Below are 72,089 nucleotides of genomic sequence, written 5' to 3'. Positions count from 1 at the left end.
GCAGTCATGTCCAATGACACCAGTTCCGAGGCATGAGACCAAGACAGAGACTCAGTATAATGAGGCGGTCAAGCAGTACATTGGATGCCTGGACCTCACTGGTGGTGTTCTATAATAGTCTTCAGGGTCTCCATCATCGTTGGTCTGCTATGCGTTCCACAACCTGGCACAGCAGCAGGGAGATATTAGAACAAAGAACAAAGAACAACACAGCATGGGAAACAGGCCCTTCGGTCCAACGAGCCTGCGCCGCCATATTAACATTGTGAGTGCCCTCCTCTACCTACGACCTTTGTCTATGCCTATTGGGGAAGATTGAGGGAAGACTAATTTAGGGGCAATTTGTTACACCAATCAGCCTAAGAGCATGTTATTGGGGTGTGGGAAGAAACCGGAGCACCTGGAGAAAACCCACGCAATCACGGGGAGAATATGCAAACTCCCGCAGGCACTGGCCCAAATCCATGTATCTGCATAGCAAACAGTGATAGTCACTGAGCTGTCATGTTGCCCGTCAGATGGTCCAGTTTAAGCGTACACTAACGACATGAAGAACTAGGCAACTCTTGAAGAAGCATCCAAGATTGTCACAATATTTTCCCACCCAAGAGTCATGAGGTCCATCCTAGGCTGTCTTTCTCTGTGGGTCTACATGGTTCCCACTTCTGGGACTGCTCGGGGGGCCAGCAGGGACTGGAGCAGAAGAGCTCCCCATGGGGGCCAGTGGGGGCCGGTGACCTCATGACCCTAACAGCATTTTTGGATGAGGGCTTGGGGTACCATGGCAGTCCAGGATCTGACACAGATGTTTGGCACTGGGATTCACACAAATCAGGCAGTAGGTATTGTTGATGCAGACTCGGTGAACTGAAGGGCCTCACTTGTTGTAAATGACTCTCTGAGCCTCCGTGGTATGGTTGGGGTACAGAACTCCTTGTGGGAGGCAGATCACAGACAGATGAGTCACATTGATGAGGTATAATAACGTTAAATAGTGCTTACTTATAGAGGCAATTACCCTCTCCCTAACTAGGGTGCCTGTTTTCACCTGTGCCCTCCTGATGATCCTATGTCTTAATCTTGCGTGTCTTACTGCTACATCTAGGTGCTCTCCCAGGATGGAAATCAGAGGTGGAAACGGTTAGCTGTTCCATGCCCCATGGCCTGTGATGCCCTTGGTGTTTGTCCCCTGTGGGGCTGGAATGTAGAGGGCCCCAGCTAACTTTCAGGTGTCATGGATGGAGCTGCGACACCCTGTTCATCCCACTGCCCTTGAGATATACCAGTGTCAGGAAGGGGGGGATCAAAAGGCCTGGGGACAGTTGGGGTCTCCTGGTTGGGGACTCTGAGACTGGGCAACTTTCAGGTAAAAAGTCTGACAACACCAGGTTTAAGTCCAACCGATTTATTTGACAGTAAACTCACTAGCTTTCGAGGTTTCCTTCTTCTTCAGGTGAGTGGAGAGTTCTGGCCTCAGACAGAGCATATAAAGCACAGACAGTTTACAGATTAGAATGCAAATCTTTACACCTAATCTGCTGTTCAAGTCCTAAAGTGGCCGACAATGTGAGTGGAAGGAGCACTGATCACAGGTTAAAGAGATGTGTATTGTCTCCAGACAGTACAGTAAGTGAGGTTTTGCAAACCCAGACAAGTCACAGGGGTTACAGATAGTGCGACATGTACCCAAGATTCATGTCGCACTATCTGTAACCCCCGTGACTTGTCTGGGTTTGCAAAACCTCACTTACTGTACTGTCCGGAGACAATACACATCTCTTTAACCTGTGATCAGTGCTCCTTCCACTCACATTGTCGGCCGCTTTAGGACTTGAACAGCAGGTTAGGTGTAAAGATTCGCATTCTAATTAGTAATCTCTAAACTGTCTGTGCTTTATATGCTCTGTCTGAGGCCAGAACTCTCCATTCACCTGAAGAAGAGGGAAATCTCGAAAGCTAGTGAGTTTACTATCAAATAAATCAGTTGGACTTAAACCTGGTGTTGTCAGACTTTTTACTGTGTTTACCCCAGTCCAACGCCGGCATATCCACATTACAACTTTCAGGCGTCATGGGTGGAGCTATGCCACTTTTTTCATCCCACTGCCCTTGAGATACACCAGTGTCAGGAAGGGGGGAATCAAAAGGTCTGGAGACGGCTGAGGTCTCCTGGATGGGGACTCTGAGACTGGGCAATACCTTGGACCCTGCCACACGTGGTGACCATTTCTTGCCCCAGGCTTTCCACTGCAACCGTCACCCTTGCAGTGTTGGCCTGGATCTGGGGCATCATCACAGTCGTGCATAATGAATCATCATTAGTCTCCAATGTGCCACAGAAACTTGCTAACTGCGTACCCAGGACCACCATTCTGGTGGCCGTAGTTATGGGGGATTTCAATCTGCATATTGATTGGTTGACCCATGTTGGACGCGGTGGGCTCGAGGAGGAGTTCTTGGAATGCTGCCGGGATAGTTTCCTGGAACAGTGTGTGTTGGAGCCGACGAGGGAGCGAGCTATCTTGGATCTGGTGCTATGTAATGAGGCAGGTAGAATTAGGGACCTTGCGGTGAAGGATCCTCTTGGGGAGAGTGATCATCGTATGGTGGAGTTTCTGGTGCAGATGGAGGAGGAGAAAGTGGGTTCCCGGACGCGCGTCCTTTGTTTGAACAGAGGGGAGTATGGTAGGATGAGAGAAGAATTAGCGAATGTGGACTGGGGGAGCGCGTTGGAAGGTAGGTCTGCTGAGGAGCAGTGGAGGATCTTTAAGGAGATCTTTCTTGGTGCTCAGCTGAAATTTATTCCGATGGTCAAAAAGGACTGTAAGAGGAGAGGTAATAAGCCGTGGATAACGAAGGAGGTGAAGGAAAGTGTTAAATTAAAAGCGGAGGCGTTTAGAGTTGCTAAGAGTAGTGGGCGAGAAGAGGATTGGGCGAGGTTTAAATGTCAACAAAGATTGACAAAGAAGTTGATAAAGAAGGGTAGGAGAAACTATGAAGCTGGGCTAGCGCTTAATATAAAAAAGGATAGCAAGAGTTTTTATAAATATATAAAAAGGAAGAGGCTGGCTAGGGTGAACGTTGGTCCCTTAGAGGATGAGAAGGGGGACTTAGTGGTAGGGGATGGGGATATGGCTGAGGTCTTGAATAACTTTTTTGTTTCGGTCTTCACGAAGGAGGACGTGAATAATTTGCCGGGTGTTAGAGATGGAAAGATGGTAGGACTGGAGGGTCTCGATGACATTACTGTTACTAGAGAGGCGGTGCTCGACAGACTGGAGGGGCTGATTGTGGACAAGTCCCCAGGACCGGATGGAATGCATCCGAGGGTCCTGAAAGAAATGGCGGAGGTGATAGTGGATGCCTTGGTGGTTATTTTCCAGATGTCGCTGGATGCCGGGGAAGTGCCGGAAGATTGGAAAACGGCTAATGTTACGCCGTTGTTTAAGAAGGGTGGCAGGCAAAAGGCAGGGAATTATAGGCCAGTTAGTTTAACGTCTGTTGTAGGTAAAATGTTAGAATCCGTCATCAAGGAGGAAATAGCGAGGCATCTTGAGGGGAACTGCTTGATAGAGCAGACGCAGCACGGTTTCGTTAAAGGGAAGTCGTGTCTGACAAATTTACTGGAGTTCTATGAGGATGTGTCTAGGGCAGTGGATAGAGGAGAGCCGGTGGATGTGGTCTTTCTTGATTTTCAGAAGGCGTTTGAAAAAGTACCTCACAAGAGGTTATTGCAGAAGGTCAGGGGGCATGGAGTTGGGGGTAGGGTGTTAGTGTGGATAGAGGACTGGTTGTCAACTAGGAGACAGAGAGTGAGGGTCAATGGGTGCTATTTGGATTGGCGGATGGTGACTAGTGGAGTGCCCCAGGGGTCGGTGCTGGGGCCTCAGCTATTTACCATTTATATAGATGATCTGGAGGAGGGAACCGATTGTAGGGTGTCGAAATTTGCTGCTGACACCAAGATTGCTGGAACGGCAAATTGTGCGGAGGGTGTGGAGAGTCTGCAGAAGGATCTAGATAGGCTGGGCGAATGGGCCAGGAACTGGCAAATGGAATTTAATGTTGGCAAGTGCGAGGTGGTCCACTTTGGTAGGAATAATGGTAGGAAGGATTATTACTTACGTGGTGAAAAACTGCAGCAGGCGACGGTGCAGTGGGACCTCGGGGTCCTTGTGCATGAGTCGCAAAAACCCAGCCTGCAGGTGCAGCAGGTGGTCAGGAAGGCGAATGGGATGCTGGCCTTCATAGCGAGGGGGATTGAATATAAAAGTAGGGAGGTCTTGCTGCGGCTGTATAGGGCATTGGTTAGGCTGCAGCTGGAGTACTGTGTGCAGTTTTGGGCGCCGTACTTACGCAAGGATATTTTGGCCTTGGAGGGAGTGCAGAGGAGGTTTACTAGGCTGATGCCGGAGTTGAGGGGGTTGAGCTATGAGGAGAGGCTGAATAAATTAGGCTTGTACTCGTTAGAGTTTAGAAGAATGAGGGGAGATCTCATTGAGACGTATAAGATGATGAATGGGATGGATAGGATAGAGGTGGAGAGACGCTTCCCGCTCAGAAAGGATAATAGGACTAGGGGGCACAGCCTCAAGATAAAGGGGGAGCGGTTTAGAACGGAGTTGAGGAGGAACTTCTTCACTCAAAGGGTGGTGAATCTCTGGAATTCTCTGCCCATTGAAGTGGTGGAGGCTGCCTCGCTAAATATTTTTAAGACGCGGGTTGATGGGTTTTTGATAAGAGAGGGGATTAAGGGTTGTGGGGAGAGGGCGGGAATGTGGAACTGAGGCACGACAGATCAGCCATGATCTTATTGAATGGCGGGGCAGGCTCGAAGGGCTAGTTGGCCTACTCCTGCTCCTATTTCTTATGTTCTTATGTTACAATGTTGCAGGAGCCTATAGGACTTGGAAGGGGGAGGTGCATGTTGTGGAGAGGGATGGAACCAATGTGTGGCAACACAGACTTCCAGCAGCCAAACCATATGTTGATCAGGGCCTCCCTCATTGCCCTCACATGCCTGTCCCTTGCTGGGCCTTGTCCAGATCAAATTTGATGTACTGGCCAATCCAGCAACTGGGTGGTGTTCTTCTTAGTTGTCTTCCTCCTCCTTTTCCTCCTTCTACTGAGTGTCCTCTTCTCCACCGACACCCAACTGGTCAGCCTCCATGTTCTCCTCAAAAACATCCCCCTGCTGCTGCGCCAGGTTGTGTAGGATGCAGCATACCACTACAATGCATGATGATATCAGGGAGCTATATTGTAGAGCCCTTCCAGAGCGGTCCAGGTACCTGACCACATTATGCACCGCTCCACTATTGAATGGGTGGGAATGTGAGCCTCTTTATATTGGGTTCCACTTGACTCAGGCCTCTGCACAGGCATCATCAGCCAAGTCCAATGCGTGTACCCCATGTCCCCCACAAGCCATTCCTGCAGCCTGGGCTCCTGCTGAAAGACCTCCAGGATATCTGATCTCCTCAAGATGAAGCTGTCACGTATGCTGCCGGGGTGTCTGGTGCAGAAATGCATAATGTTGAGCTAATGATCACATACCAACTGCACATTTATTGCAGGGAAGACCTTTCTATTCATGATTTCTGCTGGATTCTTGACTGGGGCCTTGAGGGTGACATGGGTGCAGTCTAAAGCCCCCTGCACATTTGGTATCCCTGTGATGGCTGACTTGGTGGGCATTTAGGGCATCCGTGACCTCCCTCATGCATTTGTGGATGGTTGCTTGTGATATGCCTCAAAAGCCTCCACTGGCGGTCTAGAAGGACCTAGTGGCATAAAAGTTTAAGGTGGCCATCAGTTTCACAACCACTGGGAGTGGGTGCCCCCATGCCCTGAAGTGCTAGGTCCTGCAACAAATGGCACAGGTATTGCACTCTCTCCTTTTGGAGCCGAAAATGTTGGTGACACGGGATGTCTGACAGTTGCTCAAAGGACGCTTGCATGAGGAATTGTTGGGGTCTCTATTCCCTCCTTCTTCTGCTCCTCCCTCGGGGCAAATGGAAGCCATATCCTTCTGATAGCCAACTCTCTCGCCTCCTGTGACTGGTAAGGCCTGGGCCTTCTGTGCCCGCAATTCATCCTCCTGCTCTTTCTCCTCAGTTCCAACAGCAACCAAAAGAACTGCAAGATCAATGCATCGCAAAAGCCAACTTGGATGGGGGATGAAAATTGGGAGAAGGGAGAGACATATGGAGAGGTTAAAAAATGCTGCTCGCCCCCCCCCCCAGCCCAGCAACACACACACTCCCCCCCACCTCACCCACCAACCCCTCCCCCCGCCCCCACAATTCCCCAGCAACACACACTCTCCACCCACCCAAACCTCCAGCAACACACACAATCCATAATCCCGCAGAGGTTCCAGAATAGTAATGCAGTCCTCCCATTTCCCCTCCCACCCCACTCACTGACAGAGACCAGAACTCGTGCGGTTGTGACCACAGACAGTGCTGTTTTAAAACGCTGAGGCTGCTTCACTACCAGTTTTCACAGTTTTCAGCAAACCTACACCTGCAACAGTGCTTCCTGCTGCGTGCACTAGGACTATGCATGATCCTTATGATCCAAGGTCAGCACTTCGACCCGAGTCCGTGCTGAAAGTCCAAGACTGGACACTGTGAGCAACAAGAGCCCCCATCCTCCCCACACATTCGCTGTCCCGCCCTCAACCTGAAACGCATCATGGCCACTACAAAATAGCCCCTCTGAGCTCCACGGAGCAGTTTGAATACAGAGACTTACCTCCTCGCTCGCCCACATTCATACAGCACCAGACTCCGACTTACGTCGAGCACGTATTTTCCAGACCAAATCAGTTTCGGCAAGCAAGGTGTTAAAGGCAGGCGAGCTGGGATGATTGGGGGTGAATTTCTGTTAATGGCATTATGATGATGCAAAAACATGTAAACTGATGTCTTGCTTAGTTTGGGTGGGCTCCCAGTTGTGCCCATTTTCTTACCATGGTAAAGTGGGAACTGGTGCCGAAAAGGGCAGCATTCCACTAGACGCTTCATGTCCAATTTTACCACAATTTTGCACCCAAAAACGGGCACGACAACATCATAAAATTCCGTCCATAATTTTATAACTTGGATACAAGTGTTCGTCAACTAAGCCATTGTGAAAGGAAACTTAAATCAAAAAACAAATTGTTATTCTGTCTAAAATGAGATCCTGTGATTCCTCACAATCGCACTGAAATAGATGAGAAAAGGGAGAAGTTGATTCCATTTTATACCTATTTCCAGACAGAAATCAGTAGCATTAAAGAGCAATTTCATGGCATATTGTTCTGCACCTTCATTACATCGCTGCAAAATTGATAAAGATGACTTTCCAAACATCTGGGTTGTGTCTTAACTAGGTGATATGTTCCTTGCATATTCAGCATCTAATTCCTGTTTAAGGACCCCTTTGCAAAGTTGGTCAGCACTGAACATACAACTACAGAATTTATTTCTCATGAATACTGCAGCTTAACTAGCAGCCAACAAAGTTATCATGTGGCTCCTCGGAGAGTTGAAGGATGCTGCAGGACCAGGGTTATAGAACATAGAACAGTACAACACAGAAACAGACCCTTCAGCCCATGATGTTGTGCCGAAAATGACCCTTTCATTCTCTCAATATCCTGTGATCTACCTGAGGTTTGCTATTAGTGTAGCAACTGGCCCAGAGCTGTCTCAGGATACCCCAACTACTATTTGCAGCTCACCAAAATATACTGACGAAACCTGAGGTCAACTTTAGATTAGCCTCAGGCCTCCATCTTCTGGTGTATGCTCCAACTGCACCATCATTTCTGCACGTAAATATAGGCCCAAACAAGTGTTTAGCTCAAGTGGTCTTGCACTTGGTGAGTGTTTTTGTTTCTCTTTTCAGTTGGCAATATTTTCTTATTTCCTTTTATCGTTTGAATAAATTAATCAGTCTCATTTACCAGCAAAATATAATTTAATGTTACACAAGCATATTCAGTTTAAAATATCCAATATTAAGATTGCAAATATTGTGAAAAGGCAAAACCGAGAGTGGATTCAATTTAACTCCTACACTGTGTAGTGTAATTGATCCACAAAAGGCTTTGAATAATCAGTATAAAATTAATTTGCTAACAGGAGAGAAATAAAATATGTTGAAAAATTCCACAAATTCTAAAAATTATTATGGGTGTCATAGCTTCTTTGTTTTAAATACTGTCTCTAATGTGGTGTCTTTTACAGGATGCACTTCTGATTGAAATTGAGGAATTGAGAAAATTCTTGGATAAGGTACGTGCAAACATTTTTAAGAATGAATGTTATTCTGATACAGGTTTTTAAAACCTGATTTAAGATTCTGCTAGTAAAGAAGTTGCAGAGAATTGTACTGGGGTGTGGGAGTGAGATGGAACTTTCTAGCTTTTCTGCAGAGTGGCATAGCCAGTGGGAAAAACTGGGTGGAAGCTGCTAGTCCAAGGACAGCTTCCTCTGTTGTAGTCAAAGAAGGTTAATGGGTGGATCCTATGATAGCACTGCTTCAGCTTGCCCCACCAGTAACTGAAAACGATGGGTGCCCCAACTTTAGAAAAAGAACCCCTCCACTACGTGCCCTCAAGCTGACGTGAATGGAAAATTTAATGGTACTGGGGGACTGTCAGGCATAAAGGCCTGCTGATAATATTCATATATATTCAAATTGGGATCCCAACGTTCAACATCAGGGTATCCGTTTTGTCATCGGTATGTTACCTTCAAGGACATAGATACACATTAACATTAACATAGTTATTTATAAAAAAATCATTCTTGAGTTGTAAGAATCACTTTCAAAGCCACCATTTGTCACTCATTCCTAAATGCCATTGCTGAGTTGCCTTCTTGACCTTCTACAGTCATGTTGTGTAGGTATTCCCACAGTGCTGTTAGTGTGAGAGTTCCAGGATTTTGACTCAGTGAGAATGAAGGAGTGTGATATAGTTCCAAACCAGGATGGTATGTGACTTACAAGGGAACTTGCAATTAGCAGTATAGTCATTTGTCTGGTGCTTATTTTTCTACGTAGTAGAGGTTGAGGGTTTGAAAGGCGCTGTGGTAGGAGTCTTGGTTTTGAATGTCACAGGAAGATGTTACTTTTTTTTTGGAGATGGTCATTGCCTGGCACCGTGGCTCTGGCATTGCTGAGCAGATTGTTTCAGAGTAAGTTCTATTTGATAGTTGTGTCAAAGAACCCTTCCTTCACTTTGCTAATGATTAAGAGTAGCCTGAAAGAGTTACTTGCTGGATTGGATTTGTCCTGGTTTCATTGGACTGGACGTACTTGGGCAATATTCTACATTGTTGGGTGAATGCCAGTATTGTAGTCATATTGGGATAGCTTGCTTGGCGAAGGATGTGCTCCAGAACTAGCTACAAGACTTCAGAACTACAGTCAGGATATTATTAGGATTCATTGCTTTTGCTGTATCTGGTGCCATCAGCCGTTTCTTGACATCAGATGGAATGCATCAATTTGGCAGAAGACAGGCATCTGGATCTGAGAATGAGACCGAGACTGGGAAGGTTGAAATGTTTCAACCTTGTCTTTTGCATTGCTGTGCTGGGTTGCATCATCATTGAGGATGCTGTTGGAGCCTCCTTCTCCCATTATTTGTTTAATTGTATGCTTCTCATTGAACCAGGATTGGTCCCTGGTTTGATGGCAATAGCAGATTAAGGGATATGTTGGACCATGAAGTTACAGATCGTGTTCCTCTGCTGCTGATGGCCTACAGCACTTCTGCCGTCGTTTTGAACTGGACCCATTTTGAGTCCATCCCATTTTGCGTGGTGATAATGTCACACAACATGATGAAGGGTATCTTCAAGTGTAAAGATGGGACTTTGTTTCCGCAAAGAATATGTGATCATCATTCCTATCAATATTATCATGGATGGCTGCGTCTGTGAGGGACAGGTGGATTTATGAGGACAAGGCCAACTAGATTTTTCTTTCTTGTTACTTCTCTCACCAATGGCGTATGCCCAGTTTGGCAGATATGTCCTTCAGTACTTGGCCAACGTGGTCAGTAATGGTGTTACCAAGCCACTCTTTGTATTAAGCATTAATGTCCTCCCACCCAGAGTACATTCTGTCCTTGTTCTTTCTTCTGTGTTTTTCCAAGTGGAATTCAGTGTGCAGGACCATTGATTTATCAGTTGAGGGAGTTGGTAGTTGGTAATCTACAAGAGGTTTTCTTTCCCATGTGTGAACTGATGCCTTGTGACTTCATGGGATCTGGAGTCAAAGGTGCGGATTCCCAAGGCCATTCCCTCCCAGCTATATACAATCCTGCTGCCATTTCTACTGGGTCTCTTGCTGGTGGGATAGACATTCCGAGCGATGCAGATAGAGGGGTCTGGGAAACCATAAACTCCCACCTGAGTTCAACTGACCTTGCTGTGTTCCGCACCTCGCCTGCTCCAATTCCAGTCCATATTTCCTCACCTGAAGGGCATTAGTAAAGTTCCAGTCCATATTTCCTCACCTGAAGGGCATTAGTGAACCAGACATAGTTTTGTAACAATTAATTGTTTTGTGATTATTATTGATGAGATTAACATGTCATTCCAACAATTACCTAATTCAAATGGTATTTGAACTCTTGTCTTTGGAGCATTAGGCTAGGTCTCTGGATTATTAGACCAGCCACATTACCACTATGCTACTGCAGCAGTTCAAGGGGGTCTCACCTACTCTATTCAAGGGCAATTAGGGAATGAAAATACATGCTGGCCTTGCCAGCGACACTCTCATCCAAAGAACAATTTTTTAAACATTCTTTCAAAGGTGTGATGCGCAGACTGCTCAAAATACCCCCTGTATCATCCAATGAAGGTCCGGTATAGTCGAAGCATGACTATTATTGCTTTGTACTCTCATTCCCTAGATATAAGGGCCAGCATTCCATTCACCTTTTTGATTATTTTCTGCATCTGCAATAAACCTTTCGATTTGTGGGCTACAGATGCCTAATGAAGGCAATGAACTATTCATCATATTTTAAGATGGTTTATTAAGAAACAGCTGTTTCGGAATGATACATTCATTAATTAGACAGAAATGATCTGTAACAATTGAGAGTGATCCTACAGGATGAACAGATATTTGGCACAGAGGCAGCTGATCTCAGTACCTAGTGATAGAGCATTCTACTCTCTAGTCAAAGTGTTAGGGAACTCTTCTATCAGCCTGCCTCCATCTCCCCTGATCCACCTTCCATCTGAAGAAGATGGCTGCCTGTCACCTATGAGGACCATCCCTTGATGAGCACCCACTAGTATAACCTTTTACTGAGTGCTGGTCACTTACACAGTGTCAATCACCTAATCATAGAAACGTAGAAAGCAGAAGCACAAGCAGGCCATTCGGTCCTTCAGGCCTGCTCCACCATTAATTTTGATCATGGCTGATCATCAAATTCAATATCCTGATCCCCCCTTCCCCCCATATCCCTTTAGCCCTGAGCGCTATGTCTCATTTCTTCTTGAAATCAGACAACATTTTGGCCTCAACTACTTTCTGTGATAGTGAATTCCATACATTTACCACCCTCTGGGTGAAGAAATTTCTCCTCATCTCAGTTCTAATGGTTTATCCCTTATTCTCAAATGTTCCATTGGAAACATTCTTTCTGAACCTACCCTGTCTAATCCTATTATAATTTTATAATTTTTTAAAATATCCCCTTTCACTCTTCTAAACTCCAGTGAATATAACCCCAACCAACTTAATCTCCTCATTTGAAAACCTGCCATCTCAGGAATCAGTCTGGTAAACCTTTGATGTGATGTGGGTATGCCGGCGTTGGACTGGCGTAAACACAGTAAAAAGTCTGACAACACCAGGTTTTAGTCCAACCGATTTATTTGATAATAGACTCACAAGCTTTCGGGGTTAGTCCCTTCGTCAGGTGAATGGAGAGTTCTGGCCTCAGACAGAGCATATAAAGCACAGACAGTTTAGAGATTACTGATTAGAATGCGAATCCTTACACCTAACCTGCTGTTCAAGACCTGAAGTGGCTGACAATGTGAGTGGAAGGAGCACTGATCACAGGTTACAGAGATGTGTATTGTCTCCAGACAGTACAGTAAGCGAGGTTTTGCAAACCCAGGCAAGTCACGGGGGTTACAGATAGTGCGACATGAACCCAAGATCCCTGTTGAGACCGTCCTCATGTGTGCGGAACTTGGCTATCAGTCTCTGTTCAGCGAGATGTGTCAGATTCATTTTTCAGAGACGCTTATGTACTTGATACAAGAGCAAGGCACTGATCTGTATAAGAAAACCCAGTCTTTTATTTTCAAGCAAGTACAAGCTTCTGGAGGATCGCTTTACTAACTCAGCACAGTGTGCTGAGCTTTGCCAAGCGATACTCTCCAAATAGGGGGGCAGTCCCTCCCTTTATACTCTTTTTACAGCAATTAGCCATGTACATGCAGTATAACTTCACCCAGATCATGTGCTTAGCAACAGCAAGAATAAGTATAAAGACATGATGTGAGTAAAACTACAAATATGTTGAAAACCCATTTTGGTTGCCTTTGAAACTGCACATCCACCAATGTTCGAGTGTGAGATAGCAACCGTTCCTATATATCTTGGGAAGCTCCCTTAGCTACAAAGCGAATGTTATCTCCTTCAAACAAGGACAGCACCATCCAAGTCCCGTCTAAACCAGTTTACTCGAGGAGGAGTTATTATTTGCAAGGCCGGGGAGACAGTTCAGAATAGGGAATATGTGTTGTTACCAGCACAAATTGTTCCAAACAGCAGGATGCAATTAATCACAGCTTTCAGGCTAAGAATAATATCATTTACTTCATGTTATCTTACGGCAACCAGCTGCGTTTGCACTTTTGCAAGAGCTCAGCTTGCACACCTTTTTTACAAATGACCAAGATCATAGGAGATTCATGGGATGTTAACCCCTTAACATCTCATTCCCTCCTTTTATCATTCCATGATAACACTAACCTCTTTAGAGGAGAACTTGTGATATGCTAAGCATTGGCAGACACCCTTCAATAAGTCTAGCAGTAAGCAAACTACCAGGAGAATGACTCCAAAGGGCATCAGCACCCTCCCCAGTCTCCAGAGTGGTTACCAAAAGACCACTAACCAGGAGGATTGTAGTTCTTAAAGTTTTGGCCTTCAGTCCTAATTTTGTCAGTGGTCTTTTTAATATGCTCAGCTAAATCAGTGATACTGTCGGAGTCTGGAATGTATGTACAGCACTTAGAGCCTAATAGGGCACAGGTGTTTCCTGTTGCTGCCACTTCAGCGGTCACGGGCATTTGGCCTCTGATCTTCAGGTAAGCGTTCTCCAAGGCAGTCTTCATGACACACGACAGTGCAGAGTTGCTGAGCAGAGACTGATAGCCAAATTCTGCACACATGAGGATGGCCTCATCCGGAATCTTGGGTTCATGTCACACTATTTGTAACCCCCATGACTTGCCTGGGCTTGCAAAATCTCACTTACTGTCCTGTCTGGAGACAATACACATCTCTTTAACCTATGCTATCCCCACTCATATTGTCTGCACCTTTAGGACTTGATTAGCTGTAAAGACTTGCATTCTAATCAGTATTCTGTAAACAGAGTGTATGTCTTTATGAAGGTTGGAGGTGTTGTGGATAGTTTGGAGGGATGTCAGAAGTTGCAGCGTGACATAAATAGGATGCAAGACTGGACGGAGAAGTGGCAGACGGACTTCAACCTGGATGAATGTGTAGTGGTACATATTGACAGGTCCAATGGGATGAAGGAATATAATATTAAGAGTAAGATTCTTAGCAGTGTGGAAGATCAGAAGGATCTTGGGGTCCGGGTTCATAGGACTCTCAAATCAGCTTCGCAGGTAGAGGATGTGGTTAAGAAGGCGTATGATGTACTGGCCTTCATCAATCGAGGAATTGAGTTTAGGAGTTGGGAGATAATGCTGCAGCTGTATAAGACCCTGGTCAGACCCCACTTGGATTACTGTGCTCAGTTCTGGTCGCCTCATTACAGGAAGGATGTGGAAGCCATTGAAAAGGTGCAGAGGAGATTTACAAGGATGTTACCTGGATTGGGTGGCATGCCTTATGAAGATAGGTTGAGAGAGCTTGGTCTTTTCTCCTTGGAGAAACAAAGGATGAGAGGGGGCCTGATAGAGGTGGATAAGATGATAAAAGGTATTGATCAGGTGCATTCTTAGAGGCTTTTTCCCAGGGCTGAAACGGCTGCCACAAAAGACACAGGTTTAAGGTGCTGGGGAGTAGGTACAGAGGAGATGTCAGGGGTACGTTTTTCACTCAGAGGGTGGTGGGTGAGTGGAATCGGTTGCTGTCGGTGGTGGTGGAGGCAAATTCGATAGGGTCTTTTAAGAGACTTCTGGATGAGTACATGGGACTTAATAGGATTGAGGGTTATAGGTAAGCCTAGTAGGTAGAGATATGATCAGCGCAACTTGTTTGTGCTGTTTGTGCTGTAGTTTTTCTATGATTCTATGATTATGCCCTGTTTGTGATCAGAGCTCACCACTCACCTGATAAAGGGGCAGAGCCCCAAAAGCTAGTGGCGTTTGCTACGAAATAACCATGTTGGACTTTAACCTGGTGTTGTCAGACTTCTTCCTGAGAGGAATCAGGACCTGGCTGTAACTCCAGGAGACTCGACTCCTCTCACCTTGGTTCTGGGCGCTGAAACTCAGATTAAAGACCAAAGGACACAGGTCAGAATGCATCGCCAGTTTTCCATTATGTTCCTCCATGACAATCAGCCATCCTTCAGTGAAAGAAGCCACACATTCTGAAGAGCAGGTTATTATAGACTCATAACCTGGTAGTATGCTTCCATTGCCCATATCTGTACCATTAACCCCTTTGTAAGTTCTGCCACATCTCCACATACCTCCACACTCACCTGATGGACAATTCCTGAGGCTCATCAGCAACCTGGCCCTCAGCAGTTAGGTAATCTCCAGCACTACACCTCCACTATCTCAGATCTCAATAGCTGGTCTTGCAACTAAGATGTGTCGTCACCAGTGCATTGTTCCCTTTCAGATGACTCATGCATACCCACAAAGTGTGTACTCAGTTCTGATGTTTGGTGCTGCACAAGGATGCGATGGTGCACCTTCTAAGGCTCCTCCTTCACAAAGGTTAATGGTGCACCCTCGAGACTCATGTCTGCAGCTGCCAAGGTCTCACCTGTGGGGGAAACCAGGTTAAAGCCTAAAACCCTTCAAGCTTGAGATGCACATTCTTCCCCCAATGCTGCAAGCCTCCAAAGTCAAAACCATCAATGCTCCCTCGCGCCTCCTTTCAGAACAATCTTTCCAGGAGAGAGCTGTGGGTCCTCGTAAAGGGGAGGTCGTGCCTTACAAATCTGGTAGAATTTTTTGAGGAGGTGACAAAAACGGTCGACGAAGGACGAGCTGTGGATGTCATCTACATGGATTTTAGTAAGGCGTTTGACAAAGTCCCTCATGGTAGGTTGGTGGAAAAGGTTAAGGCTCATGGGATACAAGGACAGGTGTCTAGATGGATTGAGAACTAGCTTGGTAATAGGAGATAGAGAGTAGTAGTGGAAGGGTCCTTTTCTAGCTGGAGGTCTGTAACTAGTGGTGTGCCATAGGGCTCATTATTGGGACCTTTGTTATTTGTAATATACATAAATGACTTGGAAGAGGGAGTAAGGGGTGTGATCAGCAAGTTTGCAGATGATACGAAGTTGGCTGGACTTGCTGATAGTGAGGAGCAGTGTCAGGCAATACAGCAGGATATAGATAGGCTGATATATTGGGCAGAGAAATGGCAGATGGAATTTAATCCAGATAAATGCGAGGTGATGCATTTTGGAAGAAATAATGTAGGGGGGAAGTTAGACGATAAATGGTAGGCCTATTAAGAGTATAGAAACGCAGAGGGACCTGGGGGTGCAAGTACACAAGTCCTTGAAGGTGGCAGTACAGGTGGAGAAGGTGACAAAGAAGGCCTATGGTATGCTTGTCTTTATAGGGAGGGGTATAGAGTATAAAAGCTGGTGTATAATGTTGCAGTTGTATAGAACGTTGGTTCGCCCGCATTTGGAGTACTGCGTCCAGTTCTGGTCAACTTACTACCAGAAGGACGTGGAGACCCTGGAGAGAGTGCAGAGGAGGTTTACCAGGATTTTGCCTGGTATGGAAGGACTGAGCTACGAGGAAAGATTGGGCAAATTGGGGCTGTTCTCCTTAGAAAGGTGGAGAATGAGGGGAGACCTAATAGAGGTGTATAAGATTATGAAGGGTATAGATAAAGTGAACAGTGGTAAGCTTTTTCCTAGGTTGGATACAATAATTACAAGGGGCCACGGGCTTAGGGTGAGGGGGGCGAGGTATAACTCGGATGTTAGAGGGAGGTTTTTCACACAGAGGGTGGTGGGGGCCTGGAATGCATGCCAAGTAGGGTGGTGGAGGCAGGCATGCTATGGTTGTTTAAGGCTTACTTAGACAGGCACATGAGCAGACTCAAGATGGAGGGATACAGGAGACTTTTCTAAATAAAGATCAAGAGCTTTGGGACGTCCCTGGGAATCAATTGATTCCTATGGACCTTCCAAAATATTTCATGGCTCACTTGCTTTATTTCTGCGCTTCTGGGGATTCTGTAAATGTCTGTCTAAGTTTTGTATGTTTATTGATGTCTTCTTTTTTACTTCACAAGTGATTCAGTCTGCCTTGTTGACCAACAAGGGGCATACACCCGGTGGGTCGTGCGAGGGCTGCTCTTGGATGTTGCTTCGAGAGTTGCCTAGTGCTTCACGTCGTTAGTGTACGCTTAAACTGGACCATCTGACGGGCAACATGACAGCTCAGTGACTATCACTGTTTGTTGTGCAGTTTCATGGATTTGGGCCGGTGCCTGTGGGAGTTTGCACATTCTCCCCGTGATTGCGTGGGTTTTCTCCGGGTGCTCCGGTTTCCTCCCACATCCCAGAAACGTGCTCTTAGGCTGATTGGTGTAACAAATTGTCTCTAAATTAGTCTTCCCTCAATCTTCCCCAGTAGGTGTAGACAAAGGTCGTGGGTAGAGGAGGGCACTCATATTGTTAAAATGGCGGCGCGGGCTCATTGGGCCGAAGGGCCTGTTTCCCTTGCTGTGTTGTTCTTTGTTCTTCGTTCTTGGAATATCACCACCACGAGGTCATCCTCCAGCGTCTCCACGGCCAGTGGTGTGATGCCATTTCTGACTTAACAACTCTAACACTACCTCTTCCAAAGGAGTGAAAATAGCTAGGTTAGGTGCTCCTCCATTATGTCCTTTCTTCTTCAGAAAAAGGAAAAGGGACCTTGTAATAAATCTTATATGGAAGATTTAGAAGATAATTTTTATTCCCAACATGTCCAGTCTTCTCTTCCCATTACTTGGCAGGAGGACCTCCCACTGATCGCTCACAGCATAAAGGACTTGCAAATCAAATTGTGTGACTATCCTTGGTCTGAGTGTCTCCATTTGCCCTGTCTTCATTCTTTGATAAAGCACTGCTATATCCTCAGCTGTGAAGTACCAATGTTGAGTTTTTTTTCCCTTGCGGACAGACAGATAGCGTTAAAAGATAGAATTTTTTTTTGAATACTTCTTAATCAGAAGGGGAATGGGACAGGTGCTCTCAGATGTTCTTTCCTCACTGGGAAGAGTCTGAATGAGAGACTGCTGTCACAATAGTCACAAAAATGGAACCAAAAATATGCTCTTACCTGCTGATGCTCGAATAGTTCATTGGATTTAGCAGGATTTCTTTTGCAGCCCCAACCAACCCATGCCAGGGTGCCTTTAAATGGGTGGCAGTGACCGACTACCAGTTCATGGTGTCACCCTTCTCCCACTGGATGGCTCTCTCTAAAAGTCTGCTTTAGCACCAAGTCCATTTCATGCATTGTGAAGAAGTGGGAGTCAGTGCTCCATGCATTTTCAGGTCGCCCTCTCTCACTCTGCTAAAAGCCATGAAGTCCTATCTGTAAAGTTTTTGCATTATAGAAAAATGTGTAACATGGTAGGCTATTGCAGAAAATGCAGATGCATGGGACTGAGGGTGATTTAGTAGTTTGGATCAGGAATTGGCTAGCTGATAGAAGACAGAGGGTGGTGGTTGGTGGGAAATATTAAACCTGGAGTTTAGTTACAAGTGGTGTACCTCAAGGATCTATTTTGGGGCCACTGCTGTTTGTCATTTTTATAAATGACCTAGATGAGGATGTAGAAGGATGGATTAGTAAATTTGCTGATGACACCAAAGTTGGAGGAGCTGTAGACAAGTGAGGATGGATGTTACAGTTTGCAGAGGGACATAGATAAGCTGCAGAGCTGGGCCAAGAGGTGGCAGGTGGAGTTTAATACGGAAAAGTGTGAGGTGATTCACTTTGGTAAGAGTAACAGGAGTACAGAATATAGGGCTAATGGAAGGACTCAGTAGTGTTGACGAGCAGAGAGATCTCGGGGTACATGTGCATAGCAGGTTGATAAGGTTGTTAAGAAGGCGTACGGTGTGCTAGCTTTTATTGGTAGAGGGATTGAATTTTGGAGCCTTGAGGTCATGTTACAACTGTACAAAACTCTGGTGCGGCCACACTTGGAGTATTGCGTACAGTTCTGGTCACCACATTATAAGAAAGATGTGGAGGCATTGGAAAGGGTGCAGAGGAGGTTTACCAGGATGTTGCCTGGTATGGTGGAAAAGTCTTATGAGGAAAGGCTAAGGGACTTGAGGTTATTTTCATTAGAGAGAAGAAGGTTATGAGGTGACCTAATTGAGGCATACAAGATGATCAAAGGATTGGATAGGGTGGACAGTGAGAGCCTTTTACCTCGGATGGTGATGGCTAACACAAGGGGACATAGCTTCAAATTAAGGGGTGGTAATTATAGGACGGATGTCACAGGTAGGTTCTTTACTCAGAGGGTAGTAAGGTTGTGGAATGCCCTGCCTGCAGCAGTTGTGGACTCGCCAACTTTAAGGGTGTTCAAATGGTCAGTGGATAGGCATATGGATAACATTGGAATAGTTTAGGTTAGAGGGTCATTAGATTGGTTCCACTGGTCAGCGCAACATCGAGGGCCGAAGGGCCTGTACTGCGCTGTGATGTTCTATGTTCTATGTTGAACCATGCATACCAATAACTGATTTCCATTGGTAGTGAGGTCTTATGCAAACTGAGAAGGAACCATTCTATTGTTCTTCATTATTTGTTCATATTACATCATTTTTTTGGCAGATGAAAGCAAAAAATAATTTACTCCTTGAGAGGATTGAATCTTTCCAAAAAGAACAGAACCTTAAATCCCAGGCCAGTTTTTACATGCCTACAACGACCACAAATACGGAAATGCTGGTGATTGCTCACCAGATCAAACCACATAACACAATAGGTCTAAATGAAGGTAAGCTCTTCTTGAATATTGAAACCGAAGAAATTAAAATAATAATGTCTCATAAAATTGAGAAAATTGCATTGTTAAATAATAAAACATGCTTAGCCTCTTATAGCATGTATATAGCTGGGGACTGTCTCAAGTCATCAGCTATAGATTCTGAAAATAATGAAATTATAGCAGTGCAAGCATTTCCAAACATCCTTTATTAATTTAGTACTTTAATTACATGAATGTATAGAAACATTAAAAATAATAAAAATCAATAATTTTGAAAACTGATATCCTGGCTCAGTGGCTTTGATAGAGTATTAGATACACATTAAATGTCAGTGTTGAATGATATTGAGAGCAATCAATAAATAAGTTGTTGAGACAGATAGGGCAATTTCTGATAATTAACTGATCCAGTTGCAGGGTTCCTATAAATGTTTGCCACCTGTTGACCTACATAACATGGTGTTGACAGTGATTGTGGAGGATTTTTAATTGTGGAACAGTGTGTTCATTCACAATCAACAAATGAAAAATTTGACAATTCATTTATAGGAATTATTTATTTAAATAGGAATGAAAATGCAGAATAATCCTTCACTTTTCTTGAATTCTTTATTTATCAAGTGTTGTGCACTTTGTATATTCCAAGAAACAAAATAAAAGTATATTACAAATGTTAAGGCAAAATGATTCATAATCATATGTAGTTTGCATTGCTTCCACGCTTATCCATTGCAAAACATATCTACAAAACAATCAGCATGGGATAAAACTGGCTGCCGGAAATGTGAACTAAAAACAGAAAATACTGGAAAACCCAACAGGTTTGGCAGCATTTGTGAAGACGAAAAGAGATTTAATGTTTTGAGTCTCATATGACTCTCCTTCAGAACCCTGAGGAATATTCATTTGGAGTTGCAATATTAACGGTTCCTCAATCAATTTAGGAGTTTGAAAAATTAAATTGATTACTGTAAGGCAAAAGAAAAAGATGATGGGCTAGCTTCTAACAAAATCTGACAATCTTAAAGCAAAAAATACTAATTCACTTTCTATTAATATTTTTAACCAAGGAATAGAACTAATATTGAACTAAATCACTGAATAATAGCAACTTTGCATTAGCAAAGAAAAAAAATCACTAAAACTTTGATCTGTCAAAGGATCTGAGAGGAAGTGAGCTATGAGTGGGGGAAGAGCTCTACCAATGCTGGAAAACATTGTGTAATAGATTAAGGACGACTCAATGAAATTTCAACTATAAAGACTTTATTGCCAACAAAGTAACTACATTCAAGAACATTAATATAAAACCAGATGGGTGCAGGTGGGAGTCAGTGCTCCATGCACTTTCAGGTCCACTTCTTTCACCCTGCTAAAAAACCATTAAGTCCTATTGGTGAAGTTTTTGCATTATAGAAAAACAGTTGAATCATGCATACCAATAACTATTGGTATATATAAGGACAGAAAGAAGCCCTTCAGCCCATTGAGTCTGCACCGAACACAATCCCACCCAGGCCTACTCCCATATCCCTACACATTTTAATCACTAACCTACGCATCTCAGGACACTTAAGGGGCAATTTCTTAGCACAGCCAATCAACCTAACCTGCACATCTTTGGACTGTGGGAGGAAACCGGAGCACCTGGAGGAAACCCACACAGACACAAGAAGAATATGCAAACTCCACACAGACGAGCCGGGAATCAAACTCAGGACCCTGGAGCTGTAAAGCAGCAGTGCTAACCACTGTGCTACCATACCACCCATTCTCCCCACTTCAACCTAACACCTGCTTCCTTAAAACATCTCAACACTTTTAAATTGAATCTGTGTTCTTTAGGTGAAGTGCCGTTGATTAATACATTGTCCAGATAAACTATTACATTTTACATTATGGATGCCTTGCAATAGGCTCTCCATTGTACACTGGAAAAAGTCACAGGCTGATGAAACTCCGAAAGGCAATCATTTTTACTGATATAATTCCATCTGCATGTTGACTGTAACCAACTTTTGCGAGTTCTCATCCAACTCCAACTGCTGATACGCATGACAGAGGTCCAATTTCATATGTTTTAAACCTCTGGCTAGTTTAGCATAGAGGTCTTCAATTCTTGAAAATGGGGCACCTGTCTATCTCTGTGTTCCTTTATTGACTGTTAATTTGTACTCGCCGCAAAGCCTGACAATCTGATCTGGTTTTAAAATGGAAACTATGTGTGCAGCCCATCTGAAGAATTGGCTTTATAATGCCCAAACGTTTTAGCCTCTTGAGCTTGATTTCCACTTTCTGATGAAGGACATAAGGTACTGGAGGAGCCCAAAAAGATTTAAGCATCATCCCTTGATCCAGATATATTTTAACATTAGTTCTCTGTATGCATCCTAATTTGTTCATGAAATCCTTGGAATATTTATACACAGCATCTGAAAAACGCCATTCCTCAGGTTTAAATTCTTCAGCCAGTTTAGCTGCAGCTGCTTCAACCAATCTCGTCCCAGTAAACAAGGTCTGTGACCCCTGATTACCAATATCGGCACTTTGCTTTTTGGATGTGATCTACCACTGTTATTGTTGCTTTACCTAATTAATTTGTTCTGCACCATGGTGTTAAGTGGCCTTTCTTGTTACATTTCAAGCATGCATAGTTCTTGAATCAACAAACATCTTTGATAATCTCTCCCCCCGCATTGAAAACACATTTCAGCCCTTACTGTTGCACATCTTCTATTGGGCATTGTTGCACCCACTCCTGGGCTGTTTTGCACCATATCCATTTCCCACCACAAACAATTTACTTCGTTCGGCACACCTTGCAACTCTGTTACTACCTACTCTGTGCATTCAGTCACCTGGGCCAGCTCCAAGCTTTTTCGAAGGTGATCTTGGTCTCCACCAGTAGCCTTTTTTGAGCAGTTTTGCTGTTTATACCACAAACTATTCTGTCCCTTTGCATTTCAGCTAATGTTGTGCCAAATTCACAGTGCTCTGCCAATCCTGAAATGGTCTCCCTTTAGCTGTTAGATTTCTGAATGAAATTTGCATCTCAGCATAATAATTGAGGAGCAGGAGGAAGTGGGGGGGGGGGGGGGGGGGGGGGGGGGTTGGTGGTTAGAATTATTTTTCACCAAATCCACAATCTGGTCAAATAACTGTATCTGGCACATCTGGCAAAGTAAATGTTCTCATTGAACTGTAAATCTATGATCCACAGACTATTAGCAAAGTGACCTTTTTCAAAGGTTTACAAAGTAATATCGCAGCCTTTCATATACTGATCCCAATCATTGACTTCTCAATCTTTCTTATCACTGGAATTGTGAAATGTGTACATTACTTCTTCTTACTCTTGACACTCAAGTCTCACCCCAACTCTAGTTGGAGACTGTGATCCCCGATGACTTTGATGTTTTGCCTCGTCGTCAATGTAAGAGATTGAAATCGATCAATAAAGTTTCAACTATAAAGGATTTATTGCCAACAAAGTCATCTATACAAGGACATCAAAACAAGACAGAAAAGCAAAAGGCTACAAATGCAACTGCTTCTCTGGGTTCCCAGGTGCCAACAACAAATCCCTCTTCGACCCGGGGTCAGTGCCCTCTTGTTGATTGGCTCAGGCTCCCTCTGGAGCAATCCGTAGGGTCCTTGCCAGTCACATGGCACTCAGAACATGCCCTTCCACCACCCCTTCAAGGGCCATACTACTAGTGATTGTAAGTAAGTTAGAGGAAAATTTGTGATTTAATATTAACCACTTTTATGCTTAAAATGAATATTGGCTGCAGACAAGGAGGCATAATATTTAGATTACCACTTAATATTAATAATTATTTCCTATAAGGTTGTGGTTCAAATGCCATGAATGTGAAATTGAGCAATTGTGAATAATAGGCCGATGGTTACCAATTTCCCACCCCATCCATAATTCTATACCTTCTGAAATTATAGATTATTTAAACACTGAAATAACACTGCAGTATTACATAATTTTCTGAAGCTTATGAAAAGATACTGCGCAATAACCTCTGGGTTCCAAGGCAGTGTAACTGGAAGCTATCCCAAAGATATGCTGGGGAACACCCCTACCCCCTTCCCCCATCACGCTCCAGAAGTTTCCAGGAACACCACTTACATGCAAGTTCCCCTCCAAACCACTCACCATCCTGGCTTGGAAGTATATCGCTGTTCCTCCTCAGTTGCTGAGTCAAAATCCTGGAATTTCCTCCCTAACAGCATTGTGGGTCAACCCACAGCACATGGACTGCAGTGATTCAAGAGGTAGCTCACCACCGCCTTCTCACGGGTAACTGGGGATGGGCAACAACTGCCGGCCAGCCAACGATGCCCAGGTCCCATGAATGAATAATAAAAAATAAAGTTTGCGTAGCAATTGTCAGGGAAATGCAAACTTATGATGGGTAATTTTCCTGCACTGGGAACTATCTGAAAATGTGATTTAAATCGTAAACTTCAGAAGGCTCTGACCATATTACAACAATAGTTATCCAAAAAAAATTAGAAGAATTAAAACCACTTCTAGCTTCTGGGTAACTGATTGTCACACTGTGTAAGTTCAGGTCTATTCTTTTGATTGAAAAATGGCATTGCCACTGTCATAATACATGAAAGGATTAGAAGAATATAGAACATAGAACATTACAGCGCAGAACAGGCCCTTCGGCCCATGATGTTGCGCCGAACAGTTAAAAAAAAAACAACAACAATGACCCACTAACCTAAACCAATCCCTTTTCGTCCATAAACCTGTCCACAGACCTCTTAAACGCCCCCAAACTAGGCGCATTTACAACTGCAGCAGGCAGGGCATTCCAATCCCTCACCACCCTCTGGGTAAAGAACCTACCCCTGACATCTGTCCTATAACTACTCCCCCTTAGTTTAAAGCCATGCCCCCTCGTGCTAGATTTTTCCATCAGAGGAAAAAGGCTATCACTATCCACCCTATCTAAACCTCTAATCATCTTATATGTTTCAATAAGATCCCCTCTTAGCCGCCTTCTTTCCAGTGAAAACAACCCCAAATCCCTCAGCCTCTCCTCATAGGATCTCCCCTCCATACCAGGCAACATCCTGGTAAACCTCCTCTGCACCCTCTCCAAAGCCTCCACATCCTTCCTGTAATGTGGGGACCAGAACTGCACACAATACTCCAAGTGCGGCCGCACCAGAGTTGTGTACAGTTGCAACATAACGCTACGACTCCTAAATTCAATCCCCCTACCAATAAACGCCAAGACACTGTATGCCTTCTTAACAACCTTATCTACTTGATTCCCAACTTTCAGGGATCTATGTACACATACACCTAGATCCCTCTGCTCCTCCACACTATTCAAAGTCTTCCCGTTAGCCCTATACTCAACACATCTGTTATTCCTACCAAAGTGAATTACCTCACATTTCTCTGCATTAAACTCCATCCGCCACCTCTCGGCCCAGCTCTGCAACCTGTCTAAGTCTTCCTGCAAACTATGACACCCTTCCTCACTATCTACCACACCTCCGACTTTGGTGTCATCAGCAAATTTACTGATCCACCCAACTATACCCTCATCCAGATCATTAATAAAAATCACAAACAGCAGTGGCCCCAACACAGATCCCTGAGGCACACCACTTGTAACCGAACTCCATGATGAATATTTACCGTCAACCACTACCCTCTGTCTCCTATCCGCTAGCCAATTCCTAATCCAGTTTCCTAGATCACCCCCAATCCCATACATCTGCATTTTGTGCAGAAGCCTACCATGGTGAACCTTATCAAACGCCTTACTAAAATCCATATACACCACGTCCACTGCCTTACCCCCATCCACCTCTTTGGTCACTTTCTCAAAAAACTCAATAAGGTTAGTAAGGCACGACCTACCCGCCACAAAACCATGCTGACTATCTCCAATCAACTCATTACTCTCCAAATAACTATAAATCCTATCCCTAATAATTTTTTCCAAAACCTTGCTCACAACAGAAGTGAGACTCACCGGTCTATAATTCCCGGGGAAGTCTCTGTTCCCCTTCTTAAACAATGGGACAACATTCGCTAACCTCCAATCATCTGGTACTATACCAGAGGCCAACGACGACCTGAAGATCAGAGCCAGAGGCTCTGCAATCACTTCTCTTGCCTCCCAGAGAATCCTGGGGTAAATCCCATCCGGACCAGGGGACTTATCTATTTTCAGACTCTCCAGAATATCCAGCACATCCTCCTTATCAACTGTAACACTGTCAGTTCTATTCCCCTGCAACCCAGTGTCCTCCTCAGCTATATCCATGTCCCCCTGCGTGAACACCGAAGAGAAATATTGGTTCAATGCTTCACCAATCTCCTCCGGTTCCACACATAACTTCCCTCTGCCGTCTATAACTGGCCCTAACCTTGCCCTAACCAACCTTCTGTTCTTGACATACCTATAGAACGCCTTAGGATTCTCCTTAACCCTATCAGCCAAAGTCTTCTCATGTCCTCTTTTAGCCCTTCTTAGCTCGCTCTTCAACTCCCTCCTAGCCAATCTAAAGCTCTCTAGTGCACTATCCGAGTGCTCACGTCTCATCTGAACATAAGCCTCCTTTTTCTTTTTAACCAATGAATCAACTTTTTTGGTGCACCACGGTTCCCTAGCCTTACCAATTCCACCTTGCCTGACAGGGACATACCTATCACAGACTCGCAGTAGCTGCTCCTTGAAAAAACTCCACATTTCGGACGTTCCCAATCCCTGTAATCTCCTAGTCCAACCTATGATTCCTAATTCTCTCCTAATAGCCTCATAATTACCCTTCCCCCAGCTAAAACCACTGGCCCGAGGTTCATGCCTATCCCTTTCCATCACTAAGGTGAACGTAACCGAATTGTGGTCACTATCACCAAAATGCACACCAACTTCCAAATCCAACACCTGATCTGGCTCATTTCCCAGCACCAAATCCAATATAGCCTCACCTCTAGTTGGCCTATCTACATACTGAGTCAAAAAACCTTCCTGCACACTTTGCACAAAAACTGACCCCTCTAACGAGCTAGAGCTATAACAATTCCAATCAATATTAGTAAAGTTAAAATCCCCCATAACAATTACCCTATTACTTTCACTCATAACAATTACCCTATTACTTTCCCCCATAACAATTACCCTATTACATTAGAAAAAAAATTTCTATTTCCAGATTGCTTCTTTGGAGGCTCTGCAACTATTTCAAATGAGTCAGCTGGCCAACATTCTACAACAGCAAGTTCGAAAGTGGATGCTGCCACAGAAAACAATGAGGAAATCAGTAAAGTTAAAGAAATGCTTAAACAACTGTAAGTTATCAGTCTGCAAATTACATTATTTTTACAGTCGTAACATTATAAATTAGGCAAAATTATTTGGACTAAATGAGGGAATTCATTCATCTTTACAGTGTTTATTTTTAAACACTGGTGAAATGATTGGGAGCAAGGTTCCATGTTTGATCACAGTTCTATATCTAACTAATTGATTTAAATTGAAGGTGACAATGAACAGATGGGAATAAATTAACACTGACTGGAGTTCTTACACCTGACTACTACCTATCTACTGACCTTAACGCATGCACAAGTGTTGACAAAGATGAATTCACAAATAAACATCAATGAAGAAAACCATTTAATTCATTATCATTCATTGAAAATAAATCACAAGTTCCCTTATCCTTTAGGTGCACATAATTTTTTTATATTCCACTAGCTTATTAAATGTCTCCTTGATCTGTTTTTGTAATTTCACCAATGGCTTATTTTTGTTATCTTGAAATGGCAAATGGTCCAAACCACTCAAAGGGTTTATAGCCATAAAATGCATATTTAAATTGAACTTCTACAAATTATTTAAAATCTTTAAAACTTTATGGAAATTGCAAAGTAAGCCAAAGCATTCTTTTACTCACAAAATACTTCAGGGCAATCTTACTTTTGTGCCCCATTGGCTGATGGGCGGGGTGAACTGGTAAAATCGCGAGAGATGAGAAATGAGGTTCACACCCAATTTCTCACCTTTCACGATCTTACTGGCACCAGATATCCAGGATACGATATACGATGTTCTACAATCAGCCTTATGCCCATTTCCCGGCACCAAGCTGAATAAGTTATTTAAATTACATTTTTTTTGCATAGATTAAATGAGCCCAGGACGTTACTGTTTGGACTCACTTGACTGTATGACCTCGCTGGAAGAAGCTCTCGCCAGCGATAATCACAGCTGGTCCCCAGCCAAAGGGGCATTCCTCCCTTGCCTCTGGGGGGCCTCAATGGCTTCCAGTTCTACTGGCAAGCCACCATGATTGGTTCCCACCAATGGATTGAGGTTCTGTTTTTTACGCTAGCAATTATCAGAATCAGCACAAAATATCAAAATATTTTAAATGCAAGTTCACTCATGTTTTCCAAAATTTTTTTTGCTGATTCAAAACTCAGTTCATCCAGATTCGGTCCCATCCATGCACTAAGGTCAAAATTGTGAGATTCTGCCAATGGTGATGCTTAGAGAAGCCTCTTCAAATTGCATTCATTCTTTTGGATATCAGGGTCCATTTTAAATTATTTACTCAAACTGACTACCCCAATTAAACTTAAATGGTTCAGTATAGCTTTCATTTTAATTTTTGATTGGGTTACTCAAGTTATGAAGAATGCATCTTTGGTGATAAATCCATTTCGAACAATAGTCAGAGCCCATATGGAGTATTGTGAGCAGTTTTGGGCCCCATATCTAAGGAAGGATGTGCTGGCCTTGGAAAGGGTCCAGATGATGTTCACAAGAATGATCCCTGGAAGGAAGAGCTTGTCATTTGAGGAATGGGCGAGGACTCTCGATCTGTTTTCATTGGAGTTTAGAAGGATGAGGGGGGATCTTATTGAAACTTACAGGATACTGCGAGGCCTAGATAGAGTGGATGTGGAGAGAATGTTTCCTCTAATAGGAAAAACTAAAAACTAGAACCAGAGGGCACAACCTCACGCTAAAGGGATGATCTTTTAAAACAGAGATGAGGACGAATTTCTTCAGCCAGAGAGTGGTGAGTCTGTGGAACTTTTTGCCGCAGGAAGCTATGGAGGCCAGGTCATTGAGTGTCTTTAAGACAGAGGTAGATAGGTTCTTGATTAATAAGGGGATCAGACGTTATGGGGAAAAGGCAGGAGAATGGAGATGAGAAAAATATCAGCCATGATTGAATGGCGGAACAGACTTGATGGGCCGAGTGGCCTAATTCTGATCTGATGTCTCATGGTCAATAAATCTACATCAGGCTATCATTCACAAATACAGAAAGAAATGCATTTTAATGAAATATTGCATAGTACTGAGCTGCTTGATTTCACTGATACATAGATGATTTTGAGCTTTTGCTTATGTAAGTTAATTTTGGTAGAAAATTAACCTGTGCATTTTACAATATTATGACTGTGCCCAAAGCAGAAACTTTACCTCCCTGATACTTTGATGTTTTTTTCAGAAAAAGAGAACGAAAATTGCTTCTTGATGTCATGATGATTATGTACACGCGCAGATGGTTTGTTGAAGAAGCCATTCCCTATATCAAAAGAGCACTGAAAAAATGTGGTATAAAATCAGATGATATGGACTGAGCATTGAGAATATCTACACAAATCACTGTTGGGCTAATAATCAAAATAACTGATTCTCCAACACCTCTGTCAAATTCATTCTCCAACATCTGTCTACAAGTGAATTAATTTTTGTTTTGTACTGAATTTTAGTAATGAGGGTGATTTGTGCCCACATTGAGGGGATTGCCTAGGAGTGCCAAGGTAAGTCTGGCCACTGTGAGGGTAGGAGGTCATGCCTGGGCAATACCCTGGCACTGTCCCTGACAAAGTTCAACACCACCCTGTCACAGATTGGCACTGCCAAAATGTACGGGGGTAATGTCAGTGATGGACCCTATGGTTGAACCATTGGGAGGTGTTCAACCATGTTTTGTGAGTATGGAGGGGGAATTGCCAGTTAAGTAGTGGTGGTGGGGGGGGTGGCGGGAATGCAGAGCTTTCGTTTTTTCTGTGGTAAGGGATGGGGGAAGCCACAATACTTGTGAGATTGGGGGGAGTCTCCTGATACCTTCGTGCTGGGGTTGGGGTTAATCACGGTGGCGGGGAGATCCTCCATGGGGGTTGGAGTTCAACCTTAGCGCTGATTGGGGTGTCCTTTAGAGATGGCATCCCGAACTCTCTCGGCTTTATCAAGCCCTGTTGCACCAGACAGACAATGTAAATCGTGCCCCTAGATTTTTTTTCAACTGCTGAAGCTCTGGTCTGAAAACTTGGCTATATAATGGAAGTAATTCAGGCCAGTTTTCAGTCAGAACCTGCTCTCTGGGAAACATCTGCCCAATAATTGTTCACAGTGGTTTTCAAGATGTCACACCTTGTAGCGCAGAGGCTTCCATTTGTTAAACTGAAAGCTGGTTTGGACATTGTTAACACATTTGAAAGAAAGTAATATAAAATAAATACTTCAATAGATCAAGATATCAAATTAAAATACAAATTACAAGATGCAAAGCCTATAAATTTGAATATGTTGTGATAAAAATGGGATGTTACAAAATTTCACAAAACATTAAAGTATACCAATGTTTCATTTCTATTAAGAGATTGAAAGTAGCATTATTTTGTAGATTTGTCTAACTGAGCTGGTATCTGGAGAAATAAAGCCTTAAAATCTGTTAGAATATAACTTTTGTAAGGTTTTCTTTTGGTCAAAAAATCAAAACTTTGCATCATTGCACACTGTCTGTTAATTGATATTTTCTTCATGCCATTTCAAAATCAAAACTAAAGAAAACAGAACAAGTTGGTTGGTCAATTATCTCACTGCTGTGGCTGCCTTATTTTTCTGCAAAACACAGCTACTTTTGAACATTATGACTTTATAAATATAAAAGCAAATTACTGTGGATGTTGGAATCTGAATTTTTCGATTTATGATATTGCTGACTATGCTAGCATTTAATACCAATCCTTAATGTTTTCTTGAATTTTGTTTTGTTTACTCTCTTTACTGAATACTTATGGTCAGGATTTTCTGGCCCCATCATGGCAGGACCTGTCTCAGCAGCACCAACAGGTCAGAAAGTCTCGGCTTAGATAATTTATAAACGGAATCCATTTTGTAATTATTCTTCAGGGTCCATTCACATCAGAAAATATAAATCAGGAGTCCCAGATACATAATGAACTTATGGACAGCAGGCTAGTAATAACATCAGCACTAAATTTTCTGTTACTATTGGTGGTACCTGCTTTCTATTTAACTTCTTAAAATCTTGGTTTTTAATCAAAATCAAATGTGAAAGACCTGAATCTAGTGAATTAATTCCTGAACTTGGAGCTCATAAGTGCAGTCAACGTCATCATTTTTGCAGTACCACAGGATTGTGTTGTAATGTAGGCTAGCTATTTTAAATACATTTCCACTTACCTCTGGAAACTAGCACATCAATGATGAGAATGCCACCATTGCCATTTTCAATTTTTACATGCTGAATATTTGTTCAAAATGTATAGAAACAGTTTAAATGTTAACACAAGTGTCTAAAATGCAGCATAAAAGTAATTTCAGCAAATTTACTGGGAAAATACTTGAAGCAATTTCACAATTAAAAAGAAAAGTTGACATTATTAATTGGATTTCTGCCATACGGGTGCAAATAGGCCACACGGAACTTGTAATACCTTACTAAAAAGCAATTAACATTAGTAAGAAAAATGAATTTGTATCAGTGTTCTGCCATGAATACCAAAATGTACCAGTCTTTGATCATGTTAAAAAGAGTTAATCTTTTGACAATAAAAATAGTATCCATCGGGAAAAAAATAAACATAATTAATATTAAATACATCTTCCTTACACAGTTAAACATTTCTATCAAATCTTCTGATTTCTTATATTTCATTTCCAGTCACCCGTCTTCAGATTCTTTGAGCTCATTTTCTTCCAAATCACTTGATTCTTCAATGTGCTCATTACCATCTTGGTCATTATCAGATTCAAATCCATCAGTTTCTTCTTCAGAACTAAAGAAACAAATTTTAAACCCTTATAAATAGCCTCCACTGTTCTAATTTTAATACTTAAGTGTAACCTGATGCAGTTTAGAAAATATTACAATTGAGGAAATTTGACTTTTAGATACAAGTTGCTAATCTCACCGAATCTTCAAATATGTTAATTGGATGAGCTGCCACACATTCTTTCCCTTGATCTGTAGGGTCTTGAAGATTTGTTTATTCGACTCCTAACATTGGCTCAACAAAATTTTGTCTATTCTGTTTAAATAGTATGGTATAGTCAAATTAATGTTAAACTATGTGGATTATTCTGCATCTGGGGTAGGTTTATAGCAATAAAAGATAACCCGTAAGTTGAAGTTCCATAAGATACAATAAAAGCTAAATAAAACTAAAATTGGTTAATCAAGTTTTATCATAAATCTTAGACACTCATGAAATTCTCATGAAATAAAAGGAATATGAATTAAACCTAACACTATACAATTCTATTAGGACAGGGAATGAAATTGTAATTAAGAGCAATACAAGACATCATCATCCACCAGTGAGTGAATTAAATGTTATCAGCCCAAATCTTGTGTCTCCAGATAGTTACGCACTATTAAAGAAAAGTCAGTTGTCGTAGTACAGAAAAGTTACCTTTCCTCAGTTATACTGTTGTTGTCTTCATTCTTCTCAGATTCTTCATCACTGGAATGGAAAATGAACCCTGGAACAAAGCGACCTTTTCTGGAAACAAAATCTTCATTTAATCCTTGCTCTTTGAGTGCTGCACCGTAATGTCTCTCTGCTGCTCTTCTGGCATTCTTCTGGACACAATAATATTTAACAGCTTAATTCTATTTTCTCTTTAACATTTTACTAAATTGGCTTTTGTAACTTCACACTAAGTATTGTACAATTGGCAGCCAAGATAACATCCAAATAAGCTATTGACTATTGAGATATCAGAGCTGTATATTAAATTAAGATGCTGATATGTTTACCACCAATTTTGATCTCCTGCACTACTATTTCATCAAAAAGATAGCCTAAACTCCCATACACTGTACCATGATTAAATACAATTATGATTCATCATAATTAAAATTATATTTAGTCATAGAAAGAGGTTTTGCATGGTAAAATGTAGTTAATATGTTCCATGTGTCTTTCACCCTTTAATACTTCACTTTTGATTAATTTTCACATTTTGTCGCCCTCAGGCCAGGATTCTCCCAAAAAAATTCTAGGTTTCCAACATGCAGGAAAATAGGAATACTTCCTGTTGGTTTTTTTTAAGGCAAACTTACCAGATCAAATCTCTGACAGTCCAAGCATTGCAGAGTGCCTCAGCGGGATTCCCTCTAGAAAGTAGGGGGCAGGGTCTATTCCTGCCTGAGAGGCCGGCAGCATAGTGCTGAGCAGGCCATCTGTCACCGTAGAGATGCACAGTGGCCCCCATTGCCAGTCTCCCGATTGCTGGTCAGCCCTGCAACCCCCACCATCACTGGCCTTCTGATTTCCCCCACCTCCAAATTACTGGCCTCCCAGACCTCCCTGGGCCAGCCCTTCTGTCACTCCCCCACTGGCCAGCTCTGATTTACCCTGCTTCCCAGCAGCAACCTGAAATCCCCCCGCACCCTGATGGCCAGCACTTAGAGTTCTCCCTCCTCCTTCCACTGATCCTTTCGCAGAGTGACAGCAGGTCCCCCCAACACTGATCACCCCCCCATTAGGCCCTGGCCCCAGTAGGCCACACCCCCTGGGCACTGCCCAGTGGGCAGTTGCCAGTTTACCCCTTGGCCAGTGCCAGGGTGCCAAGCTAACACTGCCCAAGGGGCACCCCTATTACCCCCAACGTCTTGATGGTCTCAATGGCTTTTGTTCCCTCCAGTGAGGTGCAGCACCTGTTCCTTGTTAGTGGGGAGCAGTCATAAATGCTGCAGGAGGGAACCACTCCCTACTAGGGGAGGGGGGTAAGAGACATGCCAACGGTCCTGGAGAAACTGTCCCTGACACGCCCACAAGATAATCAGCTCCACACTAATTTCTGGCACAGATCTGATGACGCTAAAAAAGTTACCTTGGGAGACACTTGATCTGTAACTCTCCTCACCACCCTACCATTAACTGAGTAAGTCTTGCCCTGGTTCCATCCACCAAAATGCATCACGTCGCATTTGTCTAAATTAAATTCCATCTGCCGTTTGTCAGCTCACTGGCTCAATTGATCAAGATCCCATTGCAATTGGAGATAACTTTCTTCACTGTTCACTTTACCACCAATCTTGGTGTCATCTGCAAACTTACTAACCATGCCCCCTATATTTTCATCCAAATCATTAATATAAATGACAAATAACAGTGGGCCCGGCACTGATCCCTCAGGCACACCGCTGGTCACAGGCCTCCAACAGCTCTCTACAACCACCCTCTGGCTTCTGTCAAGAAGCCAATTTTGTATCCATTTAGATACCTCACCCTGGTTCCCCTGAGACTTAACTTTATGCAACAACCTACCATGCAATACCTTGTCAAAGGCCTTGTTAAAGTCCACGTAGACAACACCAACTTCACTGCCCTCATCTACCTTATTGGTTACCCCTTTTCAAAAAACTCAATTACATTTGTGAGACATGATTTGCCACTCACAAAGCCATGCTGACTGTCTCTAATCAGTCCTTGCATCTTTAAATGCTTCTGGATCCTGTCTCTCAAAATACCTTCTAACAATTTACCCATCACAGATGGGAGGCTCACTGGCCTGTAGTTCCCAGGCTTTTGCCTGCAGCACTTTTTAAACAAAGGCACAACAGTTGTCACTCTCCAATCTTCAGGCACCTCACCCATGACTATCGATGATTCAAATATCTCAGCTAGAGGACCCACAATTTCCTCCCTAGCCTCCCACAACATCGTGGAATATTCATCAGGTCCCAGGGATTTATCTACCTGATGCGCTTTAAGACTTCCAGCACCTCCTTCTCCGTAACATGTACACTCGTCAGGACACCACTATTTATTTCCCCAAGTTCCCTAACATCCATGCTTTCTCAACAGTAAATACTGATGAGAAATATTCATTTAGGATCTCACCCATCTCTTGTAGATCTGCACATAGATGACCTTGTTGATCCTTAAGAGGCCCTACTCTCTCCCTTGTAACTCTTTTGCCCTTTATGTATTTGTAGAAGCTCTTTGGATCATCATTTGCCTTATCTGCCAAAACAATTTTGTGTCCCCTTTTTGCCCTCCTGATTTCTCTCTTAACTCTACTCCTACATCCCCTATACTCTTCAAGAGATTCACTTGATCCCAGCTGCCTATGCATGTCATGTGCCTCTTTCTTCTTCTTGACCAGGGCCTCAATGTCCCAAGTCATCTAGGGTTCCTAACTTCTGCCAGCCTTGCCCTTTACTCTAAGATGAATGTGTTTACCCTGAACCCTGGTTAACACTTTTGAAAGCATGCCGCTAACAAGACATCCCTTTGCCTTCCCACAGGTTCCCCCAATTTTGAAAGTTCCTGCCTGATAATATCAAAATTGACTTTGCCCCAATTTAGAATTTTAACTTTTGGGACAGACCTATCATTCTCCATAGCTATCTTAAAACTAATAGAATTATGGTCCCAAAGTGATCCCTCACTAACACCTGTCCTTCCTTATTTCCCAATAGGAGATCAAGTTTTGCCTCTCTCTAAGGCCATCCACATACTGAACAAGAAACTCCTCCTGAATACACTCAACAACTTTCCCCCCATCCAACCCTCTAATACTATGGCTGTCCCAGTCAATGTTGGGAAAATTAAAATCTCTGACTATTACCACCCTATTTTTCTTGGAGCTATCTGTAATCTCCTTACATAGTTGCTCCTCAATTTCCCGCTGACTATTTGGGGGCCTATAGGACAACCCTGTCAAAATGATTTCCCCCTTCTTATTTCTCAGTTCTACCCATATAGACTCAGTGGCCAAACCCTCGGATATATCCCCTCTCAGTCCGACCGTGATGCTTTCCCTAATCAAAAGTGCAACTCCCCCTCCTCTCTTACCTCCTATTCTATCTTTCCTATAGCATCTCTACTCTGGAACATTGAGCTGCTAGTCCTGTCCCTCCTTTAACCATGTTTCAGTAATTGCTATAGTATCCCAGTCCCATGTACCCAAGAATGCCCTGAGTTCATCTGCCTTGTCTGTCAAGCCTCTTGTATTGAAATAAATGTAGTTTAATCTGGACTTCCCTTGCTCTCTGTTTTGCTTTTGCCTGATCTGTCTGGTACTAGGATTACTGACATTGCCTTTATTAATTAATGTGCTCTCTTTAATTTCTGTGCTGTCCTCAAACTTCTCTTCTGTCTCCCTACTGCTTTGGATCCCACTTCCCTGCCAAACTAGTTAAACCCTCCTGAGTGGCTCTAGCAAATCTCCCTGCCAGGATGTTAGTCCCCCTCCAGTTCAAATGTAACCCATCCATCTTGAATGCCCTTTCCCAGAAAAGATCCCAATGATCCAAAAATCTAAATCCCTGCCCCCTGCACCAGCTCTCAAGCCTGCCATTCATCTGCCGAAGCCTCCTACTCTCATTAGCACGTTGCACCAGTAGTAGTCCTGAAATTACTACCTTTGAGGTCCTGCATGTTAGTCTTCTGTCTAACTCTCAATATTCACATTTCAGGACCTTATCCCTTTTCCTACCTATGTCATTGGTACCAATATGTACAACAACCTCTGGCTACTCATCTTCCCCCTTTAGAATGTCCTGCAATCGCTCAGAGACGTTCTCGACCCTGGCACCAGGGAGGCAACACACCATCCTGAATCGATTGCGGCCACAGAAACACCTGTCTGTGCCTCTAACTAGCGAGTCCCCTATTACTGCTGCTCGCTTGCTCTTTGCCCGACCTTGTCCCATAGCAGAACCAGCTGTTGTGTTACAGGCCTGGTTGCTGCTGGTATCTTCCCCTGATAGGCTATCCCCTGAACAGCATCCAAAATGGTATACCTGTTTGAAAGGGGAATAGACACAGGAGACTCCTGCACTACCTGCCTACCTCTCCTGGCAGTCACCCATCTACCTGTCTGAACCTGTGATGTGACAACTTCCCTGTAACTAGTGATTATCACACTCTCTACCTTCTGTATGTTCCGCAGTACATCCACCTGCTGCTCCATCCGAACAACGCGGTTTGTGAGAAGCTGCAAATGGACACACTGCAGACAAAGTTGTCAGGAAGATTAGATTGCTCCCTACTTCCCACATCTGGCAGGAGGAGCATAGCATTGCTGCCATATTGCCCTTATAAGGGTGAAATATTAATTTAAAAAAGATACAAAGTCATATCCATGTCCAACATCAATTCCTCATTCATCATCGAAATTCAGGAACCAATAAACAAAGTAACATCTCTTTAACACAAAAAGGTATTAACCCCAAAAAAATTCACAAAACAAGGCTAATTACCCTTCTTTTGGAATTTGCAGTAAAAAACTGAAAATCAATCAAAATAAACCTAATCTTTGTAATCAAAAATTCTTACATAGTACAAACTGTTTTAAGAACATACCTGTGTGAGCTCTTCTAAGAGCAGAGGCCTCCTGTTTACTCTCTCCTGCATCTTCTCAAGCTCGAGAAGGTACTCTCTTGTCCTTTTTCTTTGGTGATTCCTACAAAGTCGCAATGGGGGTTAAATCAAATAACCATTGAAAATGAGTGCAGGGATTGTGATGAATTATAAACCTATACTCTTGGATTCAAATGCAAGCATGTTTAAATGATTTCTGAGTGCAGCCTACATGCTCCATGCTATTCATTGCACACATCAGCAGGGGGCACAAGGGGTCTTGGTCAAAGATTGGAAAAGAGAACTCCTCCACCCTTTGGGAGGGGGAGGGTGGTGGTTAGAAGGCAATGACAAGAAATAGCAAAGGAAGTCAAAGTCAGAAAAATGCCCACAAGGACCTGGATATTGTGAGGATGAAGTATAATGATGTCCACAAATTGTCAAAGTCAGTAAGAGCATCTCCAAATGGCAGATTGTACCAGCTACATCACTGGCCTTATTGCACCCTCCCGTCAGTGCACTCCCATCACTCACTTACCAATAATCTCTATTAATCAGGAGTTGTACCTAATATCCAAATATTTACATGGTATTCACACACTTAGCATCTGTATCTCAAACATTGTAATTGTAAGCTAGATTTCCTGTCTTTAAGCAATGACTTTGGAATGTGCCAAACTTTGGAATTCTGTGTCAAATAACTTGGAGGTGAGCTTGTAAGCCACATCAGTCAATCTGGGTCCTAGGTCTTGCTGATTTCTGGGTAAAGGAGACTATAAAGGGAAGAGGGAAGCGTTAGCTAAGAAAGACAGAGCAAAAACGTTATGGTGGGACAATTGAGAAACAGTGGAGGACTTTTAAAGCGATCTTTCACAGTGCTCAGCAAACTTATATACCAGTGATAAGGAAGGACTGTAGAAAAAGAGATGATCAGCCAAAAATATCTAAGGAAATAAAGGAGGGTACCAAATTTAAAGAAAATGCATATGAAGTGGCAGGGTTAGTGGGAACCTAGAGGATTGGGAAATCTTTAAAGGTCAACAGAAAGCCACGAAGAAAGCTATTAAGAAAAGTAAGATGGATTATGAGAGTAAACTAGCTCAGAATATAAAAACAGATAGCAAAAGTTTCTACAAATATATAAAATGAAAAAGAGTGGGTAAAGTAAACATTGGTCCTTTAGAGGATGAAAAGGAGGATGTAATAACTGGAAATGAGAAAATGGCTGAGGCATTGAACCTTTGTGCCAATCTTCACAGTGGAAGACACAAATAACTTGCCAAAAATTCATGGCAAGAAGACTACGGCAGATGAGGATCTAGAAACTATCATTATCATGAAAGAGGTAGTGTTGGGCAAGGTAATGGGGCTAAAGGCAGACAAGTCTCCTGATCCTGATGGAATGCATTCCGCAGTACTAAAACAGGAGGCGGGAGAAATAGCAAATGCACTAGTGATAATTTACCAAAATTCACTGGACTCTGCAGTGGTTCCTGCAGATTGAAAAAAGAGAATGTGATGCCACTGTTTAAAAAGGAGGTAGACAAAAGGCAGGTAACTATAGGCCGGTTAGCTTAACTTCCGTAGTAGGGAAAATGCTTGCATCTATCATTAAGGAAAAAATAGCTGGACGTCTGGATATAAATTGTCCCTTTGGTAAGATGCAGCATGGGTTCGTGAAGGGAAGGTCACGTTTGGGTATTTTGGTGGAATTCTTTGGAACATTACATGTGCAGTGGACAGTGGGGAACCAGAGGATGTCGTGTATCTGGATTTCCAGAAGGCATTTGACAAGGTGCCGCACCAAAGACTGCCACATAAGTTAAAGGAGCATGGTGTTACGGGTAATATATTAGCATGGATAGACGATTGGTTAACTAACAGAAAGCAAAGAATGGGGGTAAATGGGTGTTTTTCTGGTTGGCAATTAGTGATTAGTGATGTGCCTCAGGGGTCTGTGTTGAGACTGCAATTGTTTACAATTTACATAGATGATTTAGAGTTGGGGACCAAGTGTAGTGTATCAAAATTCGCAGATGACACTAAGATGAATGGCAGAGCAAAGTGTACAGAAAATGCTGAAAGTCTGTAAAGGGATGTAGATAGTCTAAGTGAGCGGGCAAGGGTCTGGCAGATAGAGTACAATGTTGGTAAATGTGAGGTCACCCATTTTAGTAGGAATAACAGCAAAATGGACGATGATTTAAATAGTAAAAAATTACACCCATGCTGCTGTGCAGAGGGACCTAGGTATCTTTGTGCAAGAATCACAAGGAGTTGGTTTGCAGGTGCAGCAGGTAATTAAGAAGGCAAATGGAATTTTGTCCTTCATTGCTAGAGGGATGGAGTTTACAAACAGCAAGGTTATGTTGCAGCTGTATAAGGTGCTGGTGAGGCCACACCTGGAATACTGTGTACAGTTTTGGTCTCCTTACTCGAGAAAGGATATACTGGCACTGGAGGGGATGCAGAGGAGATTCACTAGGTTGATTCCGGAGTTGAGAGGGTTGGCTTATGAGGAGATCCTGAGTAGACTGGTGCTATACTCATTGGAATTCAGAAGAATGAGGGGAGATCTTATAGAAACATATAAAATTATGAAGGGAATAGATAAGGTAGAAGCAGGGAAGTTTTTTCCACTGCCGGGTCAAACTAGAACTAGGGGGCATGGCCTCAAAATAAGGGGAAGCAGATTTAGGACTGAGTTGAGGAGGAACTTCTTCACACAAAGGGTTGTGAATCTGTGGAATTATCTATCCAGTGAAGCAGTTGAGGTTACCTCATTGAATGTTTTTAAGGCAAAGTTAAATTTTTGAACAGTAAAGGAATTAAGGGTTATGGTGAGCGAGTGGGTAAGTGGACGAAAAGATCAACCATGATCTTATTGAATGGCGGAGCAGGTTCGAGGGGCCAGATGGCCTACTCCTGCTCCTAGTTCTTAAATATCATTGACTTCAGCAGCATTTCCGAATTTCCCAGCAGCAAATTCCAAAACTACGTCCAACCCTTCAGTGCCGAAGGCAACTGAAAAGGTTACTTGTGGAGCAGCTAAACGGAGAGAGCTTAAGCAGCAGCAGAATAATCCAGGGTATACTGCCATTCTGAAATATCTATGTCGTGCTGGACTTAGAGTGAGAATCACTGGCAGGCTTCACGTCACTCATTTGTATACAGCAGGGCCACTCATGGATTCTCTGAACAAAGGCAGACTAGCACAATGGTGAGAAATATCTTATAAACCTAGATTTCAAAAGCTTAGCAGGTTTGGTGCCGCCTCTACATGAGGCACTGAAGGACAGTGCATTTTGGCCTGCCTGCTAACTAATTCAAAAGCAACAACCATCACTGAAAACAGAGCACAGTGTAATATTTGTTATACCATAAAACTGATCCAAAGATAAAATATCACACAAGCTGTTGACAAAAGGCACACCTGTATTGATTGACTTTTGATCTTGACACCTCAGCTAGGCTCTGGTGTGGATCATTGGCTTGGGCACGGGTAGATATGTATTTTTTCAATTTTCTCTCCTTCAGTTTCTGCTCTCGTTTCCAGTTTTCTTCTTTTTCTTCTTTCTTCTTTTTCTCTTCCAGAAACTTCCTATAAATGATAAAGTATAAAATTTAATAGAGATAGCTACAAAAATGTTCAACAAATTGTCATTTGCCAGTGCAGAACTTGAGTATCTCTGAAAAAAGACATATGCTTTTTGACTTGCACTCATCATTTATACTTCATAAGAGAGCGCTGACTTGGGTGGCAAATTGGGGTCCAATTGGTAGAGTGTTACCATGGAGTATGCACCAGTTAACTGATGACTGATAAAAATTATGATAACTGATAAAATCCACAGTGTTTCATTCATTTTTTATGATGTTGTAAATGTGTGACAATAAGTTTTAGGTTAGCGATTGGATTTCAAATGTAGATAAATGAAAATACTTGGTTAAGAAATTGGTAAACAGACCTGGGATTGTTACAGTTCGAGGGGTAACCTGTGTTCATTTAATAAGGACAGAGTTGGGTGAGAAAAACCAAACAATAGATGATCCACCTTTGAGTTCCTTGTGGGACACAAGGTCTGTAGTTATTTCAACAAGGTATTTAAATTATTAATTAATTCCCAGGTCAAGGAATCTAAAAGTGCTTTTGTAAACAAGGGGGTTTCTTGGTATAGTCAACAAAGATGGCTGTTAACTTCGTTACAGATATAAATTATTCATATGGGTTTTTTGAAGATAAAGATAATTAGTTCACATTTTCATTTCAAGCATCCCAAAGTATTTCCTGTTGCCATGGAGATCAGCAATGGCACTTAGGAGGTTCCTTTATTTTAATTTATGTGTATGTGTGTTTGCTCACAGAAACAGACAGCAAACAGTGAGCTTGGTTGGAGTTTGGAGAAGGCAGGGATAGAGTATTGTAAAGCAGATGTGGGACCAAGAACTATGGGAGCAGATTGGGAGAAAGCAAACATGTCTGTATAAAGCAGGGCCAAGGAGCAGAGAGGCCATTAGAAACCAAGGGTGCTGCTAATTTTTGAATGATTACGCATGAAGGCAGAGAAGCCCATGCTTTAGCAGGGGTGCACATGTTCATGGGGTGCTTAAAGAGAATTGGAGGGTTGTCTGGTTAAACATTAGTGGAAGGATCCCAAGGAAACTCAGATCTCATAAAAATGCAGGAATACGTTGGAGAACTAAAGTGAAACCCTATGAACTATGGCACACCTTGTTCTCCTGCCATGAGAAGCAAAAGAATTCGCAAGATCCTGATAAGTATAGGGGAACTTTTGGGTGGAAGTAACAACAGAATGGGAAGTGGTCTGTTAGTAATTTTGGATTTAAAGGATAAGGATTAATGAAGTATTGTGAAGTATTATGAAAATTAGTGACACCTCCTTTATTTTTGTACAGTAAATATTTTCCTTTAAATGGTAAAATCTTGTAGCGTGGTTTTTTCAGTTCATCAGTGGAAGTTCAATTTATTTTAAAGTTAATAGTCTTCTCTTGAGGTCATTACAATGGTGCAACTTTGGTGTTTCTTATTTGGCAGGTTTGTGAAGTATTTCTACTGGATATAGCAATATAATTTCCAAGTATAAATTTAACTAGAAAATTGAGGTAAGAAAAAAATCAAGAGAGCAAAATGCTTTCCTGTAAAAGATGTGTTAAAAATTATTTTGTATTCATTATTATTGCATCACTATCAAAGCAAATTATATAAATATTAAATACTTACTAATTTAGAGTCTCAATATATCAATGCAACTTGAAGCAGTTAAATACAATGCCTCAGAAGCAGAACTTTAACTTTAAATGTCTAAGTTTTTTTTACTTATATACATAGGAGAAAAAAATCAATCTATTGTCAAAGTCTATGCTACTGCAGTTATAATAATATCCTCACTTATGTGATCCTTTTATCTAATAGTTATTATTGGGCATAATCTAATAATTATCCAGGTTATATGGAGTTAACAATGAGAACTTTCAGTTTATTACAAATTATAGAGGATCGTGATTGTAAAATCCACCGAGCAGTGAATCCATTCCATATATTATACCTTATCTGTATCATACTTGGACCTTGGATCCAATTTGCAAGCACAATTTTCCTATCATGTTAACAAAACTAAATTCTTGCCTTGAACTGTCTTAATGTGGAGCTGTGATCTGTAATGTACTAATGATGTGGATTGACTCATTCATGTGTATCATCTCAACTGATTTGGCCAATGTTAAAGAAACACTGTGATGAAGTACATAATAAATATGTTTGATCTAGTAGCTATCATATACTTCCAGGTGCATCATGATTAGTAACTAAATATTTCAGGGTACTTGACATTTAGAAACAATAGGCAAAATATAAAAAGGTTGTGGGGGTGGTTGGCTCTAATAATAAAGGATGAGGTAAAGAAAGCAGTGAGTAAGGATCTTTGGCCTGAAAATCTGGTTGCAGAATCAGTCTGGGTGGAATTAAGAAACAATAATGAACAGAAGACACTACAGGGTATAGTTCATAAATTCCCTAACAAAGGTCATAATGTTGGTCAGACTTTAATAGGTAATTAGAGAAGCATGTAACAAGACTAATGTAATAATGGTGAGGGATTTTAATCTTCCATTGACATGGCAAATCAAATTGGCAAAAATTATTTGGAGGACAAATTTGTGGGAAGTATTTGAGTTTTCTAGTACAAGTCAGTGAGTCAACTGGCAAACAAACTACTTAGATCTAGTATTGCGCAATAGAACAAGGTTAATTAGTAATTTATTGTAAAAGATTCTTTGGGAAGAGTGCTCAAAATATAATGAATTGTGCATTGAACTTGAAAGTGCTGTAATCCAGAAGAATGAGGGGCAATTTCACAAAAGTATATTTGGGAATTAGATTAAAAGATATGACAGTGCCAAATGTTTTAAGGAATAATACCTAATGCTCAACAAATATGCAGTCCCTCAAGAAATATAAGCTCCCAACAGAAAATGGTTAACTAGAGAAGTATAACATTCAATTAAAAGTAGTAGTTAACAACATTACCAAAAACTTCAAGACTGCATTTTAGAGGGAAAGTTTTAGAAACCAACAAAGGATGATAAACGGGGACTAAATGGAATACAAGAGAAAATGAGCAAGAAACAAGAAAGATTATAAGAGCTTCTACAAGGAAAAGATGTTTATATTTGGTGGCAGAGATGAGAAATAAGTAAATGGCAGAGATGTTAAATCATTTGTTTGTTTTCACAGTAAAAGACACAAAAAGTAGTGGAAAGTGAAGAACCAAGGTTGTAATAAAATATAGTAATTTAAAGTAATCAATATTAAAGAAGTGATACTGAATAAATTAATGGGACTAAAAGTCACAAACTTCTGGAGCTGATGGCTTACATCCCGGAGTTTTAAAAGGAGATGGATGCAGAGATTGTAGATCTTCCAGAATTCTCAATTCTAAAATGATCCTCACAGTTTCTAAAGTATCAAATGTAGCTCCACTATTCAAGGGGAAAAGAGAAAACAGGGAACTATAAGCCAGTTAGCCTCCTCTAGTTGTATGGGAAATGCTAAAATCTACCATTAGTAGGGGCATGGCAACAGGGCACTTAGATTATTGTAATATTAGACTGAGTCAACATAATTTATGACTCGAAAATGAGGTTTGACCAATCAATTATGACTTTTAGTGGGTGTAACTAGCAGGGTAGATGTGGGGGGATTAATGGATGTTGTGTATTTGGAGTCTGAGGAGGAAATTGATAAAGTCACACAAGAGTAGGATTTATGATATTGGGGATAATATATTAACATAGTTTGAAATAAAAGAGAGCAGAATAAAAAGGCAATTTTCAAGACAACGGTGTAAAAAATGGAGTACCAAAAAGATCACTGCTAGGGCTATTTGCTATGTATTTGCAATGTATTTTTTTAATTCGTTCAGAGGATGTAGACATTGCTGGCTGGGCTAGCATTTATTGCCCATCCCTAATTGCTCATGAATTGAGTAGTTTGCTAGGCCATTTCAAAGGGCATTTAAGAGTCAACCACATTGCTGTGGGTCTGGAGTCACATGTAGGCCAGACCAGCTAAGAGTAGCAGATTTCCTTCTCTAAAGGACATTTGTGCACCAGCTGGGCTTTTACAACAATTGGCAATGATTTCATGGTCATCATAAGGCTCTTAATCCCAGATCTTTTTCTTGAATTATGATTTCAACATCTGCCATGGTGGGATTCAAGCTCGGAATCCAGAACATGGTTCTCTGGATTGCTACTGACAATACCATTATACCACTGCCTCTCCCAGTGACTTAGATGAAGGACTGAGTGTAATATTTCCAAGTTTGCTAATGACACAAAGCTAGTTGAAAAAGAGAGCTGCGAAAGAACATGAAGGGATATAGATTGATGGGCATGAAAAGGGCAGATGGAATACAAGATGGGGAAGTGTGAATTATTTATTTTGGAAATTTCAGAGCAAGATCAACTAGCTACATGCTTCTAAAGGAGTAAAAATCTTTGCCTGGTTCCCCAGAATTTCAGAACACTTTAAAAAACATCAGAAATAGTGGCAGGAGTAGGGTATGCAGCCTCTCACACCTGCCCCACCATTCAATTAGATCATTAATAATATCAATCCACTTTCCCACCCTATCCAATTTCTTTTAATTTCCTTAGTGCTCAAAAATCTCTCACTCTCAGTCTTGAATATACTTAACATCCACAGCCCTCTCAGATAGAGAAGTCCAAAGGATCATAATCCTCCTAGTATGAAGTTTCTCTTTATCTTAGTCCTAAAATGGTCATCCTTTATTCTGAGTTCTTGACACCCCAGCTAGGGCATATTATGTTCAGCATTGCCCCTATCAAGCCAATTAAAATTTGTATATGCTTCAATGAGATCACCTTTCATTCTGTTAAATGTCACAGAATTAGTGCTGGTCTATTCAATCTCTCCTCATAAGAAAACTGTTCACCCCAGGAATCAGCCTTGTGAACATGCATTGCACTCTCTCAAAGGCATGTAAAACCTTGGTTAGGCAAGGAGACCAAAATGGTCCACAATACTGCAGGTGTTGAGTCACCAGGGCCCTATGTAATTATAGTAAGTACCTGTGGAGAGACAAAAAGAGTTGGCATTTCACTAAAGCATTGATCCAGAAGTTCTGTCTCAGAGGTATTGTATCCCGGAGCCACCCTAGAAGTCTCCATGCATGGACTGCACAACAAAGTTTAAACTTCTGATGGGCAAATGTCCTTCACTGAGAACATCCAAAACTCCAACTTAATATTAGCAGAAAAGTTACCCAGGAAAGGTTAGAAGCATTAAAATTAATTCTAACTCCTGGGTAACAGTACTACTGACCCCCACAAAACCTGTGACTACCCCCCCCGTCACCAAACACACACACTCCACAGACCACCTCAATCACCTGACCATTCCCCCCTCACCCATCCCCCCCCCAACTAATGCCCCTTCCCATTATTAGAAAGTAAAATATAAAAGGAGGAGTTGGATGTGCAACCCTCCACTCCCGAATACCTTCCCGCAACCTTTGACTACTCTCCCCCAACCCCCTGAACCACCCTCCCAAATCCTGACTACATTCCTCCCCCCACCCCTGAGTATCTCCACATACTCTCCTGATCGTCACACCGCCTCAACGGGCACCCAATATCCCCCAACTACCCATCCAAACCAGAGCATTTTGCTTTTGTAGAAAAAGACTACATTCTTATAAAACCAAAACAAAGTTCTTGATTAGTTTGCCGGATGCCGTGAAATTTAGATTTTGTGACTCAAACGAACATTGCAAACTACTTTTGCCATAGGGGAGCGGTCAGTAAGGAGGAGAAGAACATGCCACAAGATGAAGAAGTTAAAACTGAACATGAGCTGCAGAGCATTTGGGGGTAACTTTTGTTAGTTGGACTGATCCTGCTAATGCTCCTCAGTCTTGCTACAACATGATTACCATTGCTTTAGTTAAGCTCTCTAAACTTTGAACTAATCCTGGACAGAATTAAATTTGAGTGGATAACTAGAATTTTGAAAATGCTGATGTTGCTTCTTTCAAGATGTTTTCTGATATTCATTATATGCAGTGACAATCTAGTGATCTGTTTCAATCAAGCTCATTTAGCGAAAACTGAAAAAGCAATTGCCCATAATTCAATTTTGAAGATGAAACAAGATAGTTGGGGTGGCGGGAGGAATGTAGTCAGGATATTGGGAGGGTGGTTCAGGGTTGCGGGAAGGTACTCAGGAGTGGAGAGTTGCACATCCAACTCCTGCTTTTATTTTTTTCTTTCTAATTATGGGAAGGGGCATTAGTTGGGGGGGGCGTGAGGGGGGAATGGTCAGGTGATTGAGGTGGTCTGTGAAGGGGGTGTGTTTGGTGATGGGGGGTAGTCACGGGGTTAAAAATTAATAGATTTTTAACAAAACCTCAGTGCAGTGAAATTAAAATAAACTCTTACATGTTTTGCCTTTTCCTTGAAGTTGTAAATGCATTCAAAACAGTCTGGCAGTACTTTAATATGTTTATAAGGAAAGCTCCCCAATTGTTATAGTACATTTGGTGCTTTTTTTTGTTGATATATCCAAAATTATTGCATTAGGTGGCTGTGACAGTGCAGTTGATTTACTATTTACCTTAATTATATAAACAATCAATACTTCTAGAAATTGTTTTAGTTGTATCCTTTGTCTTGACTGTTTCCCAATCTGTGTTGCAGGCAAATATGAGAAAATTGTAGTTGGCTCAGTATTGGGTTAATTTATGTAAATTAGAAACAACAGGGTTTCGACAACCAAATCTCACAAAAGTCCACTCACCACTTCATCAAGTTGAACATTACTCCACTTAGAAGTGTCATGTGCCCTTTTAACTTTCTTGTTAATTCTTGTTAAATTAGAAGCCACATAAGTCTTTTGTGTGAAATATTGACAAAGCTTCTGAAAATCAAATAAACCATGATCACAGGGATTTCCACCATCTATCAATAAATAGTTTTTAAAAAAATCATGCCTCTAAGTATTTTAGATGACAGTGTTCATCTTCCCATCATCCGAAGAGTTGGCAGGGAACATATCCCCACTGAATCTAATGGCCCTGCAGCCATTTCACACTCTATTGAGCATCATTTGGCTGCAGGCTGGATTTCTGCCCCTCACTCAGGAGCAAGTCTTGCATTAGAGAGCTGCCAGTCAACTTGATTGGCTGGAAGCTCTCTAGCCCCTGCAATGACAAGAGCTGCAGTGGACAGAAGAGTAAGTTCAGGGAAATACCTAAGTTTCAGTTCCGGAACTAGATGGCAAGGTACATTTCAGGGATCCAAGGGCAGGGTGGGTAGAGTAGACCTGGGGGAGTGGAAAGTGGACGATTGGGGTGTCAAGGAAGAGTGAAGGGAGGTCCAGCAATCACTTGGCCTTAAGTAGGGGCACCCAAAGTCAGAACAGGGCTTATGATGGAGGCACACCACCCCACCCACCTCCTCCCACCTCCTCCCTCCTCCCCCCACCTCCTCCCTCCTCCCCTCTCCGTCCCCATTCCTGCCTAAGGACTAAGTCTGATCATTTTTGATCTTCCTCCAGATAAATCCTCCTGTCAGCCTAGAAATTGAGGCTGGATTGGAAGTGGGTGGGTGGCCCAACTGAAGCCTTACCCACTCGTGTAAAATCGGTGCAAAGTCAGGGCGGGCAGGAACTTAGACACTTGCCCTTTTGAATTAATGTTAGCTGTTCTTTAATACCATAGAAGGCTGTGGAGGCCAAGTCATTGAATATATTTAAGAAGGGAATAAATGGATTTCTAAAGGAATCAAGAGTTATGAGGAAAGCACAGAATTATGGCATTGAGATAGAAATCACATTGAATGGCAGAGCAGGTTTGAAGGGCAGAATGACATATTCCTGCTCCTATTTTCTATGTTGCTGTCTTTCAAATACATTATTCCTAAATTGGTAGTGCTCCAGCATGGTCCTTAAGCATTAACCATTATTTCATTTATTACAGCTGTTGGTTGTCTAATTGTTTGGATTGGATTTATCACTTTTTGAAAAGAGAAATAATGGTACCTTGTCTCCTGTCCTACAGAATCTCACAAATGCGTGGCACTGACTAGGCCAAATGTCCCTTTTCTATGCCATATGTCCTAAAATTGCTCAATGAGAATGCCTCAAAAATTCTCCCCAATTTATTGAGTAAAAATGATTATAGATCATCTGGTTCAAGAAATTTGCCAATCTTAAATCCCCTAATTTATCAATTACCTTTGAAGCACCAACCTCAAAATTGCTGAAGATATTGGATACACTCCAGAAATTGTATAACATATTAGCTGTATTTATCTGGTGAATACATGCATAAAATATTCATTTAATATTTCAATAATCATATTTTTAACATCATTTCAACTATTAAAGTTCCAAACTTACTCTGTATCTACTATTTCTACTGTATGGTATTGTTTTAGTTTTTTGCTTAACATTTATGGATATACTAACACCAAGGGGCCTTTTACATTTCTAGCTACTCTCTTAAAAATTACCTTGGGAAATTTCCCTCTCCCTTTCATGTAAATGTAATATAACCTGGTTTTCCTAATTATTTCCATTATCTTTGGCATCAGTTATGGAAACTACAAATAAACCAAATTTCTTTGGATGTACCAGCTGATTTTCTGTGGCAGTCACATTTATAATTAAGAAATAAGTATATGAAGATTAGAGGAAGGGCAAGAAGGTTGAGAGAGGTAGGAGTGAAGGTCATGATTGAAAATTAGCAAGGGTTTGAGGGTTGCAATTTGCAAGATGGATTTGGAGGTTGTAAGACGTGTTCTCTGGGGGATTGTAATTGGGCTAGTATCAAACAGTACCAAATTGGGGCACTTCTCTAGTCAGGGTGAGGATTGTAACAAATTTTGCTTGTTTTGCTTCCAGTTGCTTTCCAAGCAAGTAACCAATTCTTGTGAAAAAATATTGGACACCTCTCTTGTACAATAGGATGGAGGGATGGTAGTGTTGGTGACCATGAGAGTATGGGGCAGAGGGGAGGGAGTTGGTAATCATGAGAGTGGGGCTGGGGCCTTTCAACATGAGAGAGATTGGGGAGGAGAAGTCTTGATTGCACATGGGGTAGGAGCACAGCGATACTGAAATCAACATAATTTACTACCACTGATCTTGTTGAGAGACAATGTAATCTTTTCTCCGCTGGTCTACTCGGCCACTTGAATTCCTGTTCAAGTTACTCAAGCTTACTTTGGAGACTCGCCGCATCAATCTCCCACAGGCTATCCTAGAAATATGGTACAAAAGTGTCTCTTGGAACAATAGTCAAAATAAGAGACAATCCCCTAAAATACATGATGGTAAGTCACCCTAAGAACAAATGAGTTTGATGCCTTTCCTCCATTTCTCAGCTAAGATGTATGGCTAGGAAAGCAGTTGTGGTTGTGATGCCACCAGGAATGGAATTCTCAGGGCACACGTTTAATGCCCCAGATCATCTGGTCAGTGATGCTGAGGCAATCAATAAAGATTGCACCTCAACATTTCTGCATCCTTCCAGCTGTCATTTCCTGTCCTGGTTGCAGCAGCGATGCTTCAGCACAACCATGCATGGAGGGAAAGAGTCAGAGACCATACTCCCTTTTTATCAACATCTCTGAGACTGAGATCAGTATAAGAGTAATTTGAGGAGGGTTCAGGGTAGCGCAAGTCAGCCCAATGAATGATTAAATAAGCAATTACAGCATTTGTGCTTTTGTCAAGATTTCTGATGGGGTCCTAGAGCATGTCTCAATATTGACCGCTTTGGCAATATCTGATTTGGTCACAATTAGAGCTGTTCTTCATGCTCTACTTGTCAAGCAAGTGGCCACATTTTTCCTGACTCAAACTCAAGCGATTGAGGAGTGTCCAAATTTTCTGTGAAGATTGAAACCTGGGACTTCATCACTTGGGTCAGTTACTAGATTGTGGTTAGTGATGTTTGTAATCAAACAGAAGTTGGGACTGTCATCAGTTTTTAGAAGATGCAATGTACTACATTAGGGCTATGGGAATTCAGATGGTTACATAAGATTTTTGACATCTTGTGTCAGTGGAGGAGCTTTGCTAGCTGTCAGCCAATGGTGTTCTTTGAGGAGGATGTTTTCTCTGTGGCCATCAGGAGGTTCAATGTGCGCTAACAAAGGAAACCACTCAAACTGTTGATTTCAAATTACAGTAAGAAGTCTCACAACACCAGGTTAAAGTCCAACAGGTTTATTTGGTAGTAAATGCCACAAGCTTTTGGGGCTCTGCCCCTTTGTCAGGTGAGTGGAGAGTTCTGATCACAAACGGAGTTCTGATCATATAAAGGACTCTCTACTCACCTGACGAAGGGGCAGAGCCCCAAAAGCTTGTGCCGTTTACTACCAAATAAATCTGTTCGACTTTAACCTGGTGTTGTGAGACTTCTTACTGTGTTTACCCCAGTCCAACGCCAGCATCTCCACATGTTGATTTCAAAATCCCAGAGTTAATTCTCATGACTGCTTGGAGGTGGCTATCTATCATGTTTGTGTGGCAGCTCCTGAGCTATGTATAGCAGAAAGGCTTTGCTGTAGACTCATAAAGGCAGGTGAAGCAGGGGGTAGTTGGCCCTGCAGCCCCAAGTATGAAATTCATTTTTGTCTTGACTTTGGCTCCAGTGTTCTGGAGGTGTTGTCAGTGGTTCAAAGTATTGTCAATAGTGATGTCAAGGTATTTTGATGTTGGATCGTGAGTGAGTGGTCACCACAGAATGGGGAATGAGGTTCTTCCCTGACCTTGAAGTTCAGGTGGAAGGCTGAAAAGGGCTCCCACATTCACTTGAGAAAGGATATACTGGCACTGGAGGGGGTGCAGAGGAGATTCACTTGGTTGATTTCAGAGTTGAGAGGGTTGGCTTATGAGGAGAAACTGAGTAGACTGGGGCTATACTCATTGGAATTCAGAAGAATGAGGGGAGATCTTATAGAAACATATAAGATTATGAAGGGAATAGATAAGATAGAAGCAGGGAAGTTGTTTCCACTGGCGGGTGAAACTAGAACTAGGGGGCATAGCCTCAAAATAAAGGGAAGCAGATTTAGGACTGAGTTGAGGAGGAACTTCTTCACACAAAGGGGTGTGAATCTGTGGAATTCCCTGCCCAGTGAAGCAGTTGAGGCTATCTCATTGAATGCTTTTAAGGCAAGGTTAGATAAATTTTTGAACAGTAAAGGAATTAAGGGTTATGGTGAGCAGTGGGTAAGTAGAGCTGAGTCCACAAAAAGATCAGCCATGATCTTATTGAATGTCATAGCAGGCTTGAAGGGCCAGATGGCCTACTCCTGCTCCTAGTTCTTATGGTCTTAGGAAGCAATCCTTGCACCTTCAAAATATATACCAGTGGTACCTTCCACAAAGTCACATTCTTTGCATATGCTGACAACCTGGCCTTAGTTTTCAAATAAAGAACAAAGAACAAAATCAGCCTGGGAAACAGGCCCTTCGGCCCAACGAGCCGTCGCCACCATCTCAACACCACCAGTCCACCTCTCTACCTATGACCCCTATCTAATGTTTTATGGCCATCCAGATTGAGGGAAACTGATTTAGGGACAATTTATTCCTGCCAATCAGCCTAACAGCACATCTTTGGGGTGTGGGAGGAAACCAGAGCACCCGGAGAAAACCCACGCAAGCACGGGGAGAATGCGCAAACTCCCACAGACATCGGCCCAAATCCATGTGTCTGCACAGCAATCAGCGATAGTCACTGAGCTGTCGTCTTGCCAGTATCTTGTCCAGTTTAGGCACACACTAACGACATGAAGCACTAGGCCAATCTCGAACAACCAAGAGCAGCCCCAGTACGACCCATCGCCTGTATGCCCCTCGTTGGACACGAGGTGGACTGACTTAAAACCTGTGAATGAAAGAGAAAAAAAACATTATTATCATACTATACCCATTTACGTTACCAGGGACGCCCCAATGCTAATGACCCTTATTTAAAAGGTTCTCCTATATCCACCCATCTCCAACTCAGTCATGTGCCTGTCTAAATTACTCTTAAAGGACTCTAGCGTGTTTGCCTCCACCACCTTACTTGGCAGAGCATTCCATACCCCCACTACCCTCTGTGTGAAAAACCTCCCTCTAATATCTGTGTTGTACCGCTTCCCCCCTCACCTTAAGTCCATGGCCCCTTGTCCTACGTGTCTCTATCGTAGGAAATAGCTTACCTCTGTTTACTCTATCTATACCCTTCATAATCTATATACCTGTATTAGATCCCCCCTCAGTCGACGTCTTTCAAGGGAAAAGAGCCCCAATTTCTTCAATCTTTCCTCATACCCCAGTCCTTCCATACCAGGCAACATCCTGGTAAACCTCCTCTGCACTCTCTCCAGAGTCTCCACGTCCTTCCGGTAGTAAGGCGACCAGAACTGTACGCAGTACTCCAAATGCGGCCGAACAAACGTTCTGTACAACTGCAACATTAGACTCCAGCTCTTATGTTCTATACCCCTTCCTATAAAGGCTAACATACCATAGGCTTTCTTCACCACACTCTCCACTTGCACTGCCACCTTCAAAGACTTGTGCACTTGCACCCCCAGGTCTCACTGCGACTCTATACTCCTTACGGGCTTACCCTTTATCATATAACTTCCCCCTACATTATTCCGGCCAAAATGCATCACCTCACATTTATCCGGATTAAACTCCACTTGCCACGTATCTGCCCAATCAACCAGCCTATCAATATCCTGCTGTATTGCCAGACACTGCTCCTCACTGCCCGCCAATCCAGCCATCTTGGTGTCATCAGCAAATTTGCTGATCATATCACCTACTCCCTCTTCCAAATCATTTATATACACTACAAAGAGAAGAGGTCCCAGTACCGAGCCCTGCGGCACACCACTAGTGACAGACCTCCAGCTAGAAAAAGACCCCTCCACAACTACTCTCTGACTCCTCTTTGCAAGCCAGTTCTCTACCCATCTAGATACCTGACCACATATCCCATGAGCTTTAATCTTCTGTACCAGCCTACCATGAGGGACTTTGTTAAACGCCTTACTGAAATCCATATAGATGACATCAACGGCTCGTCCTTCATCAACCGTTTTTGTCACCTCCTCAAAGAATTCTACCAGATTTGTAAGGCAAGACTCCCCCTTGACAAAGCCATGCTGCGTATCCTTAATCAGATCGCAACGCTCCAAGTGCGCATACATCCTATCCCTAAGAATCCTCTCCATCAACTTACCTACCACTGACGTTAAGCTCACCGGCCTATAGTTACCCGGGCTATCCCTCCTACCCTTTTTAAACAACGGTACCATGTTCGCTATCCTCCAGTCCTCTGGGACCTCACCTGTGTCCAAAGAAGAGACAAAGATTTGCGTCAGAGGCCCAGCAATCTCATCCCTCGCCTCTCTAAGCAGCCTAGGATAAATGCAATCAGGCCCCGGAGATTTATCGGTTTTAATGCCCTCTAAGAGCCCTAACACTTCTTCCCTCGTAATCAATAGATCTTTCAATCGGTCTACCACTCCCTCAATGACCGTACTAGACATCAAGCCCCTCTCCTTCGTGAATACCGACGCAAAGTATTCATTCAGGATCTCCCCCATTCCCTCTGCCTCTAAGCACAATTCCCCACGTTTGTCCCTGAGAGGACCGATTTTACCCCTAGCCACCCTTTTGTTCTTAAGATAGGAGTAAAACGCCTTTGGATTCTCCTTAACCCTGCCTGCCAAAGCCATCTCATGCCCCCTCTTTGCTCTCCTAACTCCCCGTTTGAGATCCCTCCTACTCTCTCTGTATTCCTCCAACGCTCTCTCCGTTCCCAGCTGCTTAGACCTGACATACGCCTCTCGTTTCTTCCTAACCAGGTCTTCTTTATCTCTAGTAATCCACGGTTCCCTAATCCTACCTTTCCCATCCTTTCTCCTAACTGGCACATGCCTTTCCTGCACCTTTTGCAGTTTTCCCTTGAAAGACTCCCACATGCCTAATGTGGTCTTGCCTTCCAACAGCCTATCCCAGTCTGTATCCCTAAGCTCCTGCCTAATCCGGCTGTATCTAGCCTTCCCCCAATTTAGCACCCTCCCCTTAGGACAGCTCTCATCTTTTTCCATTCGTATCCTAAAGTAGACGGAGTTGTGGTCACTATTAGCCACATGTTCGCCTACTGCAACCTCAACCACCTGACCCGGCTCATTTCCCAGAACTAAATCCAGTATCGCCCCCTCTCTAGTCGGGCTATCTACATACTGTTGCAAGGATCCTTCCAATACACATCTTACGAATTCCTCCCCATCAGACCCCCCAGCTCTAGGCACCTTCCACTCTACCCCAGGGAGATTAAAATCTCCCACTACAACAACCCTATTCTTCCTACACTTATCCAAAATGTCCCTACATATACCCTCTTCCACTGCCCGCGGGCTATTGGGCGGCCTATAGTACACTCCTAGCATAGTAATGGCCCCCTTCCTATTCCTCAACTCCACCCACAAAGACTCAATTTCCAACCCCTCCATGTTATCCTCCCTCTGCACCGCTGTGATCTGCTCCCTAACTAAGACTGCCACTCCCCCTCCTCTTTTCAACCCTCCTCTATTATGCCTAAAACACTTATACCCTGGAACATTTAGCTGCCAGTCCTGCCCCTCCTTTAACCATGTCTCTGTCACTGCCACCACATCTAAATTCCTCGCGAACATCAAGGCCTTAAGTTCATCCGACTTTCCCGTCACACTCCCTGCATTAAAGCAGATGCACCTAAGACCCTCAGTCCCTCTCGGATCCTCCTTCTCCTGGGGGATTTCCCTATCAACTAGACTTACCCTGACCTCCAACTCACTCCCAGTGCCTGAGCTGTCTCTCTCCTCCCCAACCCCCCTCCATACTAGTTTAAACCCTGCCTAAACACTCCAGCCAACCTCCCAGCTAAAATATGTGTCCCCTTCCCATTTAAGTGTTCCCTATCCCTCCTATACAAGTGCCCTTCCTTTGCAAAGACTTCCCAATGGTCAACAAAACTAAAACCTTCTGTCCTGCACCAATCCCTCAGCCACGCATTCAGCTGCAGGATCTCATTATTCTTATCCCTGCTATTGCTGGGCACTGGCAGCAGCCCAGAGATTGCCACCCTGGAGGCCCTACACTTCAGCCTGGCTCCCAACTCCCTGAGCTGCGTACGTATTTCCCCCCTACTCTTCCTTCTTATGTCCCTCTCTCCTACATGTATAATTACATCCGCCTGGGTCCCTTTGCCCTTCAAGATTCCCTCTACCCTCTCCGACACATCCTGTACCCCAGCTCCAGGGAGGCAGACCACCATCCTGGAGTCCCGCTTTTGCCCACAGAACTGCCTATCAATTCCTCTAACCATCCCGTCCCCCACCACTATCTCACATCCAGCCCCCTTCCTTCCCTCTGAGGCATTTTCCTCTTCCCCTCGTGCCCTTTCCACCTCAGTTGGTGCCTTACCCCTGCTATCTTGAGAGACTACCCCTGGGGTAGCCTTTGGAACATTACTCCTCTTCTTTTTCCCCTTCCTAACTGTAATCCACCCATCCCCCCTCCTCGACTCTGAGATCCCCTCTTGAATCTGGTTCCTATTCATTAATGCCTCATTCTCCCTCACTAAAAATAAATCCTCCAGCCTCAACTCCAGTTGCCTAACCCGGGCCCTCAAACGCTGCAACTCCAGACATTTGGTGCAGATGTGGACTCGCCGGATCCAGGACAATAAGAAAACACTCATTTCTAATTTCTCAGGAAATCCACTTTCCACTTTGACCAAATGCTTCCAAGACTGCCATTTCAGCTGAACTGAGTTTCTCTATCCCTGTTTCCTTCTCTAGCTCATTTTGTCTTTTAGTCCGCACTAAACTATTCTGAATTTTAAATTATTTGCACTGCGTAGAGGCTATTACCATCCCATCAGAACACACCCGATCACCACCAGAGTGATTGAAGGGGTCAGTAAGAGTGCTGTCGAGCAGTGCTTGCTAAACAAAAACTTGATCACTGGAACTCAATTTGGGTTTTGCTAGGGCTACTCAGCTCCCAACCTCACTACAGCCTTGGTTCTAACATGAACAAAAGAGCTAAATTCAGAGGTGAAGTTGAGTGACTGCCCTTGACATCAAGGCAGTACTTGGCTGAGTGGCCTCAAGAAGCCCAACAAAACTGGAATCAGTGGGAATCCCCACTGGTTGGAGTCCTACCTAGCACAAAACAAAATAGGTGTGGTTGCTGGAGGTCAATCATCTCAGTTCCAGACCATCACTGCAGGACCCCCTCAGAATACTAGGCACTTTCAGCTGCTTCTTCCTTTCACGATAAAGGTCAGAAATTGGGATGGTTGCTGATGATTGCAAAATTTTCAACACAATTTGCAACTCCTCAAATACTGAAGCAGTTCATGTCTAAATGCTGCATGACATGGATAATATTGAGGGTTGGGCCAACAAGTGGTAAGTAATATTTGCACACGCAAATGCCAAGCAATGACCTTAACATAAGAACATAAGAAATAGGAGCAGGAGTAGGCCATCTAGCCCTTCGAGCCTGCCCCGCCATTCAATAAGATCATGGCTGATCTGTTGTGGCTCAGTTCCACATTCTCGCCCTCTCCCCATAACCCTTAATCCTCTCTCTTATCAAAAACCCATCAACCCGTGTCTTAAAAATATTTAACGAGGTAGCCTCCACCACTTCAACGGGCAGAGAATTCCAGAGATTCACCACCCCTTGAGTGAAGAAGTTCCTCCTCAACTCCGTTCTAAACCGGCCCCCCTTTATCTTGAGGCTGTGCCCCCTAGTCCTACTGTCCTTTCTGAGCGGGAAGAGTCTCTCCACCTCTATCCTATCCATCCCATTCATCATCTTATACGTCTCAATGAGATCTCCCCTCATTCTTCTAAACTCTAACGAGTACAAGCCTAGTTTACTCAGCCTCTCCTCATAGCTCAATCCCCTCAACTCCGGTATCAGCCTAGCAAACCTCCTCTGCACTCCCTCCAGGGCCAAAATATCCTTGCGCAGGTGCGGCGCCCAAAACTGCACACAGTACTCCAGCTGCGGCCTCACCAATGCCCTATACAGCTGCAGCAAGACCTCCCTACTTTTACATTCAATCCCCCTTGCAATGAAGGCCAGCATCCCATTCGCTTTCCTGACCACCTGCTGCACCTGCAGGCTGGGTTTTTGCGACTCATGCACAAGGACCCCGAGGTCCCTCTGCACCGTCACCTGCTGCAGTTTTTCGCCACGTAAGTAATAATCCTTCCTACCATTATTCCTACCAAAGTGGACCACCTTGCACTTGCCAACATTAAATTCCATTTGCCAGTTCCTGTCCCATTCGCCCAGCCTATCTAGATCTTTCTGCAGACTCTCCACACCCTCCGCACAATTTGCCGTTCCACCAATCTTGGTGTCATCAGCAAATTTCGACACCATACACTCGGTTCCCTCCTCCAGATCATCTATATAAATGGCAAATAGCTGAGGCCTCAGCACCGACCCCTGGGGCACTCCACTAGTCACCAACCGCCAATCCGAATAGCACCCATTGACCCCCACTCTCTGCCTCCTATTTGACAACCAATCCTCTATCCACGCTAACACCGAGAGAATCTAACCATCACTCTTTGACATTCAATGGCATTGCTGAATCCCCAACGATCAACATCCTGGGGGATTACCATTGACCAGAAACTGAACAGGACTCACCATTTAAATACAGTGGCTACCAGAACAGATCAGATGTTAAGGATCATGCAGTGAGGAATTCACCTCTGGACCTCACAAAGCTAGTCCACAATCCACAAGGCACAAGTCACTTGCCTGGATGAGTACAGTCCCAACAGCACTCAAGCAGCCTGACACCATTCAGGACAAAGCAGCCTGCTTCACTGTGCTGTCCACAGTGGCAGCAGTGTGTACCACCTACAACATGCACTGCAGAAACTCACCAAGGCTTCTTGGACATCACCTTCTAAATCTATGACTGTGAACATCTAAAAGCACAAGGATAGCGTGCACATAAGAGCACCACTATCTGGATGTTCCCCTCCAAGCCACTCTGCATCTTCAGGGCAAAGAGCCTTTTTATGTGCTGTAACTCTATGGATGGAAATATCACCATTCCTCTGCTGACTTCGGGTCAAAAGCCTGGAACTGCCTTTCTAACAGCACAGTAAATGTACCTACAACACACAGACTGCAGCAGTTCAAGAAGACAGCCCATACCCCCTTCTTAAGGGCAACTAATAGAGAAAAAAAAACACATGGGAACCCACCAGCTGCAAGTTCTTTTCCAAGCCACAAATCCTGACCTGGGACTACATTTCTATTCCTTCATTGTTGTTGAATAAAAATCTTGGAATTCCCTTCCTAACAGCAATGTAGGTGTATCTACACCAAATAGACTGCAGTGTTTCAAGAAATCAGCTCACCACCATATTCTCAAACCAGATCAAATTAACTTTAAATGCTAATGAAATTATTGATCTACCTTTATACATAAAATTCTGAACCAATAGGTTAATAAATTGACAAGATTTCATTTTTAAAAATTATTGGGCAGGACAGCTCTAATATGAGTTTTAAGCTTTTCATTAAAATGCTACTTTCAGAAAACAGAGACAGTACAGTGGCATAGTGGTTAACACTGCTGTCGCACAGTGCCAGGGATTTTGTTTAAATTCTGGCCTCGGATGACTGTCTATGTGAAGATTGCACATTCTCCCCGTGTCTGCGTGAGTTTCCTCCGGGTGCTTCGGTTTCTTTCCACACTCCAAAGATGTGAGACTTAGGTTGATTGGCCATGCTAAATTCACCCTTAGTGTCAGCAGGATTAACATGATAAATATGTGGGGTCACGGGGGCAAGGCATGAGTGGAATTGTTGTTGGTGCAGGCATGATGGGCTGAATGGGCTCCTACTGCGCTATAGGGATTCTATGATAAATCACTTTCACCTGATTTTATGAATTATTTGAAATAGGTTGAAATTAAAATTGGTCTTACCTAACAGCTTCTTTCCTTTTCTTTGCAGACTCTGTGACCTTTACAATTTCCAAGTTCGAAGATTCTGATGGAGATAAATTTATGCTGTCATGTGATTTCCACTGGTTTCTGCAAGACATATAAGGCCAACGGGTCTCTTTCAACCAGTTTTCATCTGCCGTTATATTATCCAAAATCTTTTCTTTTTTTGAGCGAATATGAGGAGTGAGCAGTTGAAAGGGTTCACACACAGTTGTTAATTTCAAATTCTTCTTTCTCATCAGCTGTCCTTGAGACTTTCTGTGCAACATCTTAAAATCTGGTACTTTTGTGTTAATCTGCGGTTTGAATTTAAGTTCTTTATCTGGGTCACAACATGTTGCTTTCTTCTTTTCCAAGAAGGTATTTTGAAGCATACTTTTTGGAAGGGATGCACTATGTAATATCTCTTGGGCTCTCACTTTCATCCTAATTACTCTGTAGAGTTCTTCCTCTTTAATCCTGTCACTAATTGTTTGATCATACAGATATCTGGGAACTGGTTTTGCTTTAAATTTATTTGGCTTCTTTACTGAAACATTCAGGTCCTTTATTTGCATTTTTTTGATTTCTTTCTTCTTCTCCTCTCTTTCAAGAAAGCCAAATGGTTTTTGCATCGCTAGTAAAATTTCTTTGCTTCTTACCTTTACAAACCTCCTCCTTTCTTCATTCCGTTCTATTATTTCCTCCAGAAGTGGAATATAGGTATGGGCTGGTACAGGGTTCGCACGGAATTTTTTCTGGCATTCTGCTTCTTCCTCTAATTGTTTTCTCAACATATGATTCTCTATTTCAATTTCAGATCTTGATTTGATCTTGTGCTTCTTTTTCTCAGCTTCTCTAAGGGTCATCAGGAAAGGGCGTGGTACCGTGATCTTTGGGGTCCACTGCTTTTGCTCCTTCTTTATTGATTTCATTTTTTGTGAACTTGCGCTTCCAGGCTTCCGGGATTCTTCATCTGAAATATACTCCTGCACCGAAAATCCATCCCACATTCCCTGAATTCGATCTCTTCCACAGGACATGAGATTTTCTCCACCTTTTTCTTGATCTTCATTGGATATTTCTGAAACACTTGAGTATGTAGCATTGTCCACCTCAGTTGTCATGTCAGATAGATGGGCATCATTTTGCTTATCTAAACTATAAAAAAAAAGAGAAAAGTAAATTTGTTTTTGTTTAGAATATCATGAAATGTTCATTAAAACAAGTTACACAATCCATTCTTCTAAACGTGCATCTAAAGAGAGCTACATGGAAAAAGAGGTGATGCGGAAAAGACTAGAAATTCAGAGGACAAGGCTCTGGAGACACAGGTTCAGATCACACCATGGCACTTGGTGGAATTTAAATTCAATTAATAAAATTTGGAATTGAAAGCTAATCTCAGTGATGGTAAACATCAAACCATCAGTGATTGTTGTAAAAACCCATCTGGTTCACTAATATTCTTTAGGAAGGAAATCTGTTATTCTTACTTTGTCTGGCCTACTTGTGACTCCAGATCCACAGCAATGTGGTTGACTCATAATTGCCCTCTGAAATGGCTAGTAAGCTGTTCAGTTCAGGGCAAATTAGGGATGGGCAACAAATGTAGGTCATTTCAGTGATATCACATACAAGAACACATTTTTAAAAAAGCCCTCAATGACAGACTTAAGAGGGTGAAGATAAGCAGTAATCCAGAACTGGGACAATGGATATGTTAAACTAATGCAGTGAAGGATAGAAATCACAGCACAATGAGATACAAGCATAAATGGACAACAAAAAGCTCAGCTCATGGCAAAAGATTAAAAAATCAGGTCGACCATTACCTGCCTCTGCCCAAGTGTGCAGTCTAAAAGGCTGGTGGGTCAGTGCCAAAAGCACAATAGGATGGCTCAGTTTTGATTCTATCAAGCTATAGCAAAGGCAACACCAGTTGTGATAGAAGTCACAAATAATTACACTGGTGATTTCATCAAAGGTTATACTGTCAAATAGGAGTGCTGAATACATAGTTAAGTTACTATCACATTCAGGGAGCAACCATTGAAAGGGTAGGCAACGCTATAAGGGTCAACAATGATTTTTTTAAGGGAAAAGTTGTACAAGAAATAGGGGGCAACCCAATGAATGGCCTGATTTTTAAACAAAGACATCCATGTGCATCACATTTAAAACAGGACATGGATGCAAGGCGTGGAAGGGCTTACTAGTGGTGACAAAGAGTTTGACATCTAAGGTGACCGTGGATCAATGGGAGGTTTTTTCTTAGAGTGATAAGGCAGTATTGCTTGAACTGGTCAAATCAGGTCCACTGGTAGACAGCCAAATAGATCATATTCCACAAGTGTTCTTGTCCCTGGTCCGGAACCATGTTGTCATAAGGTCAAAGAACAAAGAATAGTACAACACAGGAATAGGCCCTTCAGTCCGCCAAGCCCATGCCAAATACATTGTCCTATCAACTAGACCAACTGCCTGTATCCCTCTATATCCTGTCTGTTCATGTGCCTATAAAGATAAGTCTTAAATGTTGCTATTTGCTCCAACAACCTCACTTGGCAAGGCATTCCAGGCCCCCACCCTCCCTTGTATAAAAAAACTTCCCCTGCACATCTCTACTGAACTTCTCCCCCCTTACTTTGAAATTGTGCCATCTCGTGATTGTCATTTCTGCCCTGGGAAAAAGTTTCCAACTTTCACCTTATCTATGCCCCTCATAATTTTATAATCTTCTATCAGGTTGCTCTTCAGCCTTTGTCTTCCCAGCGAGAACAATCCAAGTTTATTCAATCTCTCCCCATAGCTAATACCCTCCATACCAGGCAACATTCTGGTAAACCTTTTCCATATTCCCTCTAAAGCCACCACCTCCTTCTGGTTGTGTGGTGACCAGAATTGAACACAGTATTTCAAATGTGGCCAATGTTTTATAAGACTAACATAACTTGACAACTTTTATACTCAATGCCCTGGCCAATGAAGGCAAGCATGCCGTATGCTTTCTTCACCAACTTTTCCACCTGTGCTGCCACTTTTAAAGATCTGTGGACCTGTACTCCCAGATCTCTGTGTGTCTATGCTCCCGATGGTTCTGCCATTTATTTTACAATGCCCACCTGAATTGGATCTACCAAAGGTAGGAACATGATAATTATTGAGCAGGTAAATGAGGCACTTGTCAGTACAGATGGGCCTGAGGGGCAGGGGGAAGAGATGTGAATTTAAGAAGTTGCTAATGAGAGTAAATGGTTAATTTTTCTAGCTGTATAAAGAATGATTATGGAGTAGTTAACAGGGGAGATGAAATAATGATCAGAGGTAGTCCTATCCAGGAGAAAGAAGAACTTAACACTTTAGTAGATTAGAAATTCAGTAGATATGTAATGGTGAATGGACTAGAAGGTGGACAGAGTGCTGGAACAGGTGCATTAATGTTAGAGACTGGGACTAGTGGTAAGCAATCTGAAGTAAACTGGGAAAAAAAAACATTATGCATCTTTTGTGGAGGTGAAAATCAACAATCTGCCTCTGACAAATACTGTTATTTGGTTGAAAATTGATTTAAAGTAAAATTTGAATGTCATCTGTATTGTAGCTTCCCTTAGACCTAGCAGGCAATGGTATTTGCCATGAGTTACCATATTGTACATATTGGTACCTACCTCGACTAGTTAAATTTCAATAGTGTGCATTATATTCATAATTTCACCATGATAAAAAGAACCATACAGTGGCAGTTGGCAGGATCAATCTAACTTGCCTTTGAATATATTATATTTAGTTCTCAACATGCCTACCTGCAACGCACTGAAGATTCATAGGAATCCTCTGAAGCAGTTATGCCTCTGACACAGAGTTTATTTTCATACAATTTTGCTAGCATTGCCATAGTGTGTACATGTGCATCTTTTAGTTCCTTAATTTTCTTATAGTAGTCTTCATTGGACATGCCACTTAAACTGCTGGGGATTACTGATTCCTTATCCTCCGTACAACGAATTTGTTTAGGATGCTCTGTTTCACTGGTGTCAGAATCAGAATCATTTTCACTCTAAATACAGAGAAAATTGGTTAACTAATTTTTAAAATTACAATGTACACTTATCATTTCACGAAAATAAGAACATAAGAGCATAAGAAATAGGAGCAGGAGTAGGCTATCTAGCCCCTTGAGCCTGCCCCACCATTCAATAAGATCATGGCTGATCTGAAGTGGATCAGTTCCACTTACCCGCCTGCTCATAACCCTTAACTCCCTTATCGATCAAAAATCTACTTACCCATGACTTAAACATATTCAACAAGGTAGTCTCCGCCACTTCAATGGGCAGAGAATTCCAGAGATTCATTACACTCTGAGAGAAGAAGTTCCTCCTCAACTCTGTTCTAAATTGCCCCCTACTTATTTTGAGGCTGTGCCCTCTAGTTCTGCTGTCCTTTCTAAGTGGAAAGAATCTCTCTACTTCTACCCTATCTAGTCCCTTCATTATCTTATATGTCTCTGTAAGATCCCCCCTCAGCCTTCTAAACTCCATTGAGTACAGGCCCAATCTACTTAATTTCTCCTCATCTCTAACCCTCTCATCTCCGGTATCAACCTGGTGAAGCTTCTCTATACTCCCTCCAAGGCCAATATATCCTTTCGCAAATAAGGGGACTAAAATTGCACACAGGACTCCAGTTGCGACCTCACAGTGCCTTGTACAGTTCCAGCAAGACTTCCCTGCTTTTATATTCTATCCCCCTCGCGATAAAGGCCAACATTCCATTTGCCTACTTGATCACCTGCTGCACCTGCAGACTGAGTTTTTGCAATTCGTGCACAAGGACCCCCAGGTCCCTCTGCACAGTAGCATGGTGCAACTTTTCACCATTTAAATAATATTCCATCCTACTATTAATTTCTTCCAAAGTGGATAACCTCACATTTGCCAACATTATACTCCATCTGCCAGGTTCGCGCCCACTCACTCAGCCTATCCAAATCTCTCTGCAGACTTTCCACGTCCTCCAAGCAATTCGCTTTCCCACTTATCTTCGTGTCATCAGCAAACTTTGTTACCCTACACTCAGCTCCCTCCTCCAGATCATCTATGTATATGGTAAACAGTTGAGGTCCCAGCACCGATCCCTGCGGCACGCCACTAGTCACCAACTGCCAATCAGAAAAGCACCCATTTATTCCAACTCTCTGTTTCCTGTTAGATAGTCAATCCTCAATCCACGCTTACACTTCATCCCCAACTCCGTGTACCCTAACCTTCTGCAGCAACTTTTTGTGGGGCACCTTATCACACGCCTTCTGGAAATCTACAAACACCACATCCACTGGTTCCCCTCTATCTACCGCACTAGTCACATCTTCATAAAAATCCAGTAAATTTGTCAAACACGACTTTCCCTTCATGAATCCATGCTGCATCTGCTTGATTGAACCATTCCTTTCCAGGTGTCCTGCTATTTCTTCTTTAATGATGGATTCTAGCGTTTTCCCAACTATGGGCATTAAGCTAACCGGCCTGTAGTTACCCGCCTTTTGTCTGCTACCTTTTTTAAACAGCGGCATAACAGTAGCTGTTTTCCAATCCGCCGGCACTTCACCAGAGTCTAGCAAATTTTGATAAATAACTACTAACGCATCTGCTATTACTTCTGCCATTTCTTTCAGTACCCTGGGATGCATTCCATCCGGTCCCGGGGACTTGTCTACCGTCAGTCCCATTAGTCTACCAAGCACTACCTCTTTAGTAACAGTAATTGTATTAAGGACCTCATCTCCTACCAACCCTCTATCTTTAATATTCGGTAAGCTATTTGTGTCCTCCACCATGAAGACCGACACAAAAAACTTATTTAAAGTCTCAGCCATTTCCTCGTTTCCCACCATTAGATCCCCTCTCTCATCCTCCAAGCATCCAACATTCACTCTAGCCACTCTCTTCCTCTTTATATATTTGTAAAAACTTCTACTTTTTTTTACTATCTTTCATTTAGAATAACATAACATGAAATAACATGATACCATTAGTGTATGATTAATAATTATAAAAACAATTAAGTTATAGAAATGTTAAAGATAGGAGACCATTCAGCCCATCATCTCTATAAACAAACAAAAAGATGAAATGAAACAACACTGGGTTGATATATTTGAAAAGGGAGTACAGAAAAAGATACAAATGCCAATGAACCACTAACAAATAGTTTAAAATTGTGGTAAATACAAGTTAATTTCTGTAAAAAAAAAATCAGAATAATTCTGATATTGGGCTCAAATTAGTTAGGAACTTTGGATCAAAGGTGTATTAATATTTGAAGCCAAGTGGTCTTGACAGTATGAAAACTGAATATCAGTGAACAGGTTATTGTCAAGTAAGCGGCACCTGATAGCACTGACGACAATACATCCATCATTTTGCTGATGCTTGTAAGCAGACTGATGGGTTAGGCTAAGGAAATTTGGCATTACTGCTACGACTCTCACCAATTTTTACAGTTACATCATAGAAAGCAATTTTTCCCGATATATCACAGTTTGGTATGGCTCCTGTTCTGACCAAGACCGCAAGAAACTACAAAGGGTTGTGAGTGAAACCCAGTCCATCATGCAGCCCATTCATTCACTTCATCCATACTTCTCATAGCCTCAGAAAAGCCGAGCATAATCACCCCAGACATACTCTTCCACCATCTTCTGTTGGGAAAAAGATACAAAAGTCTGAGGTCATGTACCAACTGACACAAGAACAGCATCTTCCCTGCTGCCATCAGACTTTTGAATGTACCTATTTTATATAAAGTTGATCTTTCTCTATACGCTAGCTATGACTGTAACACCATATTTTCCTTTCCTTCTCCCCACATACTCTATGGTTGGAATGCTTTGCCTGTATAGCACATGAGAAACAATACTGTATACCAATATATGTGGCAATAATAAATCAAATCAAATCAAAATAGTTGTTGTTTAGATTAGATTTGTCCTATTTTTTGTGTATAGGACAAACCTAGACACAGTTTCAGGTAGATGCTGGTGTTGTAGTTATATTAGGACAGCTTGGTTAGAAGTGTGGCTAGTTCCAGAGCACAGGTCTTCAGCACTACAGCCAGGATATTGTTGGAGCTCACAGTTGTTGCTATATTCTGTGTGCTCAGCCATTTCTTGATCTCAAATGAAATGAATTGAATAGGTTGAAGAGAGTGATGGTGGGGACCACAGAAGGCTGAGATGGATCATCCACTCAGCATTCCTGATTGAAGATAGTTGGAAACTCTTCAGCCTTCCCTTTTGTACATGTGATGAACTGCACCATTATTGAGGAAAGGGATGTTCATGGAGCATCCTGTTCGTCTTATTTGTTTAACTGTCCAACACCAATCATGACTTAGGTGTAGCAGGACTGAGAGTTTTCATCTGCTCGTTGTTTGTAAGATCACTTGGGTCTGTCTGTGGCGTTTGCATCCGCTGTTTAGCATGCAAGTTCTGTACTGTAGCTTCATCAAATTTACGTTTCGTTTTTAGATGGACAATGGTATGTCTCCCAGCAAGTTCATCTATATTTCTACTTGAACCAGTTGATTCTCCAGCTTGGCATAATCGAGTGAGGGAAATGTAGGGTCATGAGACTACAGATCATATTGAGATACAATTCTGCAACTGTTGATGGCCATCAATGCTTCAATAATGCACAGTTGTGAGCTGCTAGATGTGTTTTGAATCGCTTCCATTTAGCACAGTCAATGCCACACAACATGATCAAGCTCTCCCTGCCAATAGTATAATATCCAACACATTTTCCTTCTCTTTAGTTCTGATGAAGAGTCAAACAGAGTTGAAACTTTTCTTAACTCTGTTTCTCTCACAAAGTCACAATTTTACAGCACAGAAAGAGGTCCTTTAGTCCATCATGTCTACGCTAATCATCAAGGATCTATCTATTCTAAACTCTTTTCCAGTTTTTGAATGCTATGGCATTTCAAGTGCTCATCTAAATACTTCTTAAATGCTGCGACCCTACGGATGCTGCCAGACCTGCTGAGTTTCACCAGCATTCCCTGTTTTTATTTATGAGAATGCGAAGATGGGAAAATGGGACTTTGTCTTCGCAAGAATGCAGTGGTTGCTTCTACTAATAACATTATAGATTGATGCATCTATGACTGGTTGATCAGGATGAGCTCAAATACGTTTTTCCTTGCTGCTGGTTCCCTCATTATCTTCCACAGGCCCAAGTCTGGCAGCTATGCTACATCCTTGAGGACTAGGCCATTGGTGGCACTATTGAGTAATTTTTGTTAATGTACATGGAAATACCTCAGCTTGAGTACATTATATGCCTTTTCTATCCTCAGTAATTCTTCCAATTGGTGTTCAAGATGGATGAGTCCTGATTCATTGGCAGGAATTTTCCAGCTGTTCCTACGGGTAGGATCTTCTACTCCCACCAATGGTGAACCCACAGTTTCTCAGCGGCAGGGGGTTCATATAACAGGAAATTCCATCGGCAGCGACAGGATCAGAAGATCCTGTTGCTGGCCAATGGTGAGCCGCCTCTGTTACAGGAGTGCAGAAAATCCTGCCCATCGTCTGAGGGATAGCAAAAGCTGGTAACTGGATGTTAGTGAGGTTGACTGTGCTGAGTATGCCTTTGTCATGATTAATGCCTACCTAGATTGATGCACAGTGATTCAGATGGTTTTATTGTTGGACATTTTTGTTGATTCAACTCAGTAGTGGCTTGCTAGACTAGTTCAGAAGGCAATTAGAGGTTAATCACAATGCTCTGGATCTGGAATAATATCTCACAAAAGGAGGCCATTAGGTCCAATGTGCTTGTGCCAGCCCTTTCATAGAGCTATCCAATTAATCCAAGTCATAGGATCATAGAATTCTACATAGTAGGAGGAAGCCATTCAGCCCATCGAGTCTGCACTGAGCACAATCCCACACAGGCCCTACTCCATAACCCATGCATTTACCCTAGCTAATCCCGCTGACACCAAGGAGCAATTTACCATGGCCAACCCACGAACATCTTTAGACCATGGGAGGAAACCAGAGTACTCGGAGGAAACCACACAGACATGGGGAGAACTCCACACAGTGACCCAAGCTGGAAATCAAATCTAGGTCCCTGGCGCTGTGAGGTATCAGTGCTAACCAGTGTGCCACTCCGAGTCCCTTGCTCTTACCACACAGCTCTGCAAATAAATTATTTTCAATGCTATATCCAATTTTATTTCAAAGGTGACTGTTGAATCTGCTGCTACCACTCTTTCAGGCAATGCTTTTTGAACAATAACAATGAAGTAGGTTAAAAAAAATCTCATCTTTGCCTAGTTTTTTTTGTCAATTACTATGAATTTTGGTCCTCTAATCACTGATGCTCCAGTTGTTCATCTCTACTCAATCAAACCCCTTGTAATTTTGAGCACCTCTATTAAATCTCCACTTAACCTACTTTGTTCTGAGAACAATCCCAACTGCTCTAGCCTCTCCACATTACTGATCCCAGCAATCGTTTTGGTGAATCTCTTCTGCACCCTCTCCTAAGCCTTGACAATCTTCCTAAAATTATCTAGAATTTACAGTGTGGAAGTAGCCATTTTACTCAACTGGCCTATGTTGATGTTTATGCTCCACACAAGCCTCCTCCCATCTTGATCAAACCTTTTCAACATAATCACTTTATTCTTTTCTCTCATAAATATTCAGCTTCCATTTAAAAGCATTTGTTATTCACATTAACCACTACTAATGGTAACAAATTCCACATTTTAATCACCCTGGGGAGAGAGGTTTTTTCTAAATTCAGATTTATTCATGACTATTTTTATTTAGGGTCCCTAGTTTTGGACCCCCACATACACACTTTTATTTAGGAAACTAAATAAAGTCAGGGGTACTAAAGCTGATTTTTAAGGAAATTATCTTCCAGTATTAGCTGTATATGTATGCTGACATAATCGTTATGTTTTTACTAATGTTCATCTTCTTTATCATCATCAGTAACTCTAATCATTGCCATCAACGTTAAAACAAAAATATTACAAGAAATGGAAATGAATCAAGCTAAAGCCCATGTATAGACGAATACGAACAACACATGACTTTATCCAAACTTTGCCCGGAAAAAGTAAAGCCAACTTTAGTGGCTTAGTGCGAAGAGGCTAGTGTAATGAAAGATTCAAATGATATAATGAATTCATAACCAGCCAATGCTTCTCCGGAAAGCCTTGAAATCACTCCCTGGCGTCTTTTATAAACTATACATGACTTTTCAATGTTTGTGCTGACACGTTACTCGAAATCCTTGACGAGTGTGTAGAATTAAGTTTATTACCAAGAAATGTCACATTCAATAAGTACAATCATCGTTGTGAAAATTTCTAGCTATCATTATGGATACTGCGGCCGAAATCAGAACAAGAATCGAAATTTCAGAAGACCCAACTACTAGGATTTAAAATCTATACCGGAGATGGGAGGACCAAAACTCTTCCTTTGAAAGAAAAGTAGGTTGAGACAATTTATTTTATTGACACGACAATAAAGATATTAAGATTTTTCCAGGCAAACCCTGCCGTCCGCTTACGTTGTTTTTTTTAGATACACTTACTTGAACAATTTTCATTTTAAAAAAGAGTAAAGAGGTTTCTAACGTTGCCCCAAATGCTGACACATGGCAATGCTGAAAACCGCTCCAGTTGCGGGCGTCCGTTACTATTGACAACGCAACCTCGCTCCCCCGCCACTGCCCCGTCCGTCCGCCCCTCCCCCTCCTCCACTGCCCCTCCCCCCGCCCCTCCCCCGCGCCACTGCCCCGTCCACGCTCCTCCCCGATCCTCCACCCCGCCTCCTCTATCCTGCCCCGCCCCGCTGCCCGCTCGATTCTTTCCCCCCCGCCCTCTGTTCCACCCCGCCGCTCCTCTGCCCCGCTGCCCACTCGATTCTTCCCCCCCGCCCTCTGTCTCGCCCCGCTGCCCACTCGATTCTTCCCCCCCGCCCTCTGTCTCACCCCGCCGCTCCTCCGCCCCGCCCCGTCCCTCCTCCCCACCGCTCGCTCCGCCCCCTCCCCGTTCCGCCCCGCCCCCTCTATCCTGCTCCGCCCCACTCCCCGCTCGATTCTTCCTCGTCCCGCCTCCCCCCGCTCCCGTCCCTCCTTCCCCCCGTCCCCTTCACCTCTACGGCATCTGGTAGCTTCTGCCTCGTTCGGAGAGGTGCGGTCTCTTCTCTCTCGTACAGAGCAGTGGGTATTTTGGTTTTGGGGTTCACTGGGGTTTTGATGCACGAAGTGATGAGAACCGAATTTCGATGCGGATTCTGCATCCCGACTCGGCCGTTAAACCGCCGCCAGCTGCTGGTAATGACCTGGATGTAGGGTGGGGGATGGGGTGAGAATTAATAGTACGGACAGCTGAGCCAGCCAAAACAATCATCTTTAAAGCGCGATTGTTCTCATTCTGTCTGCCACAGATTCCTCTGCGGAATACGTTGGCTCCATAATTTTTGATTGCCACAGTGGTGAAGTTGTCAATATTGACAAAATTGACAGCAACTTTTGGAGTCAGTAGTTGAAAGCGGTCATTGTAATTTGAAACAAAAACAGAAAATCTCAGGTCTGATAGCATCTGAAGAGAGAGAATAGAGCTAACATTTCGAGTCTGGATGATCCTTCCTCAGAGCACTGGAAGTTGATTTATTATTGTCTCGTGGATTTGATTTATTAATGCCACAAAAGGCTGTGGAAGCCACGTCATTGAGGATATTTAAGACGGAGAAAGGTTCTTGATTGGTAAGGGTTTTGGAGAAAAGGTGTGAGAATGGGGTTGAGAAACATATTAACCATGATTGAAAGGTGGAGCAGACTCAATGGGCCAAATTCTGCTCCTATATCTTATGGTATTATGTGTTGGGATACAGTGAAAAATGTTGTTACTTACATGCTATACAGTCAAAACATGCTGTTTAAAGAGCGCATGAAGCAGAATAGGATGTGGCAGTTACAGGTAGAATGAAGAGGAGTTGCCACCAGGAATACTGTGCTCCTGTGACTTGCAATTTTCACAGATGTAATCAGTGCAACATCACTGCTTTCCTTGATATATTGTTGGCCTAGACTTATAAATGCAGAATAAAATTCCAGATTTGAAAATCACAAAACTTGGAACTGTAAGACTTCAAGTCAACATACAAAAACAGAAAATGCTGGAAAGTCTCAGCAGGTCTGACAGTATCTGTGGAGAGAGAATGGAGCCGTAGTTAAGTCTGGATAACCCTTCTTCAGAGCTAAAAGCAAAGAAAATGAGAAGTTTTATACAGTGAGGATGGGGGGTGTAAAAGGACAAAGGGAATGTGAATGAGGATGGAGATGGCTGAGAGAGGTGCTCAAAATGTCCATTAAAAGATTAGAATGTGTGAGTG

General features: G+C 42.7%; 1 protein-coding gene across 3 annotated transcripts; it reads right to left on the bottom strand.

The window, feature by feature from the left end:
- Positions 1–26,487: 26,487 nt before the first annotated feature.
- Positions 26,488–71,017, bottom strand: fam161a (FAM161 centrosomal protein A). 3 transcript variants are annotated; one of them, XM_080200360.1, is made up of 7 exons: positions 70,848–71,017; positions 63,463–63,716; positions 59,657–60,817; positions 40,512–40,679; positions 37,082–37,181; positions 32,174–32,343; positions 26,488–31,537 (listed from the first exon to the last, which is right to left on the bottom strand). In XM_080200360.1, the coding sequence occupies exons 1-7, from the start codon at positions 70,992–70,994 to the stop codon at positions 31,423–31,425; spliced, it is 2,115 nt and encodes a 704-aa protein (XP_080056486.1). In that variant the 5' UTR covers positions 70,995–71,017; the 3' UTR covers positions 26,488–31,422. The 3 variants fall into 3 exon arrangements, with proteins under 3 accessions (XP_080056486.1, XP_080056487.1, XP_080056488.1); XM_080200361.1 differs by having other exon boundaries at positions 32,174–32,340; XM_080200362.1 differs by lacking the exon at positions 70,848–71,017 and adding an exon at positions 70,285–70,369.
- Positions 71,018–72,089: the final 1,072 nt, after the last annotated feature.

The sequence above is a fragment of the Carcharhinus amblyrhynchos genome, chromosome 12, assembly GCF_965287045.1.
Source record: "Carcharhinus amblyrhynchos chromosome 12, sCarAmb.v2.hapA, whole genome shotgun sequence".
Classification (NCBI taxonomy): Eukaryota; Metazoa; Chordata; class Chondrichthyes; order Carcharhiniformes; family Carcharhinidae; genus Carcharhinus; species Carcharhinus amblyrhynchos.
This window is presented reverse-complemented; position numbering and strand designations above follow the sequence as displayed.

Excerpts from the sequence above, each read along its gene's own strand:
- fam161a (XM_080200360.1), bottom strand. The coding sequence starts at position 70,994 with ATGCAGAATCCGCATCGAAATTCGGTTCTCATCACTTCGTGCATCAAA. Across the intron at positions 60,818-63,462 it reads GAATCTTCAGTGCGTTGCAG|TTTAGATAAGCAAAATGATG; the intron begins GTAGGCATGTTG and ends TTTTTTTTATAG. Across the intron at positions 31,538-32,173 it reads AACAGTATAACTGAGGAAAG|TTCTGAAGAAGAAACTGATG; the intron begins GTAACTTTTCTG and ends TTGTTTCTTTAG.